At 37.6% G+C, this 63,051-nt stretch overlaps 3 protein-coding genes across 7 annotated transcripts; 1 reads left to right on the top strand and 2 right to left on the bottom strand.

Annotated features, from left to right (window-relative positions):
• Positions 1-11,849: 11,849 nt before the first annotated feature.
• On the bottom strand, positions 11,850-15,411 carry LOC143302757 (uncharacterized). The gene is made up of 2 exons (XM_076618987.1): positions 15,074-15,411; positions 11,850-14,335 (listed from the first exon to the last, which is right to left on the bottom strand). Exons 1-2 carry the CDS (start codon positions 15,109-15,111, stop codon positions 12,337-12,339), a joined length of 2,037 nt encoding a protein of 678 aa, XP_076475102.1. The 5' UTR covers positions 15,112-15,411; the 3' UTR covers positions 11,850-12,336.
• A 200-nt stretch (positions 15,412-15,611) lies between these two features.
• On the top strand, positions 15,612-52,820 carry LOC143302760 (uncharacterized). 5 transcript variants are annotated; one of them, XR_013058553.1, is made up of 6 exons: positions 15,612-15,670; positions 16,155-16,277; positions 37,248-37,370; positions 37,861-37,943; positions 45,416-45,466; positions 48,380-48,426. XR_013058553.1 is itself a non-coding variant. In XM_076618991.1 (5 exons), exons 1-5 carry the CDS (start codon positions 15,634-15,636, stop codon positions 48,508-48,510), a joined length of 465 nt encoding a protein of 154 aa, XP_076475106.1. In that variant the 5' UTR covers positions 15,612-15,633; the 3' UTR covers positions 48,511-49,010. The 5 variants fall into 5 exon arrangements, 4 of the variants coding, with proteins under 4 accessions (XP_076475106.1, XP_076475108.1, XP_076475109.1 ...); XM_076618991.1 differs by lacking the exon at positions 37,861-37,943 and having other exon boundaries at positions 48,380-49,010; XM_076618993.1 differs by lacking the exon at positions 45,416-45,466 and having other exon boundaries at positions 48,380-48,508.
• LOC143302758 (uncharacterized) lies at positions 32,943-36,600 on the bottom strand. The gene is made up of 2 exons (XM_076618988.1): positions 36,167-36,600; positions 32,943-35,428 (listed from the first exon to the last, which is right to left on the bottom strand). The coding sequence occupies exons 1-2, from the start codon at positions 36,202-36,204 to the stop codon at positions 33,430-33,432; spliced, it is 2,037 nt and encodes a 678-aa protein (XP_076475103.1). The 5' UTR covers positions 36,205-36,600; the 3' UTR covers positions 32,943-33,429.
• Positions 52,821-63,051: the final 10,231 nt, after the last annotated feature.

The following is a 63,051-nucleotide window of genomic DNA, read 5'->3' as shown; positions in this document are numbered from 1 at the left end:
GTGATCTTCCTTGCAATTTAATGATTTCGCTTTGAGTTCGATAAAGTTTCCTTCTGATGGTTTTATAGAAGTTTTTGAGTGAGATGCACTTCCCAGCGGGTCCAATATCTCTGTGATGTTAGGCAGTGGATAAGCGTTGCCTGTCGTCTCGTCGTTCAATTTCCTAGTTTCTGCTTCGTCTGAAAGTTCTTTGGCACTAATATTATTTATCTTGTTTGGTAACTCAGAAAATTTCTCACTCATGATCCTGTCTATGGCACCGTGCGTCCTCTTATTATTTAACGTGACATTATCCCTTATCACAGCAACGGAATGGTGTTTGCATTGAAAAGTTGATTGGTTGAAATGATCAACATCACTCTTTTGATTTAGATCTCTATCGAGGTATTTATTTATGCATTTTTCTTCCCAAGTTATTGTTCTTGTTTCTTTCCTGACATTTTCTTCTATTCCGGGGTTGTTTAGATGTTTCCGCGACGGTGGTACAAATCTACAGTCCTGGCGGTTGTTTCGGTTATAATTATTCGAAGGTGTCGGATGTAGGTATCGAATTCTATTGTTCACTTGTTTTAATTCTCGCGTTGCTTTCACGGCTTGGCGGTACGCATCGTCCAAGGATTGGTATCCTGCTATCTTTACTCGTAAATACACCTCGTTTGGGAGCCCCTTAACGAAAGCTTCCCTCGTGTCTCGATCTATCCTATCTTGAAATACGGTGCCGTACTCGTATCTTTCCCCGTTCATTATTGCCAGTCTGAGATCTCTGACGCGATCTATGTAGTCCAAAATATCTTCTCCCGGTCGTTGAAATATTGTAGCTAATTCCCCTTTATATTCGTTAACCGTTTTTCCCGGACCGAACATATCTTTTAATTTATTCCCGAAATCGTTTAAACTTATTACTTCTGTGTCTTCTACGGCGAGAAACGCGTGTCCGCGAAGCTTATTCGTTAATAATTTTACTAACTGAGATTCTCGATGCCTAGGAACCATGTTTCGTGCGCGCTCGCATGCTCTTAAAAATCGAAATATCGAGGGTCGATGTCCGTCGAACACTGGTACTGTCTCTATTGCATCTTTTAACTTAATTGATTGGGGATTAACTTCTATCGGTATTGTCGCTTGGGAAATTATCGGCGATGATACGGGTGTCTTGATTTCCTTTTTTATTTTCAGTGAACGCACATCGTCTTGTAATTTATTCATTTTTGTACTCATGTCGCGAAAATTCGCATCCCATGCTTTAAGTTTTTCCGATAACATCAAGATCATGTCTTTGTCCAACGATTTTAATTTAGTCGCCATTGTTTCTCAAATATATATTTTATTGACAAACGTGACAACCTTAGTCCTCTGTGGAGCGTATCGGACCGTTTAAACCAACTTTAATCCTCCGTGAAGCGGATGCCACCGCTGCCACCAAAATATTTACTACACTAATGTTACGTATTAGTTTATTGACATTGATCAAATTTTAAATTTAAATTTTACTGAAAAATTTTTTTTTGTTGAGTTTGAATTTAATCTGAAGGGAAATAAATTGAAATGATATTATTGTGTATGTAATACTGATTTAGATTTCTAATTAATACGGTAGTTGCTGCCACCAGAAATAGTCTAAGGACTATTTCAAAATATTTTATTTTTATTACTTTTTTTTTGTTTAATGGGTAGCGTTAACTGACGCTTAATGCAACTGGTAAACGAATTCCACTTTTCGGCTAACCTGCTATGTGCAGAGATACTGGCACGGGAGAGGATTAAAGCTGAGATTAATAATTATTTGTCCTCGTTGAACGGATTTTATTTGAATGTAGAATTGCTTAGATTATTACCTTTATATATATATTTATTAGCCGGATGTATATATTTTTAGCGTTGCTGGATTGGATAGGAATGTGAGATTTTCGTTGTTTTATATAAATTTATTTTTACGTTCGACTTCTTCTTCTCTTTTAATTTCATTGTAATAGTTTGCCGTTAGAACCGAAACTCAATTCATTTACTACGATGGATTCCGTTACCACGATTTTCTTGCCTTCTGAGTTTAATAATCGAGGATGATTCTAACGATCTTCTCTGTGTGGGACTCGTGCGATTTCGCAAGCCTTGCAAAAAGACGGGTAGTATTTTACCAACAGTGGGAGGAGGAATGCGAAGATCGACGGGTGTTTTTGATAATCGAAAACACCGTTTGCACAAGCCACCACAGCGAACGATCCTTTGGTTAAATTTCCGAAGGGAAATTGTTCTGCTATTTTTCTCTTACAATCGCATGCAACGATGGCAAGAATATCGGTTATTAGCAATGCCGGTATTGCTCTTAATTTTCGATTGACCCCGACGATGTATTTAATAGTCCTTTCTGTGCGGGATTTGTGTGATTTCGCAAGCCTTGCCCAAAGACGGGCAATATTTTGCCAACAATGGGAGGAGGAATGCGAAGATCAGTGGGTGGTTCAGTAGCTGAAAACACCGTTCGCACAAGCCGACACAGCGGACAACTCCTTTGTTTAAAGTTTAAACAATGATTCTATCTTCAAAACCGTTCACGAAAATAAAACGAGATCGATGATAGGAAGTTCTAATTCGATTCTCGAGGGCAACGAAATTATCAGAGAAGAAGGAAATTCTCAAAATTAATTTTCTTACCTTGAGGAGTAGGCGCTGTCTCGCGCCATTACCTCAGCTGCTCCGGTGGTCGTCGAAGTTTTTGCTGGGTTTATTACTTGAACTCGAATATAGTTTACTATCAACTTTTACTTTATTTATCTATTTCGATACAGACAGAACAATTTACTAACTGGATTAATACCGCAATTACAATGCGCGTTCAAAGATAAAATTTTCTTTTTACTTAGTCGCGGCTCTCTTTTCTTGACCGAAAAAACTAAAGACCCCGAAGCGCAAAATACTATACAAGATTTCTAAAGGTGAGTTCAATAACGAACGTAGTAACAATGAACACAAAGAGTGAACAAAATAATTATGAACCGTAATAACGAAGATCGCAATAATAATGAACAAAGAATAATGAACGGTAATAACAATGATCACTATAATAATGAGCGAAGAATAATGAACGTAATAAGAATGTTTACCAGAATAATAATGAGCACTGCTCTATGTTGCTTCGCTTATTTATAATGCCATCCCCCACGGGGTGGTGGTCCGCTGGGGGTACGCTTATGATTGTTTTTGCGATTTTGATGTTTTTCCCTTTTTTGTTGTTTCCCTAGGTTTCGGTGATCGACGTTCGAACAATGTTTGCGGAGGCATTTCCATCAGAGGTTCCTTATTATTATTATATTTTTCCTCTTAAATGTCTTTTGTTTTTATGTATGATATATATATATATTTTTTTTAAATGTGATATCTATTTTATGTTTGTTAAATATATGTATTTTAATTTTATATTTTATATATATATATGTCGGAGATGAAAGAACACCGGAGTCTGTAATTGAACAATTGTAGGTATTCAACCCGATTGTAATTGTTCGAGAGTCGTGATAATGAGCTTGGGCTCGAGGCGACAGTCAGTCGCCGAACGTAGCCGCGGTCACGGGATGAACGCTTTGTCTAACAAAGGTATGGAGTAATTCTATAGCTCTCCTTAAAAGAAATATTCGTGGTGACACGCGACAGTAAACATTCCACCGGTTTCTGTCCTGTGGCTCGCCACACGCAGACCCTATTCTTCGAGTAAGATGATTGCCAGATGTCGATGCGTCTCCGCAGTACATGTTCGGCTAGCTCGAGGGCCCGTTATAAATCTTAAGGTTTAGTTAACTAAAGTCCTTCAAACAGACAAACAGTCTTTGTCCCAACTACGGGAAGATAGGGGAGACATATTTTTCAACGAGCGGCGTCTCCCACTAGCAACTTTCCCTCGAGGGCGGCTAGCATCTTTTTCTAACCACCGATATGGAGATTGACCAATTAGCACCAACGCCAATTTCCCTTACTTTCTTAACGAAGGCTTTTCTCGACGAATCCGATGATCTCGTGTCCTTAGACACACCCCATTATAGTTTTCCTCTGTGGCATCATCGGGACGGGAAAGGCATTCTCGCTCGCGATCTCACTGATGAAAGGAGTTACCCTTTACGACCAGTGAATATTACGCGTCCGACTTAAATTTTGTGAGTACGTTCATCTATCATCCCGTCGACCGCGGATTCGTTATTGAACCTAGGATCATTGTCATTAGTTTCTCGAGCACCTAACTACCGCGGTTACTTGTCCGGTTCTATAATAATCGTATTTGCACTAGTCAATGTCTTCTCCATTGCATAACGACAACGTGTAACCCAAACGAAGATTCGTTTCACGCCCCTAATCCTAATTCTAATGTCCGCTCCGACATATATATATATATATTTATATTGTGTGTCATTTTAATATGGCTAATGTTTTGTAATTCTTCGATTGCGTTATTTATTGTTTTGAGTAGTTTATTTTATAGAGTATTCGATAATATAAAACATACGCGCACACATACATATATATATATATGTCGGAGATGAAAGGACACCGGAACCTTCGGATAGCCCCGCAACATTGCAATCTAAAGTCTACTATAACTGTAACTAAACTATTGTAGTTATTCAATCCGATTGTAATTGTTCGAGATTAGTGACGGTGAGCTTTGGCTCGAGGCGACAGTCTGTCGCCCAACGTAACCGCGGTCAAGGGATGAACGCTTTGCCCAACAAACATATGGAATAATTCTATAGCTCTCCTTAAAAGAAATATTCGTGGCGACACGTGACAGTAAACATTCCAACGGTTTCTGTCCCGTAGCTCGCCACACGCTGACCCTATTCTTCGAGTAAGATGATTACCAGATGTCGATGCGTCTCCGCAGTACATGTTCGGCTAGCCCGAGGGCCCGTAATAAATCTTACGGTTTAGTTAACTAAAGTCCTTCAAACAGACATACAGTCTTTGTCCCAACTACGGGAAGATAGGGGAGACATATTTTTCAACGAACGACGTCTCCCACTAGCAACTTTCCCTCGAGGGCGGCTAGCATCCTTTTCTAACCACCGATATGGAGATTGACCAATTAGCAGCAACGTCAATTTCCCTTACTTCCTAAACGAAGGCTTTCCTCGACGAATCCGATGATCTTGTGTCCTTAGACACACCCCAGTATAGTTTTCCTCTGTGGAATCATCGGGACGGGACGGGCATTCTTGGACGCGCTCCCGTCGACTAAAGAGTAACGTCTTTACGCTCAGCAATTATCGTTTACGAGTCAGACTTAGATTCAGCGAGAACGCCTATCTGTCATCCCGTTGACCGCGGATTCGTCATTGAACCTGAGATCACTGTCACTAGTGTCGCGGACATCTCACCGCCGTGATAGATTGTCAAACCTGTGTTATTCATACCTGTGTCAATAAATCGTATCTTCGCTACACCGCAACGATGGCTACCTTCAATGAAGACTCCTCAAACACCGACAACCCTATCCCCACTGCTTCTCCGACATATATATATATATGTCGGGTTATCATTAGGATTTAAGTCGCGTAATGTTTCTTCATTTGAATTAGCCATTGTTTTACAAAACAGAGAATATATTTGCACGAATAAACAAGATTTTACAAAATATTATGAATAATGAGTTTAATAAATGATATGATTAACAAATGATAAGTTTAATTAATAATTAGATTAAAGAATAATAAGTTTTATCGAACAATAAGAGGAACGAATAATATATCTTACGAATAATGAATTTAACGAATAATGAAATTAACGATTGATAGGTTTTACGAATAATGAATTTAATTTACGCTATTAACAATGTTCCGGGGTTCAAACGAATTCACGGTCAACGGGATAACTCTTTACTATGCGTAGAATAATTTTAAAACACAAAAATACGTTTGCTGAGACACTCGGTAAATTGCTCGATGTATCACTTTCCAAGGCGATCACACGAATGAATATCTGATTAAAATCTTTTTCGTTATACGACTGCATTTGTTTGTTATATTCTCGCTGGAGACATCGAGAAGGTTCCAATCGTTGTTGCTAGGCAATATCTGTCAAAAGTTTGTTGTATACTCTTTGGAAACATCGAGAAAGATCCAAACGCCGATACTAGGCAATTTCTATCTGGAGATTGATTCCAAATACAACGTGTCCCATTATATCAACATCTCTAAAGTACAATTCTATGTGATTTCTAGGGAGAACAATACAACCGATCCACACCTTCATCAAGCAAAACGTTTATCCCGTGACCGTGGCTACGTACGGCGACCAGTTGTCACCTCGAACCCACTTTCGCTTTTCACAAATGTCAAACAATTACAAATGACAATTGCTTAATTACAGTTATGATAAAATCTAGGCTAAAGCATTAGAAGGCTTCCTCAAAATTGCATAGGGAAGGCTGCGGTTTTCCTTTCATCTCCCACATATATATATGTATTCATATGCATATTTCTCTTGGCAGTGTAGTATTCATACGAAATGAAATGTCAATTATTTATTTATCCTTTACCGGAATGTAGGCTAGTTTTAAGTATGTATCTTAGATTATCGGTTTGATAGAATTCGCACACATATATATATATATTTCTAACAACGTAACCTTCATTTCTTTAATAATACAATATTGTATGTTTTATGTATTCGTTAAACTATTAGTTTTTGACTTCATATATACTTATATTTCATAAATTGATAATATTGTATTTGTTGCATAGTATTGGAAGCACTGTCTCTAATATTTACTAGGTTATTACATGTTCGGCATATATGTTTATACTTATATGTAACTCTCCAAATTGATTGATTGAAATATATTTATATATATATGTATTCCTGGCGTTTCAATTATTTTCCCCTTTTGTAGTTATTCTGATTTCCTGGTATATTTAGAATTGTGTGAATACTTATTTTGTTTATTGGTCGGATCCGTTAATCGCCCTCGTATTGTTAATCCTTCCTTTCGTTTCGTAGTGCCGTGTGTTCGTTTGTGCATTCAAATCCTTATTCGCGTGTTTTGTATACAATGGTTTTCTTGTTCTTGTTACGGCGCGTGCGGAGCGCGGGACGTGACAGTAGAATAGAGTTCAGCGAGCGCTTAAACGTCGAAATATCTCCAACGGGAAGGAAATGACAGTTAGTTTTCGTCAAAATCGACGAAATCATCGCGATTTGCGACCAGTTTCGCTTGTTTCGACGCCCAAGCGGTAGTGCATTACCTTTGCAGTGTAAAATGGAGTTCAACGAGCGCTTAAACGTCGAAATATCTCCAACGGGAAGGAAATGACAGTTAGTTTTCGTCAAAATCGATGAAATCTTCGCGATTTGCGAGCTATTTTGCTTGTTTCGACGCTTAAACGGTAGTGCATTGCATTTGCAATGTAAAATGGAGTTCAACGAGCGCTCAAACGTCGAAATATCTCCAACGGGAAGGAAATGTCAGTTAGTTTTCGTCAAAATCGACGAAATCTTCGCGATTTGCGAGCTATTTTGCTTTTTTCGACGCTTAAACGGTAGTGCATTACCTTTGCAGTGTAAAATGGAGTTCAACGAGCGCTTAAACGTCGAAATATCTCCAACGGGAAGGAAATGACAGTTAGTTTTCGTCAAAATCGATGAAATCTTCGCGATTTGCGAGCTATTTTGCTTGTTTCGACGCTTAAATGGTAGTGCATTGCATTTGCAATGTAAAGTGGAGTTCAACGAGCGCTCAAACGTCGAAATATCTCCAACGGGAAGGAAATGAAGGCTAGATTTCATCAAAATCGACGAAATCATTGCGATTTGCGAACTATTTTGCTTCTTTCGACGCTTAAACGGTAGTGCATTAAATTTGCAGTGTAAAATGGAGTTCAACGAGCGCCTAGACGTTGAAATATCTCCAACGGGAAGGAAATGACAGTTAGATTTCGTCAAAATCGACGAAATCCTCGCGATTTGCGAGCTATTTTGCTTGTTTCTACGCTTAAACGGTAGTGCATTGCATTTGCAGTGTAAAATGGAGTGAAATGAACGCTCAAACGTCGAAATATCTCCAACGGGAAGGAAATGACAGTTAGTTTTCGTCAAAATCGACGAAATCATCGCGATTTGCGACCAGTTTCGCTTGTTTCGACGCCCAAGCGGTAGTGCATTAGCTTTGCAGTGTAAAATGGAGTTCAACGAGCGCTTGAACGTCGAAATATCTCCAACGGGAAGGAAATGACAGTTAGTTTTCGTCAAAATCGACGAAATCTTCGCGATTTGCGAGCTATTTTGTGTTACGTATCAATTTGTTTGTTTGAATCGATCAAATTTTAAATTTAAATTTTACTGAAATTTTTTTTTTCGTTTGAGTTTGAATTTAATCGGAAGGGAAATAAATTGAAATGATATTATTGTGTATGTAATACTGATTAAATTTCTAATTAATACGGTAGTTGCTGCCACCAGAAATAGTCTAAGGACTATTTCAAAATATTTTATTTTTATTATTTTTTTTTTTTTTACGTTTAATGGGTAGCGTTAACTGACGCTTAATGCAACTGGTAAACGAATTCCACTTTTCGGCTAACCTGCTATGTGCAGGGATACTAGCACGGGAGAGGATTAAATCTGGGTACAATAAATATTTGTCCTCGTTGAACGGATTTTTATTTGAATGTAGAATTGTTTAGATTATTACCCCTATATATTTTATTAGCTGGATATATATATTTTAGCGTTGCTGGATTGGATAGGAATGTGAGATTTTTCGTTGTTTTATATAAATTTATTTTTACGTTTGACTTCTTCTTCTCCTTTAATTTCGCTGTAGTAGTTTGCCGTTAGAACCGAAACTCAATTCATTTACTACGATGGATTCTGTTACCACGATTTTCTTGCCTTTTGAGTTTAATAATCGAGGATGATTCTAACGATCTTCTCTGTGTGGGACTCGTGCGATTTCGCAAGCCTTGCAAAAAGACGGGTAGTATTTTACCAACAGTGGGAGGAGGAATGCGAAGATCGATGGGTGTCTTCGATAATCGAAAACACCGTTTGCACAAGCCAACACAGCGAACGATCCTTTGGTTAAATTTTCGAAGGGAAATTGTTCTGCTATTTCTCTCTTACAATCGCATGCAATGATGGCAAGAATATCGGTTAATAGCAATGCCGGTATTGCTCTTAATTTTCGATTGACCCCGACGATGTATTTAATGGTCCTCTCTGTGCGGGACTTGTGTGATTTCGCAAGTCTTGCCCAAAGACAGGCAATATTTTGCCAACAATGGGAGGAGGAATGCGAAGATCAGTGGGTGTTTCAGTAGCTGAAAACACCGTTCGCACAAGCCGACACAGCGGATAACTCCTTTGGTTAAAGTTTAAACAATGATTCTATCTTCAAAACCGTTCACGAAAATAAAACGAGATCGATGATAGGAAGTTCTAATTCGATTCTCGAGGGCAACGAAATTATCAGAGAAGAAGGAAATTCTCAAAATTAATTTTCTTACCTTGAGGAGTAGGCGCTGTCTCGCGCCATTACCTCAGCTGCTCCGGTGGTCGTCGAAGTTTTTGCTGGGTTTATTACTTGAACTCGAATATAGTTTACTATCAACTTTTACTTTATTTATCTATTTCGATACAGACAGAACAATTTACTAACTGGATTAATACCGCAATTACAATGCGCGTTTCTGTCTAAGCGATGAAATGAGGATTTCAAAGATAAAATCTTTCTTTTACTTAGTCGCGGTTCTCTTTTCTTGACCGAAAAACTAAAGCCCCGAAACGCAAAATACTATACAAAATTTCTAAACGCAATGATGAGCGCAATAACGAACGTAGTAACAATGAACACAAAATATAATGAGCCGTAATAACAAAATGATCACAGGAATTATGAACAAAGAATAGTGAACGTAATACGAATGATCCGTAATAACAATGAACACAAATTATAAGGAACACAAGAAGAATGAACCGTAAAGAATAATGAGCGCTGCGCTATGTTGCTACGCTTATTTATAATGCCATCCCCCACGGGGTGGTGGTCCGCTGGGGGTACGCTTCCGTGGGAATCGGGATGTTGCAGTTTGGGTTTCTTGGAATCGTACGTGACAAAACGTAAATTCCGTATTTCGACTTAGTTTTTATCGGTCCTGTGTTTCTGCTGAACTAGCGTCTAGGAGATTTGAAGCACTCCATGCTGATCTAATCCTTTCCGCGAGAGACTTCCACGTGCTGTACCGTGGCAATTACCGGTGTTTCTTCGGCGCGTGCAAAGGCTGGCGGCCGCAGCATCATTATCACTTCGATGCTCGCTCGGGCAACACGCGCAACTCCGCTGCTCTCCCACAACAAGGACCTCCTTCTTTGAGTTATTTTTCGTAAGTTTGGATATTCGCATATTATGGTTGTTTTTGCGATTTTAATGTTTTTTCCCTTTTTGTTGTTCCCCTAGGCTTCGGTGATCGACGTTCGGACAATGTTTGCGGAGGCATTTCCATCAGAGGTTCCTTATTATTATTATTTTTAGATGTATCTTGTTTTTATGTACGATGTATATATATATATATATATATTTTAAATGTGTTATCTATTTTATGTTTGTTAAATATATTTAATTTTATATTTCCCCCTTTTTTAATTAATTATATATATATATATATTTTTACATTTGTAGTTGCGCATAGAATTTATTAAAGAAAAGTATTAACAATGTGTTTTCATGATTTGTTTCTCGCGCCTGACTTCCATTAATCCCTAATATTCCTGTCGTCATGATGCGTGTAAATCTAACATGGCTGCTCATAAATGTCATCAGTAAAGTTATAGTGACGGGTCTTTAGTTTTGTTTGATATCGAAGTAATTTTTCGTCTGTCGCTCGTTTTTCCTTATTCTACCGCAATTAGAACATTTATTTATTAATATTGTTTTAAAGTGACAATAGCATAGCTCGTGTGAATATACGTATATATATATATGTTTATGTCGTGTGTCACTTCAGTATGGCTAATGTTTTGTAATTCTTCGATTGCGTTATTTATTGTTTTGAGTAGTTTATTTTATAGAGTATTCGATAATATAAAACATACGGACACACACACACACACACATATATATATATACGTATTTATATGCATATTCCTCCTGGCGGTGTAGTGTTCATACGAAATGAAATGTTAATTATTTTATATTAACTTCTTTTAATAAGATAGAACACGCACACGCACATGTATATATTTCTGGCAGTGTGATTTTCATTTAGATTCTTTAGCGATGTAATGTGTGTTTGAGGTTATGTGTCAATCATTTGATTTCATATATTCATGTATATCTTGTATTGTGACAACATAGTATGGGAGGTTTTGTTTCTAGATTATTGTGTGTTTAATGTGTTTTTACATATTTGTGTTTGATGATAGAATTTCTGTATGCAATTCCTCAAGTCGTTGCGGTGTTAATTATTTTGAGCGTTTGGCCTATCGACAGGTTGTCGCTTAGTCCCAAGTGTTGTGTTGTGTGTTCTATTTCTTTTGTAGATTATTAGTAGTAGTTTTAGTTTAGAAAATAGATTATTTATATGCTTATATAGAGACATGCATGTTTCGTAATGTAGTTCTTATTTTATAATTCTTTACCGGAATGTAGGCTAGTTTTAAGTATGTATCTTAGATTATCGATTTGAATCAATAATGTAGAATGCGCATACATTAATAGTGGTTTAGTTTAGAATATAATTTATATATTTATATATAGACATGCATGTTTCGTAATGTAGTTCTTATTTTATAATTCTTTACCGGAATGTAGGCTAGTTTTAAGTATGTATCTTAGATTATTTATTTGATAGAATGCGCACACATATATATATATTTCTGACAATGTAACCTTTATTTCTTTAATAATACAATATTGTGTGTTTTATGTATTCGTTAAACTATTAGTTTTTGACTTCATATATACTTATATTTCATAAATTGATAATATTGTATTTGTTGCATAGTATTGGAAGCACTGTCTCTAATATTTACTAGGTTATTACATGTTCGGCATATATGTTTATACTTATATGTAACTCTCCAAGTTGATTGATTAAAATATATTTATATATATATGTATTTCTGGCCTTTCAATTATTTCCCCTTTTGTAGTTATTCTTATTTCCCGGGTTATTTGTTTGGTTCGTAGCTCGTTCAATCCATTAGCTGGTTTTATTTATTTTAATTTATACTGGTTGGATTTATTAGTCGCCCTCGTTTTGTTACTCCTTCCTTTAGTTTCGTAGCGCCGTGTGTTCGTTTGTGCATTCAAATCCTTATTCGCGCGTTTTGTATAGAATGGTTTTCTTGTTCTTGTTACGGCGCGTGCGGAGCGCGGGACGTGACACCCTCGCCCTTGGAGTTCAAATTTCCAAAGGAAATTTGACTGATGGTGTCTCTGAGTTCGCTCAAGGCGGACGTAGATGTCGTTGGTTGTTGAGTGACTACCGGTGTTATCGATATCCCTTGAGGTTGTGCTGTTTGATCATCGATATTTCGTTTTCTTTTGAGGTATAGTAGCAGGTGGGTGACTGAGCCGCATATTGCTCCTAATAGGGCGATTTCACATCCGTAAGTTTCACGTAACTGGTATCCGTGTATGGCTATATCTATTATCGTCTTGATTAGTTTAAATATTACGAGTATTCCAAATATTGCTGCACTGACAGTTCCAAATTCCATAAACCCAGTCCATAAGCTTGATACGGTATTTTTCGCTATTGTCGTTAATGTGTTTTCGTCCATCATTCCCAGGATGTTTACTATTCCAGGGACGATTGTTTTTCCTGTTGCTCCTCTGGCCAATGTGTTCAAGACTGCAGATTTTTCTGCCGGGAACATGACGTGGTCCCGTAGTGCGTCCAGGTCTTTTTGGGTATATATTCCGCTCGTGGCCAACGACGATGGTGCTGAATATTGCCACGTTTGGCGCACGTCCGGGCGGAGTTCCTGTGGTGCAATTGTTTCCATGGGTTTTGGTACGAATTTGTGCCAGTGTCCGTCGATATTGTATAGCGTAGGTAGTACCGCGCTACATTCTCTGTGGTTTCCGTGTTGCGTTAGGATGTGTGTTTTTGGCGTTAAAAATGCGGTGCGATTCCCTTGCCAAACGGGTAGCTCCGAGTAGCATTCTGTTGTATGTCGTACCTTTACTTGTACCGGAATGCATTTGACTATATGGACTGCCTCTCCTGCGATCAGGGCCATGTGTCCTGGGGTTTTGGTTATGGTGTATGCAAATTCATCGGGCAGTAAGATTGCTAAGCTTAAAGCATTCTCTATTAGTTTCTTCTGTGTGGTACACCTTTGTGTCAGTATATCATGGTATAATGTTGTCATTTGTCGTTTAATATGTTTCTCTACGTAAATGAATTTTGAGTTGACGTATGCGAATATGTCCAAGTTTTCGACTGCTGTCTTGCTTTTGGAGATAAACGTATTTCCTCTTGTCGTTTCTAACAGGAACAATTTGGAGTGTTCAGTGGATAGTAGGGTATATCTACACAGTGGCTGTTCTCCAGTTTTAGTCAGTGCAAATGTTACTTCCTGCGTTGTTAGTGCGTAAACTGGTTGTGCTGATTCCCTGTTGGTTTTTATTTCCTGGATCTTTGTAGCAATTCCTTCATATAGCACATCGTACTGATCAAATTTGCATGGTGAGGGTGGTTGTGGTTGCCGATAAGTGTATCCGTCTTCAGCGTCTGGACAGTTTCCTTCGCTAAGGGTACATACCGTTCCTGATTTCAGTAGAATTTTGTTCGCCTTGATCCATACTGGCACAACTGCTGATTTTAAACTTATCCTTACTGTGGCTTGTACGACGACCTTTTCCCAGCTCCCGTATGGGTCTACATACTGTGTTCCCTGGCAGCTGCCGTCGTCTGTTAACTTGCCGGCTAGGACAAGCGACCTTGTTTCTGTTGCATTATCTTTTAGGCCTACTATAAGGTTTTGTGGTCCGAGTGAAAACGTGCCGTCTTGGTGCATCCTTGCACATTGTTGGGCGGTTGTTTCATGGAGGTATTCGGCGAATCCGTTATGCACTGCCGACGTGTGGTAGTGCATGCCACAGTAATATATAATTCGAGTTATTTGCACCTTGCATTGCCTTACACTGGTAAATTCGAATTCTGAGAGTTGCAGTAGTTGAATATAAATATCTTGGGTTTCAGTCATCGCAGGCTGTATGCTGCAGTCCCCAATGGAGTTTAGAGAGATAGTGGTAACGTTGAGGTGGTTGCCATTGCAGTCATATCCTACCAGGCCATATGCTATTTTGATGAGGGTAAGTACGATAACCAGGCGATTCATCTTCCTATTAACAATTTATTAAATCGTTTCTTACTCTCGAGTTTATTAGTAATAAGAATAACCTTTTATTATTATTAATATATGTATATAGAAAAAGAAAAGTTTTATATTTATATGTATTTTTTCTCTCTTTTTCCTCTTTCTTTTTTTATTGTTAAAATCCTTTGTTTTATTTTAGGTTTTACGTACATGTTATCGGTGAAAATAAATTTCATGAATGCTACCTGGGTTATAATTATATACATATATGCATACATATTGGTAAGTAGTATAGATGAGATTTGTTTTATTGTTATAAATATATAAGTATATATCATTAATAGGAATAGATATTACAAATATAGCTTGTCTTTGAATATATATATATATATATATATATATATATATATATATATATGTGCGTGTGATGGTAAATATGACGACTTATTTTACGAGTCACTTGCATTATCAATGGAAGTGAGTGTTATAGATATAGCCTACTTTACAACATGGGTGTATACATATATTGGTAAACATAAGTGAAAATTATATGTATAGTTATAAATGTTGTTTGTTTACAGGTGGATAGCATCAGTATTTGGTTTTGTGCGTAGCATACAAGTACTTTATAGTTCCACGGCGCGGATTGCTATTCCTTGAACTAAAAAGTTTCTTTCAAGGTGAGTTAGATTAGTGTAAACGGTCATGCATTGGAGGCATGATATAGCGGGTTGTAGGTCCGCTAGGTTTATATCACACATACGACAATATGATATTCGTGTTCTTGCAGATACTCCGCATATGAAATGAGTGGGTGGGTCGTCACATTGGTCCTGGTCGTCTGGATCTAAGTTATCGAAACAGTCTTGACAAAGATGACCGTTATCTAAATGGTAGATGGAACGTATCAACCGAACACAAAGGCAAGACTGAACATCCTCCGTCGCTTCCAGATCGAATGCGGGTACGGGCCCGTCTGGGTCCTCTATGTTAGGGTTGATGAACTCGCCACCTGTTCTGTACATACATACGAAAACAGTTAATATATATATATTTTATAATTTTATAAGTTTCGTTCGGACCTGTCCCTTTGTACAAATACTGTATCCCTGTATGTAGTATAATATATATATAATAAGTTATGATTATGTTAGTTGTTATTTATTATATATATTTTCCTTATCTCTCTCTCTTTTTTCTTTTTTTTTTATTATATTTTTTTTTCAGTACCTAACATTGCTATTATTATGCTGTATTACATTGTATTGGCTATTATTTGTGTGAGGTGCGTATGTGTGGGGTGCGCGCGACGAATTTTTCAACATGGTTGCTTGCGTGTATCGTTGGTTTAATGTCAACAGTTGCGTGTTGTTGAAATAGCTAATTAATTGTTAATCACTATAATTTTATTTAGTAGTGTTTCTGTAATATTGTTTTGTGTTTCATGATATTGTGTGTGTCAATACCGTGTGCTACTTTAATGTGATAGCATCGATTGTGTTGTCACCGAATTTCAATAGTCATTGTTTTGATTATACGTGACTTGCATTTATATAAGTCTTGTTTAATTTAGTTAATGTTTTTTGTGTATTGTGTTACCAGATATTTTGTGTAGCGTAACTTTATTCTTTTGCACCGAATTCAGTCATGTTGTTAATATTTAGTTAGTCTATCTTGATTAATTTCTAACCTATTCCTGTGTTTATTGACCTTTTTTATTTTCCCTATTAATTTATTATTGCTTGTACTTGCTATTTGCTATTATTTTGTGTATGATATGAATTAGTTTCTTTATTAGTGATTAAAATCTACTTGTTAGATTAACATTGTCTGTAACTCTTCAGATTCTACTCTTTCGATGCTGCATCACTTACCTAGATCATTCCCACAACATCATCCGATTCTTCGATATGCCTTGGATACTTACTACGGTTGCCTTCAATCGTCTTATATCTGTGGCTATAAAGGTACTGTTTAGTTTATTTAGTTTAATATGTGTATAATGCATTGTGTGTGCGGCCGCTATTGTGCATTACAAAATCTACTTCTACATGTTAGATATAATAATATGACAATACTACGTAGATTAATACATAATAAAATATCCTTTTACTCTCAATTTATCTATCTTAATTATTTTCTAACCACTTTCTATACTTATCAGCTATTTTATTTCTTCTTGTTAATCTGCGAAATTCATGCATGTACACTTCCTTGTATGGTGATTAATTGTTCACGAGGTAAGTTGCACTTTTACTGTTTTAGTTATTCATTGAACTAACACATTTTACATTCAAACAGTAATTGGAGCACTCGTAATAAACTTTTTCTTTTCAAGTTTCCGCTATCTGTGTTATTCGACAAACAGTGCTACGCTTCCACAGTATTGTTATAACATTTGGTAATGTTGTATTTTGCATTAAGGCTATTGAAGTTAATTCGTTCATTTATTTTTAGCTGGTACATGGTGTTCCGCAGACAGGGAGCCATAACCTATTTTGCACGTAAACCTTCTTGTACGTTGATCACTTGTTCACAAGGTAACTTTCACTTTCACTAGTTAATTATTCATTGAGTTAACACGTTTTATATTTAAACAATAATTGAAGCACATATAATAATTTTTCCTTTTTCCTTTTATGTTTTCGCTATCTGTGTCATTTGACGAACAGCACTACAACATTCACTACTGCACTACGTTGCCCACTGAAATCACTTTATTCATTGTTTATTTCGATTATGCGCTAGTTTTAACTTGTTTAAGTGCACTGTTCGCGGAATCCCTTTTACTTCAATCTTGACGTTTTGTTCTGCAAGATTTCTAGCACTTTGTGTCGTCCAGTATATTGATCGGAGAATTTTCCTTTACTGGGTTCTTTTAGTAAATATATCGAATCTCCTATTTTAAAGTCCTGGGGGTTGATTCGTCGGTCGTAATATTCTTTTGATCTTAGTTTGGATTTTATCAAATTTTCTCTCGCCATTCGTTGTACAGTGTTAATTTTATCGAACAGATCTTCGAGATATTCTGCGTATGTTGGTTCCATGTTCTCTTCTATTATTACTTCACCAGTAGGTTCTCTGGCTAGATGTCCAAAAACTAATTCGTGCGGGGAGAATTTCGTTCCTTCGTGTACAGAGGTATTATAGGAAAACATAGCTAATTCTACCCATTCGTCCCAATTTCTGGAATTTTCAATGTATAATTTGAGATATTCAATCAGTACGTGGTGAGATCTTTCGATTGAACCGTTACTTTGTGGATGATATGCCGTCGTGGTATATTGTTTGATGCGGAATCTCTTTGCTACTTTCTTCATTAGTGAGGATGTAAAGTTCGTTCCTTGATCAGTGAGAATAGCTCTCGGTGATCCGAAACGACAAATAAATCGCTTTACAAAAACGTCCGCTATCTCGGCTGAAGAGATTCCTCCTAGTGGAATCCCGATTGAGTATTTTGTTAGTAAATCTTGGATGGTTAATATATATTCATTTCCCTTTTGAGTTTTTGGTAATGGACCTACAATATCCATACTAATCTTATCGAATGCTTTACCTGGTGTGTCTGTAAGTACCATTGGTTGTTTTGCTTTTATTCTTGTGAGTTTCTTCAATTGACATTCCTTACATGTTCTTACGTAATCTTGAATTTTCTTTTTCATATTTTCCCAATAGTAGTGTTGTCGTATTCTTTGATAAGTTTTTGTAATTCCTTTGTGTCCTGCTACGCTTGATTCATGTTTTTCCCGTATTATGTTGTTCCGCGCTTCCACAGGTGGAGTAATTACTTCCCCAGTGCAAATGGTGATGGTTAAGGTTTTTTCCATAAATATTTCCTTTAATTTTCTGATTGTATATCGCCAGGGTATTTCCTCCAAGTTTCCTTTGCTAATGCTAAACGAAGTTAACTGTTTTTCATTTACTACGTCTAATAGAGATCTTAGCGAGTTTAATAAATTTTCTGGTGTTATTGGAATATTTCTATTTTCCTTTATCGGTAGGGATACAATGTATTTTCCAGAATCGTAATTCAATCTTGCGTTTTCTAACATTAAATCTTCATAACGAGGCAATTTTCCCGTTTCCTTCGTTTCTAAGGCTTCTTTATCTATCTGTTTGCCATGTATATCTATAAATACTACTTTATGGTCATTTACTCTCGCAATTGAGTCTCGGGTTTCTGAAATTTTTAGTTCCGCGATTATCGTAGGTCTCGTGTCCTTTTCTTGTTGTTGAATTAGTTCTGGAATTACAGTGGAGGTCTCTTTTTCGCTTGTTGTATCCGTGTCTTCTTTTTCTCGATTGGTTATTTCCCTATCTGTACTTACATCGATTTCTGCTAATGCTTGGTCTAAATATTTTATAGGGGTTTCTTCTATTGTAAAATGTTTTCGGGTAAAAACCTTTCCTTGATTTTTAGGATCACTGGATTGAGGCAAGACGTGTGGTTTAGCTTCGAATATGGAAAAATCTTCGGTTGACGTATCCTGTTTAAATCTTTTTGAGACATGCATATCCTTTTCTCGTTGTGGAGTTAGTTCTGGAATTACGGCGGAGGGTTCTTCTTCGTTTGTTGTGTCCATGCGCCTTTTTCCTTGATCAGTTATTTCTCTATTTGTGTTTACATCGAGCTCGGTTAGTGCTTCGTCAAAATATTTTACGGGTGTTTCTTCCAGTGTAAAATGCTTTCGAGTAGAAATTTTTCCTTGTTTTGTAAGATCAGTGGATTGAGGCAAGACGCGTGGTTTGGCTTCGAATATGGGAGAGTCTTCCGTTGACGTATCTATTTCGAATCTTTTTGAGACAGGATAGCGAATCGGTGCGACCTCCTCTCTCTTTCTGATTGGTAAACAAACTTCCGGAGGGTTCCTAGATAATGCGTCTGCGTTTGCGTTCGCCCTGCCTTCTTTGTATACAATATCAAATTCAAAGTCCGATAATTTTAATTTCCATTTCCAAATTCTCGAAGTAGGATCTTTGATAGAATGCATCCACACTAAAGGTTTATGATCGGTTACGATAGTAAACTTTCTTCCGTAAAGATACGGTCGGAAGTGCATTGCGCTGTAAACAATTGCCAGACACTCTTTTTCTATGGTAGAGTAATTTTGTTCGGCGGAATTTAATAGTCTTGAGGCATACGCAATCGGTAAATCCTTTCCAATTGGCCCTTGACTCAGTACACCGCTTATTGCATATCCTGATGCGTCTGTAGTAAGGTTAAAGGGTTTAGAAAAGTCTGGGTATTGTAGAATGGGTTTTGTCATTAGCGCTGTTTTTAAATTATTGAATGCGTTTTCTTGATTTTCTGTCCATTTAAAGGGAGTATCTTTCTTTAGTAGTTGTGTCAATGGTTTCGCGACCTTGGAGAAATCGGGTATAAATCTTCTGTAATATCCTGCTAGTCCCAGAAATTGTTTGATATTTTTCACCCTCTTTGGTCGTGGAAATTTTGATACGGCTTCGACCTTCTTTGGGTCGGGTTTCACGCCATCCTCACTAATTATATGTCCTAAATAATTCACCTCGTGTCGTAAAAATTCGCACTTATCAGGTTGTAATCGTAATTTAGCTTTCCTCAGTCTTTCCATTAACTTATTAAATTTAATTTCGTGTTCTTGGAGAGACCTGGAATAAATCACTATGTCATCCAGATAGACGAATAGTTCTATTCCTTGCAGACCAGATAATACTGAGTTCATCAAACGTTGAAATGTTGCTGGGGCATTTTTTAATCCAAAGGGCATTCTTTTGAATTGAAAATGTCCATATGGTGTCGAAAATGCAGTTTTGTGGGCATCTTCCTGTGACATACGGATCTGGTGAAAGCCTGATGCCAAGTCAAACGTGGAAAAGTATTTTGCACTTCCTAATTGATCCAATATTTCTGTAATGTTGGGTAGTGGGAAGGCATCGCCAATCGTTTTATCGTTCAATTTTCTATAATCGATAACTAATCTCCAGCGTTTATTTCCTTGCGAATCGGGTTTTTTTGGGCACAATCCATAATGGGGAGTTATATGGAGATATTGATGGTTCCACTACGTCTGTATCCAGTAATTCTTGAATCTGTCGATTTATCTCTTCTCGATGTATTGGTTGATATCGATACTGTTTAGTATTAATTGGTATATTATCCGTTGTAATTATTCTATGTTCCAGAACTTCAGTTGCTTCCAATGTATCTCCTGGAATATGAAACCTATCTTGATTATTACGAATCAACTTTTTAACATTTTCCTTTTCTTCTTCGTTCAAGTGTTCGAGTCGTAGTAACTCATTTATTTTATCGCTTCGGTATAATTATTTTTTCTTTAGTATCGAAGGGAATATAAATATTTCCCCACTTGATATGTTTTTCCTCATAATCTAAACGAGCTTTACAACCTGCAAAAAATTCGGATCCTAGGATTCCGTCTTGATCGATTAGCAATGAATCATCAACTACATGAAAAATAACCGGATGGCCCGCAACCTGTATTACCGTCTGCCCTAGGGAGACCAGGCTCGTTGCCGTAATTCCTCGCACTTCGATTGATTCTTTCTCGTCGATGATGGCTGAATCGGGTAAAGCAGGTTTCTTGATAATATTGATTTCCGATCCAGAGTCTAATAATAAACTCGTCTTAGTTTTTAGATCTGGGGAAACTATTCGTGCAGTTGGGGTCGTTGGGGAATCGTTAAATTTTACTGAAATAATTCGGAGAGGTCGCCTTCCGAATCTGAATTCAACTCCTGATGATTTTCCTTCGCCGGTTGCTTGTGCTTCACTCTTTCCCTTTTGTCTTGAGATTCTGGATTCTCTGTCTGTGACCTTGTTTGGTTGTGGGATGACTCCCCCACAGTATTTAGTGGTTGTTCGTTCGATCTTATAGTCGGCATTGCGTTCGCTCTGTCTCTCGTTATGGGTGGTGGAGTCGATCTCGCGGGGGTGGCTGCCCTTGTTCTGTTTGTTACCGGCGGCGCCGGTCGCCTGGTTGCCGCCTGTACTCTTGGGCGATTCGGCGTATCGTTCCTTCGTGGCTCGCCCCATTCTCCCGAAGGACGTGTTTGGTTTCCCGATGGTCTCGAAGCATAGGGTACGATTAATCCGGCATCTACTCGGGCTTTAAATTTGTAACAGTCTTTCACTAGATGCCCGGGTTTTTTGCAATAGTTACACGTGATATTTTGTCTTGTAGACTTCAAAAAATTCTGCGATGGAGGTAGCGATCTTCGATCTTGGCGGTTGTTCCTGATATTGTTGTTAGTGTTCGAAGGATGTGCGTTGCCGCGTCTGTAATAGTTCGAGGGTGTCGGTCGTTGGGGTCGCGTTCTATCGGTTATTTGTTTCAATTCGTGTGTTGCTTTGACGGCTTGACGATACGCATCTTCTAAAGTATGGTACCCTGCTATTTTTACTCGCACATATACCTCGTTCGGAAGTCCTTTAACGAAAGCTTCTTTCGTTTCCCAATCTATAGTATCTTGGATATCGGGGGATATGATGCCGTAGTCGCCTCTTTCTCCGTCCATTATTGCCAATCTAAGATTTCTAACGCGATCCATATAATCTAATATATCTTCCCCGGGTCGTTGAAATATCGTTCCTAATTCCCCTTTATATTCGTTAAGAGATTTCTTTGGGCCGAATAGATCCTTTAATTTGTTTCCGAAATCGTTTAAACTCATTAATTCCGTGTCTTCGATGGCGAGGAACGCGTGTCCACGAAGCTTATTTACTAACAATTTTACTAATTGAGGTTCTTGATATCTGGGAATCATATTTCGCGCGCACTCACAAGCTCTTAAAAAGTGGAATACCGATGGTCGATATCCGTCAAACACTGGCACCGATTCGATCGCGTCTTTTAGCTTAATTGGCTGGGTATGTCCACTCGACTGGACCGTCTCTTGTTGCATTGTCGGCGGCGATACGGGTGTTTTAGGTTCCTGTTTTGTTTTAAGCTCGAATAAGCCGCTTTGTAGATCGGCGAGTTTTGCACTCATATCGCGAAAGTTCGCATCCCATGCTTTGAGCTTTTCCGACAATGTCAAAACCATTTCTTCGTCCAACGATTCCACTACAGTCGCCATTGTTTCTTAAATATATATTTTATTGACAAGCGTGACAACTTTAATCTTCTATGAAGCGTATCGAACCGTTTAAACCAACTTTAATTCTCCGTGAAGCGGATGCCACCGCTGCCACCAAAATATTTACTACACTAATGTTACGTATTAGTTTATTGACATTGATCAAATTTTAAATTTAAATTTTACTGAAAAATTTTTTTTTGTTGAGTTTGAATTTAATCTGAAGGGAAATAAATTGAAATGATATTATTGTGTATGTAATACTGATTTAGATTTCTAATTAATACGGTAGTTGCTGCCACCAGAAATAGTCTAAGGACTATTTCAAAATATTTTATTTTTATTACTTTTTTTTTTTGTTTAATGGGTAGCGTTAACTGACGCTTAATGCAACTGGTAAACGAATTCCACTTTTCGGCTAACCTGCTATGTGCAGAGATACTGGCACGGGAGAGGATTAAAGCTGAGATTAATAATTATTTGTCCTCGTTGAACGGATTTTATTTGAATGTAGAATTGCTTAGATTATTACCTTTATATATATATTTATTAGCCGGATGTATATATTTTTAGCGTTGCTGGATTGGATAGGAATGTGAGATTTTCGTTGTTTTATATAAATTTATTTTTACGTTCGACTTCTTCTTCTCTTTTAATTTCATTGTAATAGTTTGCCGTTAGAACCGAAACTCAATTCATTTACTACGATGGATTCCGTTACCACGATTTTCTTGCCTTCTGAGTTTAATAATCGAGGATGATTCTAACGATCTTCTCTGTGTGGGACTCGTGCGATTTCGCAAGCCTTGCAAAAAGACGGGTAGTATTTTACCAACAGTGGGAGGAGGAATGCGAAGATCGACGGGTGTTTTTGATAATCGAAAACACCGTTTGCACAAGCCACCACAGCGAACGATCCTTTGGTTAAATTTCCGAAGGGAAATTGTTCTGCTATTTTTCTCTTACAATCGCATGCAACGATGGCAAGAATATCGGTTATTAGCAATGCCGGTATTGCTCTTAATTTTCGATTGACCCCGACGATGTATTTAATAGTCCTTTCTGTGCGGGATTTGTGTGATTTCGCAAGCCTTGCCCAAAGACGGGCAATATTTTGCCAACAATGGGAGGAGGAATGCGAAGATCAGTGGGTGGTTCAGTAGCTGAAAACACCGTTCGCACAAGCCGACACAGCGGACAACTCCTTTGTTTAAAGTTTAAACAATGATTCTATCTTCAAAACCGTTCACGAAAATAAAACGAGATCGATGATAGGAAGTTCTAATTCGATTCTCGAGGGCAACGAAATTATCAGAGAAGAAGGAAATTCTCAAAATTAATTTTCTTACCTTGAGGAGTAGGCGCTGTCTCGCGCCATTACCTCAGCTGCTCCGGTGGTCGTCGAAGTTTTTGCTGGGTTTATTACTTGAACTCGAATATAGTTTACTATCAACTTTTACTTTATTTATCTATTTCGATACAGACAGAACAATTTACTAACTGGATTAATACCGCAATTACAATGCGCGTTCAAAGATAAAATTTTCTTTTTACTTAGTCGCGGCTCTCTTTTCTTGACCGAAAAAACTAAAGACCCCGAAGCGCAAAATACTATACAAGATTTCTAAAGGTGAGTTCAATAACGAACGTAGTAACAATGAACACAAAGAGTGAACAAAATAATTATGAACCGTAATAACGAAGATCGCAATAATAATGAACAAAGAATAATGAACGGTAATAACAATGATCACTATAATAATGAGCGAAGAATAATGAACGTAATAAGAATGTTTACCAGAATAATAATGAGCACTGCTCTATGTTGCTTCGCTTATTTATAATGCCATCCCCCACGGGGTGGTGGTCCGCTGGGGGTACGCTTATGATTGTTTTTGCGATTTTGATGTTTTTCCCTTTTTTGTTGTTTCCCTAGGTTTCGGTGATCGACGTTCGAACAATGTTTGCGGAGGCATTTCCATCAGAGGTTCCTTATTATTATTATATTTTTCCTCTTAAATGTCTTTTGTTTTTATGTATGATATATATATATATTTTTTTTAAATGTGATATCTATTTTATGTTTGTTAAATATATGTATTTTAATTTTATATTTTATATATATATATGTCGGAGATGAAAGAACACCGGAGTCTGTAATTGAACAATTGTAGGTATTCAACCCGATTGTAATTGTTCGAGAGTCGTGATAATGAGCTTGGGCTCGAGGCGACAGTCAGTCGCCGAACGTAGCCGCGGTCACGGGATGAACGCTTTGTCTAACAAAGGTATGGAGTAATTCTATAGCTCTCCTTAAAAGAAATATTCGTGGTGACACGCGACAGTAAACATTCCACCGGTTTCTGTCCTGTGGCTCGCCACACGCAGACCCTATTCTTCGAGTAAGATGATTGCCAGATGTCGATGCGTCTCCGCAGTACATGTTCGGCTAGCTCGAGGGCCCGTTATAAATCTTAAGGTTTAGTTAACTAAAGTCCTTCAAACAGACAAACAGTCTTTGTCCCAACTACGGGAAGATAGGGGAGACATATTTTTCAACGAGCGGCGTCTCCCACTAGCAACTTTCCCTCGAGGGCGGCTAGCATCTTTTTCTAACCACCGATATGGAGATTGACCAATTAGCACCAACGCCAATTTCCCTTACTTTCTTAACGAAGGCTTTTCTCGACGAATCCGATGATCTCGTGTCCTTAGACACACCCCATTATAGTTTTCCTCTGTGGCATCATCGGGACGGGAAAGGCATTCTCGCTCGCGATCTCACTGATGAAAGGAGTTACCCTTTACGACCAGTGAATATTACGCGTCCGACTTAAATTTTGTGAGTACGTTCATCTATCATCCCGTCGACCGCGGATTCGTTATTGAACCTAGGATCATTGTCATTAGTTTCTCGAGCACCTAACTACCGCGGTTACTTGTCCGGTTCTATAATAATCGTATTTGCACTAGTCAATGTCTTCTCCATTGCATAACGACAACGTGTAACCCAAACGAAGATTCGTTTCACGCCCCTAATCCTAATTCTAATGTCCGCTCCGACATATATATATATATATTTATATTGTGTGTCATTTTAATATGGCTAATGTTTTGTAATTCTTCGATTGCGTTATTTATTGTTTTGAGTAGTTTATTTTATAGAGTATTCGATAATATAAAACATACGCGCACACATACATATATATATATATGTCGGAGATGAAAGGACACCGGAACCTTCGGATAGCCCCGCAACATTGCAATCTAAAGTCTACTATAACTGTAACTAAACTATTGTAGTTATTCAATCCGATTGTAATTGTTCGAGATTAGTGACGGTGAGCTTTGGCTCGAGGCGACAGTCTGTCGCCCAACGTAACCGCGGTCAAGGGATGAACGCTTTGCCCAACAAACATATGGAATAATTCTATAGCTCTCCTTAAAAGAAATATTCGTGACGACACGTGACAGTAAACATTCCAACGGTTTCTGTCCCGTAGCTCGCCACACGCTGACCCTATTCTTCGAGTAAGATGATTACCAGATGTCGATGCGTCTCCGCAGTACATGTTCGGCTAGCCCGAGGGCCCGTAATAAATCTTACGGTTTAGTTAACTAAAGTCCTTCAAACAGACATACAGTCTTTGTCCCAACTACGGGAAGATAGGGGAGACATATTTTTCAACGAACGACGTCTCCCACTAGCAACTTTCCCTCGAGGGCGGCTAGCATCCTTTTCTAACCACCGATATGGAGATTGACCAATTAGCAGCAACGTCAATTTCCCTTACTTCCTAAACGAAGGCTTTCCTCGACGAATCCGATGATCTTGTGTCCTTAGACACACCCCAGTATAGTTTTCCTCTGTGGAATCATCGGGACGGGACGGGCATTCTTGGACGCGCTCCCGTCGACTAAAGAGTAACGTCTTTACGCTCAGCAATTATCGTTTACGAGTCAGACTTAGATTCAGCGAGAACGCCTATCTGTCATCCCGTTGACCGCGGATTCGTCATTGAACCTGAGATCACTGTCACTAGTGTCGCGGACATCTCACCGCCGTGATAGATTGTCAAACCTGTGTTATTCATACCTGTGTCAATAAATCGTATCTTCGCTACACCGCAACGATGGCTACCTTCAATGAAGACTCCTCAAACACCGACAACCCTATCCCCACTGCTTCTCCGACATATATATATATATGTCGGGTTATCATTAGGATTTAAGTCGCGTAATGTTTCTTCATTTGAATTAGCCATTGTTTTACAAAACAGAGAATATATTTGCACGAATAAACAAGATTTTACAAAATATTATGAATAATGAGTTTAATAAATGATATGATTAACAAATGATAAGTTTAATTAATAATTAGATTAAAGAATAATAAGTTTTATCGAACAATAAGAGGAACGAATAATATATCTTACGAATAATGAATTTAACGAATAATGAAATTAACGATTGATAGGTTTTACGAATAATGAATTTAATTTACGCTATTAACAATGTTCCGGGGTTCAAACGAATTCACGGTCAACGGGATAACTCTTTACTATGCGTAGAATAATTTTAAAACACAAAAATACGTTTGCTGAGACACTCGGTAAATTGCTCGATGTATCACTTTCCAAGGCGATCACACGAATGAATATCTGATTAAAATCTTTTTCGTTATACGACTGCATTTGTTTGTTATATTCTCGCTGGAGACATCGAGAAGGTTCCAATCGTTGTTGCTAGGCAATATCTGTCAAAAGTTTGTTGTATACTCTTTGGAAACATCGAGAAAGATCCAAACGCCGATACTAGGCAATTTCTATCTGGAGATTGATTCCAAATACAACGTGTCCCATTATATCAACATCTCTAAAGTACAATTCTATGTGATTTCTAGGGAGAACAATACAACCGATCCACACCTTCATCAAGCAAAACGTTTATCCCGTGACCGTGGCTACGTACGGCGACCAGTTGTCACCTCGAACCCACTTTCGCTTTTCACAAATGTCAAACAATTACAAATGACAATTGCTTAATTACAGTTATGATAAAATCTAGGCTAAAGCATTAGAAGGCTTCCTCAAAATTGCATAGGGAAGGCTGCGGTTTTCCTTTCATCTCCCACATATATATATGTATTCATATGCATATTTCTCTTGGCAGTGTAGTATTCATACGAAATGAAATGTCAATTATTTATTTATCCTTTACCGGAATGTAGGCTAGTTTTAAGTATGTATCTTAGATTATCGGTTTGATAGAATTCGCACACATATATATATATATTTCTAACAACGTAACCTTCATTTCTTTAATAATACAATATTGTATGTTTTATGTATTCGTTAAACTATTAGTTTTTGACTTCATATATACTTATATTTCATAAATTGATAATATTGTATTTGTTGCATAGTATTGGAAGCACTGTCTCTAATATTTACTAGGTTATTACATGTTCGGCATATATGTTTATACTTATATGTAACTCTCCAAATTGATTGATTGAAATATATTTATATATATATGTATTCCTGGCGTTTCAATTATTTTCCCCTTTTGTAGTTATTCTGATTTCCTGGTATATTTAGAATTGTGTGAATACTTATTTTGTTTATTGGTCGGATCCGTTAATCGCCCTCGTATTGTTAATCCTTCCTTTCGTTTCGTAGTGCCGTGTGTTCGTTTGTGCATTCAAATCCTTATTCGCGTGTTTTGTATACAATGGTTTTCTTGTTCTTGTTACGGCGCGTGCGGAGCGCGGGACGTGACAGTAGAATAGAGTTCAGCGAGCGCTTAAACGTCGAAATATCTCCAACGGGAAGGAAATGACAGTTAGTTTTCGTCAAAATCGACGAAATCATCGCGATTTGCGACCAGTTTCGCTTGTTTCGACGCCCAAGCGGTAGTGCATTACCTTTGCAGTGTAAAATGGAGTTCAACGAGCGCTTAAACGTCGAAATATCTCCAACGGGAAGGAAATGACAATTAGTTTTCGTCAAAATCGATGAAATCTTCGCGATTTGCGAGCTATTTTGCTTGTTTCGACGCTTAAACGGTAGTGCATTGCATTTGCAATGTAAAATGGAGTTCAACGAGCGCTCAAACGTCGAAATATCTCCAACGGGAAGGAAATGTCAGTTAGTTTTCGTCAAAATCGACGAAATCTTCGCGATTTGCGAGCTATTTTGCTTTTTTCGACGCTTAAACGGTAGTGCATTAAATTTGCAGTGTAAAATGGAGTTCAACGAGCGCTTAGACGTCGAAATATCTCCAACGGGAAGGAAATGAAGGCTAGATTTCGTCAAAATCGACGAAATCTTCGCGATTTGCGAGCTATTTTGCTTGTTTCGACGCTTAAATGGTAGTGCATTGCATTTGCAATGTAAAGTGGAGTTCAACGAGCGCTCAAACGTCGAAATATCTCCAACGGGAAGGAAATGAAGGCTAGATTTCATCAAAATCGACGAAATCATTGCGATTTGCGAACTATTTTGCTTCTTTCGACGCTTAAACGGTAGTGCATTAAATTTGCAGTGTAAAATGGAGTTCAACGAGCGCCTAGACGTTGAAATATCTCCAACGGGAAGGAAATGAAGGCTAGATTTCGTCAAAATCGACGAAATCTTCGCGATTTGCGAGCTATTTTGCTTGTTTCTACGCTTAAACGGTAGTGCATTGCATTTGCAGTGTAAAATGGAGTGAAATGAACGCTCAAACGTCGAAATATCTCCAACGGGAAGGAAATGACAGTTAGTTTTCGTCAAAATCGACGAAATCATCGCGATTTGCGACCAGTTTCGCTTGTTTCGACGCCCAAGCGGTAGTGCATTAGCTTTGCAGTGTAAAATGGAGTTCAACGAGCGCTTGAACGTCGAAATATCTCCAACGGGAAGGAAATGACAGTTAGTTTTCGTCAAAATCGACGAAATCTTCGCGATTTGCGAGCTATTTTGTGTTACGTATCAATTTGTTTGTTTGAATCGATCAAATTTTAAATTTAAATTTTACTGAAATTTTTTTTTTCGTTTGAGTTTGAATTTAATCGGAAGGGAAATAAATTGAAATGATATTATTGTGTATGTAATACTGATTAAATTTCTAATTAATACGGTAGTTGCTGCCACCAGAAATAGTCTAAGGACTATTTCAAAATATTTTATTTTTATTATTTTTTTTTTTTTTTACGTTTAATGGGTAGCGTTAACTGACGCTTAATGCAACTGGTAAACGAATTCCACTTTTCGGCTAACCTGCTATGTGCAGGGATACTAGCACGGGAGAGGATTAAATCTGGGTACAATAAATATTTGTCCTCGTTGAACGGATTTTTATTTGAATGTAGAATTGTTTAGATTATTACCCCTATATATTTTATTAGCTGGATATATATATTTTAGCGTTGCTGGATTGGATAGGAATGTGAGATTTTTCGTTGTTTTATATAAATTTATTTTTACGTTTGACTTCTTCTTCTCCTTTAATTTCGCTGTAGTAGTTTGCCGTTAGAACCGAAACTCAATTCATTTACTACGATGGATTCTGTTACCACGATTTTCTTGCCTTTTGAGTTTAATAATCGAGGATGATTCTAACGATCTTCTCTGTGTGGGACTCGTGCGATTTCGCAAGCCTTGCAAAAAGACGGGTAGTATTTTACCAACAGTGGGAGGAGGAATGCGAAGATCGATGGGTGTCTTCGATAATCGAAAACACCGTTTGCACAAGCCAACACAGCGAACGATCCTTTGGTTAAATTTTCGAAGGGAAATTGTTCTGCTATTTCTCTCTTACAATCGCATGCAATGATGGCAAGAATATCGGTTAATAGCAATGCCGGTATTGCTCTTAATTTTCGATTGACCCCGACGATGTATTTAATGGTCCTCTCTGTGCGGGACTTGTGTGATTTCGCAAGTCTTGCCCAAAGACAGGCAATATTTTGCCAACAATGGGAGGAGGAATGCGAAGATCAGTGGGTGTTTCAGTAGCTGAAAACACCGTTCGCACAAGCCGACACAGCGGATAACTCCTTTGGTTAAAGTTTAAACAATGATTCTATCTTCAAAACCGTTCACGAAAATAAAACGAGATCGATGATAGGAAGTTCTAATTTGATTCTCGACGGCAACGAGATTATCAGAGAAGAAGGAAATTTTCAAAATTAAGTTTCTTACCTTGAGGAGTAGGTGCTGTCTAGTGCCATTACCTCAGCTGCTCCGGTGGTCGTCGAAGGTTTTGTTGGGTTTATTACTTGAACTCGAATATAGTTTACTATCAACTTTTACTTTATTTATCTATTTCGATACAGACTGAACAATTTACTAACCGGATTAATACCGCAATTACAATGCGCGTTTCTGTCTAAGCGATGAAATGAGGATTTCAAAGATAAAATCTTTCTTTTACTTAGTCGCGGTTCTCTTTTCTTGACCGAAAAACTAAAGCCCCGAAACGCAAAATACTATACAAAATTTCTAAACGCAATGATGAGCGCAATAACGAACGTAGTAACAATGAACACAAAATATAATGAGCCGTAATAACAAAATGATCACAGGAATTATGAACAAAGAATAGTGAACGTAATACGAATGATCCGTAATAACAATGAACACAAATTATAAGGAACACAAGAAGAATGAACCGTAAAGAATAATGAGCGCTGCGCTATGTTGCTACGCTTATTTATAATGCCATCCCCCACGGGGTGGTGGTCCGCTGGGGGTACGCTTCCGTGGGAATCGGGATGTTGCAGTTTGGGTTTCTTGGAATCGTACGTGACAAAACGTAAATTCCGTATTTCGACTTAGTTTTTATCGGTCCTGTGTTTCTGCTGAACTAGCGTCTAGGAGATTTGAAGCACTCCATGCTGATCTAATCCTTTCCGCGAGAGACTTCCACGTGCTGTACCGTGGCAATTACCGGTGTTTCTTCGGCGCGTGCAAAGGCTGGCGGCCGCAGCATCATTATCACTTCGATGCTCGCTCGGGCAACACGCGCAACTCCGCTGCTCTCCCACAACAAGGACCTCCTTCTTTGAGTTATTTTTCGTAAGTTTGGATATTCGCATATTATGGTTGTTTTTGCGATTTTAATGTTTTTTCCCTTTTTGTTGTTCCCCTAGGCTTCGGTGATCGACGTTCGGACAATGTTTGCGGAGGCATTTCCATCAGAGGTTCCTTATTATTATTATTTTTAGATGTATCTTGTTTTTATGTACGATGTATATATATATATATATATTTTAAATGTGTTATCTATTTTATGTTTGTTAAATATATTTAATTTTATATTTCCCCCTTTTTTAATTAATTATATATATATATATATTTTTACATTTGTAGTTGCGCATAGAATTTATTAAAGAAAAGTATTAACAATGTGTTTTCATGATTTGTTTCTCGCGCCTGACTTCCATTAATCCCTAATATTCCTGTCGTCATGATGCGTGTAAATCTAACATGGCTGCTCATAAATGTCATCAGTAAAGTTATAGTGACGGGTCTTTAGTTTTGTTTGATATCGAAGTAATTTTTCGTCTGTCGCTCGTTTTTCCTTATTCTACCGCAATTAGAACATTTATTTATTAATATTGTTTAAAGTGACAACAGTATTGTTCGTGTGAATATACATATATATATATATATATATATATATATATATGTTGTGTGTCATTTTAATATGACTAATGTTTTGTAATTCTTCGATAGCGTTATTTATTGTTTTGAATAGTTTATTTTATAGAGTATTCGATAATATAAAACATACGGACACACACACACACACACATATATATATATACGTATTTATATGCATATTCCTCCTGGCGGTGTAGTGTTCATACGAAATGAAATGTTAATTATTTTATATTAACTTCTTTTAATAAGATAGAACACGCACACGCACATGTATATATTTCTGGCAGTGTGATTTTCATTTAGATTCTTTAGCGATGTAATGTGTGTTTGAGGTTATGTGTCAATCATTTGATTTCATATATTCATGTATATCTTGTATTGTGACAACATAGTATGGGAGGTTTTGTTTCTAGATTATTGTGTGTTTAATGTGTTTTTACATATTTGTGTTTGATGATAGAATTTCTGTATGCAATTCCTCAAGTCGTTGCGGTGTTAATTATTTTGAGCGTTTGGCCTATCGACAGGTTGTCGCTTAGTCCCAAGTGTTGTGTTGTGTGTTCTATTTCTTTTGTAGATTATTAGTAGTAGTTTTAGTTTAGAAAATAGATTATTTATATGCTTATATAGAGACATGCATGTTTCGTAATGTAGTTCTTATTTTATAATTCTTTACCGGAATGTAGGCTAGTTTTAAGTATGTATCTTAGATTATCGATTTGAATCAATAATGTAGAATGCGCATACATTAATAGTGGTTTAGTTTAGAATATAATTTATATATTTATATATAGACATGCATGTTTCGTAATGTAGTTCTTATTTTATAATTCTTTACCGGAATGTAGGCTAGTTTTAAGTATGTATCTTAGATTATTTATTTGATAGAATGCGCACACATATATATATATTTCTGACAATGTAACCTTTATTTCTTTAATAATACAATATTGTGTGTTTTATGTATTCGTTAAACTATTAGTTTTTGACTTCATATATACTTATATTTCATAAATTGATAATATTGTATTTGTTGCATAGTATTGGAAGCACTGTCTCTAATATTTACTAGGTTATTACATGTTCGGCATATATGTTTATACTTATATGTAACTCTCCAAGTTGATTGATTAAAATATATTTATATATATATGTATTTCTGGCCTTTCAATTATTTCCCCTTTTGTAGTTATTCTTATTTCCCGGGTTATTTGTTTGGTTCGTAGCTCGTTCAATCCATTAGCTGGTTTTATTTATTTTAATTTATACTGGTTGGATTTATTAGTCGCCCTCGTTTTGTTACTCCTTCCTTTAGTTTCGTAGCGCCGTGTGTTCGTTTGTGCATTCAAATCCTTATTCGCGCGTTTTGTATAGAATGGTTTTCTTGTTCTTGTTACGGCGCGTGCGGAGCGCGGGACGTGACACCCTCGCCCTTGGAGTTCAAATTTCCAAAGGAAATTTGACTGATGGTGTCTCTGAGTTCGCTCAAGGCGGACGTAGATGTCGTTGGTTGTTGAGTGACTACCGGTGTTATCGATATCCCTTGAGGTTGTGCTGTTTGATCATCGATATTTCGTTTTCTTTTGAGGTATAGTAGCAGGTGGGTGACTGAGCCGCATATTGCTCCTAATAGGGCGATTTCACATCCGTAAGTTTCACGTAACTGGTATCCGTGTATGGCTATATCTATTATCGTCTTGATTAGTTTAAATATTACGAGTATTCCAAATATTGCTGCACTGACAGTTCCAAATTCCATAAACCCAGTCCATAAGCTTGATACGGTATTTTTCGCTATTGTCGTTAATGTGTTTTCGTCCATCATTCCCAGGATGTTTACTATTCCAGGGACGATTGTTTTTCCTGTTGCTCCTCTGGCCAATGTGTTCAAGACTGCAGATTTTTCTGCCGGGAACATGACGTGGTCCCGTAGTGCGTCCAGGTCTTTTTGGGTATATATTCCGCTCGTGGCCAACGACGATGGTGCTGAATATTGCCACGTTTGGCGCACGTCCGGGCGGAGTTCCTGTGGTGCAATTGTTTCCATGGGTTTTGGTACGAATTTGTGCCAGTGTCCGTCGATATTGTATAGCGTAGGTAGTACCGCGCTACATTCTCTGTGGTTTCCGTGTTGCGTTAGGATGTGTGTTTTTGGCGTTAAAAATGCGGTGCGATTCCCTTGCCAAACGGGTAGCTCCGAGTAGCATTCTGTTGTATGTCGTACCTTTACTTGTACCGGAATGCATTTGACTATATGGACTGCCTCTCCTGCGATCAGGGCCATGTGTCCTGGGGTTTTGGTTATGGTGTATGCAAATTCATCGGGCAGTAAGATTGCTAAGCTTAAAGCATTCTCTATTAGTTTCTTCTGTGTGGTACACCTTTGTGTCAGTATATCATGGTATAATGTTGTCATTTGTCGTTTAATATGTTTCTCTACGTAAATGAATTTTGAGTTGACGTATGCGAATATGTCCAAGTTTTCGACTGCTGTCTTGCTTTTGGAGATAAACGTATTTCCTCTTGTCGTTTCTAACAGGAACAATTTGGAGTGTTCAGTGGATAGTAGGGTATATCTACACAGTGGCTGTTCTCCAGTTTTAGTCAGTGCAAATGTTACTTCCTGCGTTGTTAGTGCGTAAACTGGTTGTGCTGATTCCCTGTTGGTTTTTATTTCCTGGATCTTTGTAGCAATTCCTTCATATAGCACATCGTACTGATCAAATTTGCATGGTGAGGGTGGTTGTGGTTGCCGATAAGTGTATCCGTCTTCAGCGTCTGGACAGTTTCCTTCGCTAAGGGTACATACCGTTCCTGATTTCAGTAGAATTTTGTTCGCCTTGATCCATACTGGCACAACTGCTGATTTTAAACTTATCCTTACTGTGGCTTGTACGACGACCTTTTCCCAGCTCCCGTATGGGTCTACATACTGTGTTCCCTGGCAGCTGCCGTCGTCTGTTAACTTGCCGGCTAGGACAAGCGACCTTGTTTCTGTTGCATTATCTTTTAGGCCTACTATAAGGTTTTGTGGTCCGAGTGAAAACGTGCCGTCTTGGTGCATCCTTGCACATTGTTGGGCGGTTGTTTCATGGAGGTATTCGGCGAATCCGTTATGCACTGCCGACGTGTGGTAGTGCATGCCACAGTAATATATAATTCGAGTTATTTGCACCTTGCATTGCCTTACACTGGTAAATTCGAATTCTGAGAGTTGCAGTAGTTGAATATAAATATCTTGGGTTTCAGTCATCGCAGGCTGTATGCTGCAGTCCCCAATGGAGTTTAGAGAGATAGTGGTAACGTTGAGGTGGTTGCCATTGCAGTCATATCCTACCAGGCCATATGCTATTTTGATGAGGGTAAGTACGATAACCAGGCGATTCATCTTCCTATTAACAATTTATTAAATCGTTTCTTACTCTCGAGTTTATTAGTAATAAGAATAACCTTTTATTATTATTAATATATGTATATAGAAAAAGAAAAGTTTTATATTTATATGTATTTTTTCTCTCTTTTTCCTCTTTCTTTTTTTATTGTTAAAATCCTTTGTTTTATTTTAGGTTTTACGTACATGTTATCGGTGAAAATAAATTTCATGAATGCTACCTGGGTTATAATTATATACATATATGCATACATATTGGTAAGTAGTATAGATGAGATTTGTTTTATTGTTATAAATATATAAGTATATATCATTAATAGGAATAGATATTACAAATATAGCTTGTCTTTGAATATATATATATATATATATATATATATATATATATATATATGTGCGTGTGATGGTAAATATGACGACTTATTTTACGAGTCACTTGCATTATCAATGGAAGTGAGTGTTATAGATATAGCCTACTTTACAACATGGGTGTATACATATATTGGTAAACATAAGTGAAAATTATATGTATAGTTATAAATGTTGTTTGTTTACAGGTGGATAGCATCAGTATTTGGTTTTGTGCGTAGCATACAAGTACTTTATAGTTCCACGGCGCGGATTGCTATTCCTTGAACTAAAAAGTTTCTTTCAAGGTGAGTTAGATTAGTGTAAACGGTCATGCATTGGAGGCATGATATAGCGGGTTGTAGGTCCGCTAGGTTTATATCACACATACGACAATATGATATTCGTGTTCTTGCAGATACTCCGCATATGAAATGAGTGGGTGGGTCGTCACATTGGTCCTGGTCGTCTGGATCTAAGTTATCGAAACAGTCTTGACAAAGATGACCGTTATCTAAATGGTAGATGGAACGTATCAACCGAACACAAAGGCAAGACTGAACATCCTCCGTCGCTTCCAGATCGAATGCGGGTACGGGCCCGTCTGGGTCCTCTATGTTAGGGTTGATGAACTCGCCACCTGTTCTGTACATACATACGAAAACAGTTAATATATATATATTTTATAATTTTATAAGTTTCGTTCGGACCTGTCCCTTTGTACAAATACTGTATCCCTGTATGTAGTATAATATATATATAATAAGTTATGATTATGTTAGTTGTTATTTATTATATATATTTTCCTTATCTCTCTCTCTTTTTTCTTTTTTTTTTATTATATTTTTTTTTCAGTACCTAACATTGCTATTATTATGCTGTATTACATTGTATTGGCTATTATTTGTGTGAGGTGCGTATGTGTGGGGTGCGCGCGACGAATTTTTCAACATGGTTGCTTGCGTGTATCGTTGGTTTAATGTCAACAGTTGCGTGTTGTTGAAATAGCTAATTAATTGTTAATCACTATAATTTTATTTAGTAGTGTTTCTGTAATATTGTTTTGTGTTTCATGATATTGTGTGTGTCAATACCGTGTGCTACTTTAATGTGATAGCATCGATTGTGTTGTCACCGAATTTCAATAGTCATTGTTTTGATTATACGTGACTTGCATTTATATAAGTCTTGTTTAATTTAGTTAATGTTTTTTGTGTATTGTGTTACCAGATATTTTGTGTAGCGTAACTTTATTCTTTTGCACCGAATTCAGTCATGTTGTTAATATTTAGTTAGTCTATCTTGATTAATTTCTAACCTATTCCTGTGTTTATTGACCTTTTTTATTTTCCCTATTAATTTATTATTGCTTGTACTTGCTATTTGCTATTATTTTGTGTATGATATGAATTAGTTTCTTTATTAGTGATTAAAATCTACTTGTTAGATTAACATTGTCTGTAACTCTTCAGATTCTACTCTTTCGATGCTGCATCACTTACCTAGATCATTCCCACAACATCATCCGATTCTTCGATATGCCTTGGATACTTACTACGGTTGCCTTCAATCGTCTTATATCTGTGGCTATAAAGGTACTGTTTAGTTTATTTAGTTTAATATGTGTATAATGCATTGTGTGTGCGGCCGCTATTGTGCATTACAAAATCTACTTCTACATGTTAGATATAATAATATGACAATACTACGTAGATTAATACATAATAAAATATCCTTTTACTCTCAATTTATCTATCTTAATTATTTTCTAACCACTTTCTATACTTATCAGCTATTTTATTTCTTCTTGTTAATCTGCGAAATTCATGCATGTACACTTCCTTGTATGGTGATTAATTGTTCACGAGGTAAGTTGCACTTTTACTGTTTTAGTTATTCATTGAACTAACACATTTTACATTCAAACAGTAATTGGAGCACTCGTAATAAACTTTTTCTTTTCAAGTTTCCGCTATCTGTGTTATTCGACAAACAGTGCTACGCTTCCACAGTATTGTTATAACATTTGGTAATGTTGTATTTTGCATTAAGGCTATTGAAGTTAATTCGTTCATTTATTTTTAGCTGGTACATGGTGTTCCGCAGACAGGGAGCCATAACCTATTTTGCACGTAAACCTTCTTGTACGTTGATCACTTGTTCACAAGGTAACTTTCACTTTCACTAGTTAATTATTCATTGAGTTAACACGTTTTATATTTAAACAATAATTGAAGCACATATAATAATTTTTCCTTTTTCCTTTTATGTTTTCGCTATCTGTGTCATTTGACGAACAGCACTACAACATTCACTACTGCACTACGTTGCCCACTGAAATCACTTTATTCATTGTTTATTTCGATTATGCGCTAGTTTTAACTTGTTTAAGTGCACTGTTCGCGGAATCCCTTTTACTTCAATCTTGACGTTTTGTTCTGCAAGATTTCTAGCACTTTGTGTCGTCCAGTATATTGATCGGAGAATTTTCCTTTACTGGGTTCTTTTAGTAAATATATCGAATCTCCTATTTTAAAGTCCTGGGGGTTGATTCGTCGGTCGTAATATTCTTTTGATCTTAGTTTGGATTTTATCAAATTTTCTCTCGCCATTCGTTGTACAGTGTTAATTTTATCGAACAGATCTTCGAGATATTCTGCGTATGTTGGTTCCATGTTCTCTTCTATTATTACTTCACCAGTAGGTTCTCTGGCTAGATGTCCAAAAACTAATTCGTGCGGGGAGAATTTCGTTCCTTCGTGTACAGAGGTATTATAGGAAAACATAGCTAATTCTACCCATTCGTCCCAATTTCTGGAATTTTCAATGTATAATTTGAGATATTCAATCAGTACGTGGTGAGATCTTTCGATTGAACCGTTACTTTGTGGATGATATGCCGTCGTGGTATATTGTTTGATGCGGAATCTCTTTGCTACTTTCTTCATTAGTGAGGATGTAAAGTTCGTTCCTTGATCAGTGAGAATAGCTCTCGGTGATCCGAAACGACAAATAAATCGCTTTACAAAAACGTCCGCTATCTCGGCTGAAGAGATTCCTCCTAGTGGAATCCCGATTGAGTATTTTGTTAGTAAATCTTGGATGGTTAATATATATTCATTTCCCTTTTGAGTTTTTGGTAATGGACCTACAATATCCATACTAATCTTATCGAATGCTTTACCTGGTGTGTCTGTAAGTACCATTGGTTGTTTTGCTTTTATTCTTGTGAGTTTCTTCAATTGACATTCCTTACATGTTCTTACGTAATCTTGAATTTTCTTTTTCATATTTTCCCAATAGTAGTGTTGTCGTATTCTTTGATAAGTTTTTGTAATTCCTTTGTGTCCTGCTACGCTTGATTCATGTTTTTCCCGTATTATGTTGTTCCGCGCTTCCACAGGTGGAGTAATTACTTCCCCAGTGCAAATGGTGATGGTTAAGGTTTTTTCCATAAATATTTCCTTTAATTTTCTGATTGTATATCGCCAGGGTATTTCCTCCAAGTTTCCTTTGCTAATGCTAAACGAAGTTAACTGTTTTTCATTTACTACGTCTAATAGAGATCTTAGCGAGTTTAATAAATTTTCTGGTGTTATTGGAATATTTCTATTTTCCTTTATCGGTAGGGATACAATGTATTTTCCAGAATCGTAATTCAATCTTGCGTTTTCTAACATTAAATCTTCATAACGAGGCAATTTTCCCGTTTCCTTCGTTTCTAAGGCTTCTTTATCTATCTGTTTGCCATGTATATCTATAAATACTACTTTATGGTCATTTACTCTCGCAATTGAGTCTCGGGTTTCTGAAATTTTTAGTTCCGCGATTATCGTAGGTCTCGTGTCCTTTTCTTGTTGTTGAATTAGTTCTGGAATTACAGTGGAGGTCTCTTTTTCGCTTGTTGTATCCGTGTCTTCTTTTTCTCGATTGGTTATTTCCCTATCTGTACTTACATCGATTTCTGCTAATGCTTGGTCTAAATATTTTATAGGGGTTTCTTCTATTGTAAAATGTTTTCGGGTAAAAACCTTTCCTTGATTTTTAGGATCACTGGATTGAGGCAAGACGTGTGGTTTAGCTTCGAATATGGAAAAATCTTCGGTTGACGTATCCTGTTTAAATCTTTTTGAGACATGCGTATCCTTTTCTCGTTGTGGAGTTAGTTCTGGAATTACGGCGGAGGGTTCTTCTTCGTTTGTTGTGTCCATGCGCCTTTTTCCTTGATCAGTTATTTCTCTATTTGTGTTTACATCGAGCTCGGTTAGTGCTTCGTCAAAATATTTTACGGGTGTTTCTTCCAGTGTAAAATGCTTTCGAGTAGAAATTTTTCCTTGTTTTGTAAGATCAGTGGATTGAGGCAAGACGCGTGGTTTGGCTTCGAATATGGGAGAGTCTTCCGTTGACGTATCTATTTCGAATCTTTTTGAGACAGGATAGCGAATCGGTGCGACCTCCTCTCTCTTTCTGATTGGTAAACAAACTTCCGGAGGGTTCCTAGATAATGCGTCTGCGTTTGCGTTCGCCCTGCCTTCTTTGTATACAATATCAAATTCAAAGTCCGATAATTTTAATTTCCATTTCCAAATTCTCGAAGTAGGATCTTTGATAGAATGCATCCACACTAAAGGTTTATGATCGGTTACGATAGTAAACTTTCTTCCGTAAAGATACGGTCGGAAGTGCATTGCGCTGTAAACAATTGCCAGACACTCTTTTTCTATGGTAGAGTAATTTTGTTCGGCGGAATTTAATAGTCTTGAGGCATACGCAATTGGTAAATCCTTTCCAATTGGCCCTTGACTCAGTACACCGCTTATTGCATATCCTGATGCGTCTGTAGTAAGGTTAAAGGGTTTAGAAAAGTCTGGGTATTGTAGAATGGGTTTTGTCATTAGCGCTGTTTTTAAATTATTGAATGCGTTTTCTTGATTTTCTGTCCATTTAAAGGGAGTATCTTTCTTTAGTAGTTGTGTCAATGGTTTCGCGACCTTGGAGAAATCGGGTATAAATCTTCTGTAATATCCTGCTAGTCCCAGAAATTGTTTGATATTTTTCACCCTCTTTGGTCGTGGAAATTTTGATACGGCTTCGACCTTCTTTGGGTCGGGTTTCACGCCATCCTCACTAATTATATGTCCTAAATAATTCACCTCGTGTCGTAAAAATTCGCACTTATCAGGTTGTAATCGTAATTTAGCTTTCCTCAGTCTTTCCATTAACTTATTAAATTTAATTTCGTGTTCTTGGAGAGACCTGGAATAAATCACTATGTCATCCAGATAGACGAATAGTTCTATTCCTTGCAGACCAGATAATACTGAGTTCATCAAACGTTGAAATGTTGCTGGGGCATTTTTTAATCCAAAGGGCATTCTTTTGAATTGAAAATGTCCATATGGTGTCGAAAATGCAGTTTTGTGGGCATCTTCCTGTGACATACGGATCTGGTGAAAGCCTGATGCCAAGTCAAACGTGGAAAAGTATTTTGCACTTCCTAATTGATCCAATATTTCTGTAATGTTGGGTAGTGGGAAGGCATCGCCAATCGTTTTATCGTTCAATTTTCTATAATCGATAACTAATCTCCAGCGTTTATTTCCTTGCGAATCGGGTTTTTTTGGGCACAATCCATAATGGGGAGTTATATGGAGATATTGATGGTTCCACTACGTCTGTATCCAGTAATTCTTGAATCTGTCGATTTATCTCTTCTCGATGTATTGGTTGATATCGATACTGTTTAGTATTAATTGGTATATTATCCGTTGTAATTATTCTATGTTCCAGAACTTCAGTTGCTTCCAATGTATCTCCTGGAATATGAAACCTATCTTGATTATTACGAATCAACTTTTTAACATTTTCCTTTTCTTCTTCGTTCAAGTGTTCGAGTCGTAGTAACTCATTTATTTTATCGCTTCGGTATAATTATTTTTTCTTTAGTATCGAAGGGAATATAAATATTTCCCCACTTGATATGTTTTTCCTCATAATCTAAACGAGCTTTACAACCTGCAAAAAATTCGGATCCTAGGATTCCGTCTTGATCGATTAGCAATGAATCATCAACTACATGAAAAATAACCGGATGGCCCGCAACCTGTATTACCGTCTGCCCTAGGGAGACCAGGCTCGTTGCCGTAATTCCTCGCACTTCGATTGATTCTTTCTCGTCGATGATGGCTGAATCGGGTAAAGCAGGTTTCTTGATAATATTGATTTCCGATCCAGAGTCTAATAATAAACTCGTCTTAGTTTTTAGATCTGGGGAAACTATTCGTGCAGTTGGGGTCGTTGGGGAATCGTTAAATTTTACTGAAATAATTCGGAGAGGTCGCCTTCCGAATCTGAATTCAACTCCTGATGATTTTCCTTCGCCGGTTGCTTGTGCTTCACTCTTTCCCTTTTGTCTTGAGATTCTGGATTCTCTGTCTGTGACCTTGTTTGGTTGTGGGATGACTCCCCCACAGTATTTAGTGGTTGTTCGTTCGATCTTATAGTCGGCATTGCGTTCGCTCTGTCTCTCGTTATGGGTGGTGGAGTCGATCTCGCGGGGGTGGCTGCCCTTGTTCTGTTTGTTGCCGGCGGCGCCGGTCGCCTGGTTGCCGCCTGTACTCTTGGGCGATTCGGCGTATCGTTCCTTCGTGGCTCGCCCCATTCTCCCGAAGGACGTGTTTGGTTTCCCGATGGTCTCGAAGCATAGGGTACGATTAATCCGGCATCTACTCGGGCTTTAAATTTGTAACAGTCTTTCACTAGATGCCCGGGTTTTTTGCAATAGTTACACGTGATATTTTGTCTTGTAGACTTCAAAAAATTCTGCGATGGAGGTAGCGATCTTCGATCTTGGCGGTTGTTCCTGATATTGTTGTTAGTGTTCGAAGGATGTGCGTTGCCGCGTCTGTAATAGTTCGAGGGTGTCGGTCGTTGGGGTCGCGTTCTATCGGTTATTTGTTTCAATTCGTGTGTTGCTTTGACGGCTTGACGATACGCATCTTCTAAAGTATGGTACCCTGCTATTTTTACTCGCACATATACCTCGTTCGGAAGTCCTTTAACGAAAGCTTCTTTCGTTTCCCAATCTATAGTATCTTGGATATCGGGGGATATGATGCCGTAGTCGCCTCTTTCTCCGTCCATTATTGCCAATCTAAGATTTCTAACGCGATCCATATAATCTAATATATCTTCCCCGGGTCGTTGAAATATCGTTCCTAATTCCCCTTTATATTCGTTAAGAGATTTCTTTGGGCCGAATAGATCCTTTAATTTGTTTCCGAAATCGTTTAAACTCATTAATTCCGTGTCTTCGATGGCGAGGAACGCGTGTCCACGAAGCTTATTTACTAACAATTTTACTAATTGAGGTTCTTGATATCTGGGAATCATATTTCGCGCGCACTCACAAGCTCTTAAAAAGTGGAATACCGATGGTCGATATCCGTCAAACACTGGCACCGATTCGATCGCGTCTTTTAGCTTAATTGGCTGGGTATGTCCACTCGACTGGACCGTCTCTTGTTGCATTGTCGGCGGCGATACGGGTGTTTTAGGTTCCTGTTTTGTTTTAAGCTCGAATAAGCCGCTTTGTAGATCGGCGAGTTTTGCACTCATATCGCGAAAGTTCGCATCCCATGCTTTGAGCTTTTCCGACAATGTCAAAACCATTTCTTCGTCCAACGATTCCACTACAGTCGCCATTGTTTCTTAAATATATATTTTATTGACAAGCGTGACAACTTTAATCTTCTATGAAGCGTATCGAACCGTTTAAACCAACTTTAATTCTCCGTGAAGCGGATGCCACCGCTGCCACCAAAATATTTACTACACTAATGTTACGTATTAGTTTATTGACATTGATCAAATTTTAAATTTAAATTTTACTGAAAAATTTTTTTTTGTTGAGTTTGAATTTAATCTGAAGGGAAATAAATTGAAATGATATTATTGTGTATGTAATACTGATTTAGATTTCTAATTAATACGGTAGTTGCTGCCACCAGAAATAGTCTAAGGACTATTTCAAAATATTTTATTTTTATTACTTTTTTTTTTTGTTTAATGGGTAGCGTTAACTGACGCTTAATGCAACTGGTAAACGAATTCCACTTTTCGGCTAACCTGCTATGTGCAGAGATACTGGCACGGGAGAGGATTAAAGCTGAGATTAATAATTATTTGTCCTCGTTGAACGGATTTTATTTGAATGTAGAATTGCTTAGATTATTACCTTTATATATATATTTATTAGCCGGATGTATATATTTTTAGCGTTGCTGGATTGGATAGGAATGTGAGATTTTCGTTGTTTTATATAAATTTATTTTTACGTTCGACTTCTTCTTCTCTTTTAATTTCATTGTAATAGTTTGCCGTTAGAACCGAAACTCAATTCATTTACTACGATGGATTCCGTTACCACGATTTTCTTGCCTTCTGAGTTTAATAATCGAGGATGATTCTAACGATCTTCTCTGTGTGGGACTCGTGCGATTTCGCAAGCCTTGCAAAAAGACGGGTAGTATTTTACCAACAGTGGGAGGAGGAATGCGAAGATCGACGGGTGTTTTTGATAATCGAAAACACCGTTTGCACAAGCCACCACAGCGAACGATCCTTTGGTTAAATTTCCGAAGGGAAATTGTTCTGCTATTTTTCTCTTACAATCGCATGCAACGATGGCAAGAATATCGGTTATTAGCAATGCCGGTATTGCTCTTAATTTTCGATTGACCCCGACGATGTATTTAATAGTCCTTTCTGTGCGGGATTTGTGTGATTTCGCAAGCCTTGCCCAAAGACGGGCAATATTTTGCCAACAATGGGAGGAGGAATGCGAAGATCAGTGGGTGGTTCAGTAGCTGAAAACACCGTTCGCACAAGCCGACACAGCGGACAACTCCTTTGTTTAAAGTTTAAACAATGATTCTATCTTCAAAACCGTTCACGAAAATAAAACGAGATCGATGATAGGAAGTTCTAATTCGATTCTCGAGGGCAACGAAATTATCAGAGAAGAAGGAAATTCTCAAAATTAATTTTCTTACCTTGAGGAGTAGGCGCTGTCTCGCGCCATTACCTCAGCTGCTCCGGTGGTCGTCGAAGTTTTTGCTGGGTTTATTACTTGAACTCGAATATAGTTTACTATCAACTTTTACTTTATTTATCTATTTCGATACAGACAGAACAATTTACTAACTGGATTAATACCGCAATTACAATGCGCGTTCAAAGATAAAATTTTCTTTTTACTTAGTCGCGGCTCTCTTTTCTTGACCGAAAAAACTAAAGACCCCGAAGCGCAAAATACTATACAAGATTTCTAAAGGTGAGTTCAATAACGAACGTAGTAACAATGAACACAAAGAGTGAACAAAATAATTATGAACCGTAATAACGAAGATCGCAATAATAATGAACAAAGAATAATGAACGGTAATAACAATGATCACTATAATAATGAGCGAAGAATAATGAACGTAATAAGAATGTTTACCAGAATAATAATGAGCACTGCTCTATGTTGCTTCGCTTATTTATAATGCCATCCCCCACGGGGTGGTGGTCCGCTGGGGGTACGCTTATGATTGTTTTTGCGATTTTGATGTTTTTCCCTTTTTTGTTGTTTCCCTAGGTTTCGGTGATCGACGTTCGAACAATGTTTGCGGAGGCATTTCCATCAGAGGTTCCTTATTATTATTATATTTTTCCTCTTAAATGTCTTTTGTTTTTATGTATGATATATATATATATTTTTTTTAAATGTGATATCTATTTTATGTTTGTTAAATATATGTATTTTAATTTTATATTTTATATATATATATGTCGGAGATGAAAGAACACCGGAGTCTGTAATTGAACAATTGTAGGTATTCAACCCGATTGTAATTGTTCGAGAGTCGTGATAATGAGCTTGGGCTCGAGGCGACAGTCAGTCGCCGAACGTAGCCGCGGTCACGGGATGAACGCTTTGTCTAACAAAGGTATGGAGTAATTCTATAGCTCTCCTTAAAAGAAATATTGGTGGTGACACGCGACAGTAAACATTCCACCGGTTTCTGTCCTGTGGCTCGCCACACGCAGACCCTATTCTTCGAGTAAGATGATTGCCAGATGTCGATGCGTCTCCGCAGTACATGTTCGGCTAGCTCGAGGGCCCGTTATAAATCTTAAGGTTTAGTTAACTAAAGTCCTTCAAACAGACAAACAGTCTTTGTCCCAACTACGGGAAGATAGGGGAGACATATTTTTCAACGAGCGGCGTCTCCCACTAGCAACTTTCCCTCGAGGGCGGCTAGCATCTTTTTCTAACCACCGATATGGAGATTGACCAATTAGCACCAACGCCAATTTCCCTTACTTTCTTAACGAAGGCTTTTCTCGACGAATCCGATGATCTCGTGTCCTTAGACACACCCCATTATAGTTTTCCTCTGTGGCATCATCGGGACGGGAAAGGCATTCTCGCTCGCGATCTCACTGATGAAAGGAGTTACCCTTTACGACCAGTGAATATTACGCGTCCGACTTAAATTTTGTGAGTACGTTCATCTATCATCCCGTCGACCGCGGATTCGTTATTGAACCTAGGATCATTGTCATTAGTTTCTCGAGCACCTAACTACCGCGGTTACTTGTCCGGTTCTATAATAATCGTATTTGCACTAGTCAATGTCTTCTCCATTGCATAACGACAACGTGTAACCCAAACGAAGATTCGTTTCACGCCCCTAACCCTAATTCTAATGTCCGCTCCGACATATATATATATATATTTATATTGTGTGTCATTTTAATATGGCTAATGTTTTGTAATTCTTCGATTGCGTTATTTATTGTTTTGAGTAGTTTATTTTATAGAGTATTCGATAATATAAAACATACGCGCACACATACATATATATATATATGTCGGAGATGAAAGGACACCGGAACCTTCGGATAGCCCCGCAACATTGCAATCTAAAGTCTACTATAACTGTAACTAAACTATTGTAGTTATTCAATCCGATTGTAATTGTTCGAGATTAGTGACGGTGAGCTTTGGCTCGAGGCGACAGTCTGTCGCCCAACGTAACCGCGGTCAAGGGATGAACGCTTTGCCCAACAAACATATGGAATAATTCTATAGCTCTCCTTAAAAGAAATATTCGTGGCGACACGTGACAGTAAACATTCCAACGGTTTCTGTCCCGTAGCTCGCCACACGCTGACCCTATTCTTCGAGTAAGATGATTACCAGATGTCGATGCGTCTCCGCAGTACATGTTCGGCTAGCCCGAGGGCCCGTAATAAATCTTACGGTTTAGTTAACTAAAGTCCTTCAAAAAGACATACAGTCTTTGTCCCAACTACGGGAAGATAGGGGAGACATATTTTTCAACGAACGACGTCTCCCACTAGCAACTTTCCCTCGAGGGCGGCTAGCATCCTTTTCTAACCACCGATATGGAGATTGACCAATTAGCAGCAACGTCAATTTCCCTTACTTCCTAAACGAAGGCTTTCCTCGACGAATCCGATGATCTTGTGTCCTTAGACACACCCCAGTATAGTTTTCCTCTGTGGAATCATCGGGACGGGACGGGCATTCTTGGACGCGCTCCCGTCGACTAAAGAGTAACGTCTTTACGCTCAGCAATTATCGTTTACGAGTCAGACTTAGATTCAGCGAGAACGCCTATCTGTCATCCCGTTGACCGCGGATTCGTCATTGAACCTGAGATCACTGTCACTAGTGTCGCGGACATCTCACCGCCGTGATAGATTGTCAAACCTGTGTTATTCATACCTGTGTCAATAAATCGTATCTTCGCTACACCGCAACGATGGCTACCTTCAATGAAGACTCCTCAAACACCGACAACCCTATCCCCACTGCTTCTCCGACATATATATATATATGTCGGGTTATCATTAGGATTTAAGTCGCGTAATGTTTCTTCATTTGAATTAGCCATTGTTTTACAAAACAGAGAATATATTTGCAATAAACAAGATTTTACAAAATATTATGAATAATGAGTTTAATAAATGATATGATTAACAAATGATAAGTTTAATTAATAATTAGATTAAAGAATAATAAGTTTTATCGAACAATAAGAGGAACGAATAATATATCTTACGAATAATGAATTTAACGAATAATGAAATTAACGATTGATAGGTTTTACGAATAATGAATTTAATTTACGCTATTAACAATGTTCCGGGGTTCAAACGAATTCACGGTCAACGGGATAACTCTTTACTATGCGTAGAATAATTTTAAAACACAAAAATACGTTTGCTGAGACACTCGGTAAATTGCTCGATGTATCACTTTCCAAGGCGATCACACGAATGAATATCTGATTAAAATCTTTTTCGTTATACGACTGCATTTGTTTGTTATATTCTCGCTGGAGACATCGAGAAGGTTCCAATCGTTGTTGCTAGGCAATATCTGTCAAAAGTTTGTTGTATACTCTTTGGAAACATCGAGAAAGATCCAAACGCCGATACTAGGCAATTTCTATCTGGAGATTGATTCCAAATACAACGTGTCCCATTATATCAACATCTCTAAAGTACAATTCTATGTGATTTCTAGGGAGAACAATACAACCGATCCACACCTTCATCAAGCAAAACGTTTATCCCGTGACCGTGGCTACGTACGGCGACCAGTTGTCACCTCGAACCCACTTTCGCTTTTCACAAATGTCAAACAATTACAAATGACAATTGCTTAATTACAGTTATGATAAAATCTAGGCTAAAGCATTAGAAGGCTTCCTCAAAATTGCATAGGGAAGGCTGCGGTTTTCCTTTCATCTCCCACATATATATATGTATTCATATGCATATTTCTCTTGGCAGTGTAGTATTCATACGAAATGAAATGTCAATTATTTATTTATCCTTTACCGGAATGTAGGCTAGTTTTAAGTATGTATCTTAGATTATCGGTTTGATAGAATTCGCACACATATATATATATATTTCTAACAACGTAACCTTCATTTCTTTAATAATACAATATTGTATGTTTTATGTATTCGTTAAACTATTAGTTTTTGACTTCATATATACTTATATTTCATAAATTGATAATATTGTATTTGTTGCATAGTATTGGAAGCACTGTCTCTAATATTTACTAGGTTATTACATGTTCGGCATATATGTTTATACTTATATGTAACTCTCCAAATTGATTGATTGAAATATATTTATATATATATGTATTCCTGGCGTTTCAATTATTTTCCCCTTTTGTAGTTATTCTGATTTCCTGGTATATTTAGAATTGTGTGAATACTTATTTTGTTTATTGGTCGGATCCGTTAATCGCCCTCGTATTGTTAATCCTTCCTTTCGTTTCGTAGTGCCGTGTGTTCGTTTGTGCATTCAAATCCTTATTCGCGTGTTTTGTATACAATGGTTTTCTTGTTCTTGTTACGGCGCGTGCGGAGCGCGGGACGTGACAGTAGAATAGAGTTCAGCGAGCGCTTAAACGTCGAAATATCTCCAACGGGAAGGAAATGACAGTTAGTTTTCGTCAAAATCGACGAAATCATCGCGATTTGCGACCAGTTTCGCTTGTTTCGACGCCCAAGCGGTAGTGCATTACCTTTGCAGTGTAAAATGGAGTTCAACGAGCGCTTAAACGTCGAAATATCTCCAACGGGAAGGAAATGACAGTTAGTTTTCGTCAAAATCGATGAAATCTTCGCGATTTGCGAGCTATTTTGCTTGTTTCGACGCTTAAACGGTAGTGCATTGCATTTGCAATGTAAAATGGAGTTCAACGAGCGCTCAAACGTCGAAATATCTCCAACGGGAAGGAAATGTCAGTTAGTTTTCGTCAAAATCGACGAAATCTTCGCGATTTGCGAGCTATTTTGCTTTTTTCGACGCTTAAACGGTAGTGCATTAAATTTGCAGTGTAAAATGGAGTTCAACGAGCGCTTAGACGTCGAAATATCTCCAACGGGAAGGAAATGAAGGCTAGATTTCGTCAAAATCGACGAAATCTTCGCGATTTGCGAGCTATTTTGCTTGTTTCGACGCTTAAATGGTAGTGCATTGCATTTGCAATGTAAAGTGGAGTTCAACGAGCGCTCAAACGTCGAAATATCTCCAACGGGAAGGAAATGAAGGCTAGATTTCATCAAAATCGACGAAATCATTGCGATTTGCGAACTATTTTGCTTCTTTCGACGCTTAAACGGTAGTGCATTAAATTTGCAGTGTAAAATGGAGTTCAACGAGCGCCTAGACGTTGAAATATCTCCAACGGGAAGGAAATGACAGTTAGATTTCGTCAAAATCGACGAAATCCTCGCGATTTGCGAGCTATTTTGCTTGTTTCTACGCTTAAACGGTAGTGCATTGCATTTGCAGTGTAAAATGGAGTGAAATGAACGCTCAAACGTCGAAATATCTCCAACGGGAAGGAAATGACAGTTAGTTTTCGTCAAAATCGACGAAATCATCGCGATTTGCGACCAGTTTCGCTTGTTTCGACGCCCAAGCGGTAGTGCATTAGCTTTGCAGTGTAAAATGGAGTTCAACGAGCGCTTGAACGTCGAAATATCTCCAACGGGAAGGAAATGACAGTTAGTTTTCGTCAAAATCGACGAAATCTTCGCGATTTGCGAGCTATTTTGTGTTACGTATCAATTTGTTTGTTTGAATCGATCAAATTTTAAATTTAAATTTTACTGAAATTTTTTTTTTCGTTTGAGTTTGAATTTAATCGGAAGGGAAATAAATTGAAATGATATTATTGTGTATGTAATACTGATTAAATTTCTAATTAATACGGTAGTTGCTGCCACCAGAAATAGTCTAAGGACTATTTCAAAATATTTTATTTTTATTATTTTTTTTTTTTTTACGTTTAATGGGTAGCGTTAACTGACGCTTAATGCAACTGGTAAACGAATTCCACTTTTCGGCTAACCTGCTATGTGCAGGGATACTAGCACGGGAGAGGATTAAATCTGGGTACAATAAATATTTGTCCTCGTTGAACGGATTTTTATTTGAATGTAGAATTGTTTAGATTATTACCCCTATATATTTTATTAGCTGGATATATATATTTTAGCGTTGCTGGATTGGATAGGAATGTGAGATTTTTCGTTGTTTTATATAAATTTATTTTTACGTTTGACTTCTTCTTCTCCTTTAATTTCGCTGTAGTAGTTTGCCGTTAGAACCGAAACTCAATTCATTTACTACGATGGATTCTGTTACCACGATTTTCTTGCCTTTTGAGTTTAATAATCGAGGATGATTCTAACGATCTTCTCTGTGTGGGACTCGTGCGATTTCGCAAGCCTTGCAAAAAGACGGGTAGTATTTTACCAACAGTGGGAGGAGGAATGCGAAGATCGATGGGTGTCTTCGATAATCGAAAACACCGTTTGCACAAGCCAACACAGCGAACGATCCTTTGGTTAAATTTTCGAAGGGAAATTGTTCTGCTATTTCTCTCTTACAATCGCATGCAATGATGGCAAGAATATCGGTTAATAGCAATGCCGGTATTGCTCTTAATTTTCGATTGACCCCGACGATGTATTTAATGGTCCTCTCTGTGCGGGACTTGTGTGATTTCGCAAGTCTTGCCCAAAGACAGGCAATATTTTGCCAACAATGGGAGGAGGAATGCGAAGATCAGTGGGTGTTTCAGTAGCTGAAAACACCGTTCGCACAAGCCGACACAGCGGATAACTCCTTTGGTTAAAGTTTAAACAATGATTCTATCTTCAAAACCGTTCACGAAAATAAAACGAGATCGATGATAGGAAGTTCTAATTCGATTCTCGAGGGCAACGAAATTATCAGAGAAGAAGGAAATTCTCAAAATTAATTTTCTTACCTTGAGGAGTAGGCGCTGTCTCGCGCCATTACCTCAGCTGCTCCGGTGGTCGTCGAAGTTTTTGCTGGGTTTATTACTTGAACTCGAATATAGTTTACTATCAACTTTTACTTTATTTATCTATTTCGATACAGACAGAACAATTTACTAACTGGATTAATACCGCAATTACAATGCGCGTTTCTGTCTAAGCGATGAAATGAGGATTTCAAAGATAAAATCTTTCTTTTACTTAGTCGCGGTTCTCTTTTCTTGACCGAAAAACTAAAGCCCCGAAACGCAAAATACTATACAAAATTTCTAAACGCAATGATGAGCGCAATAACGAACGTAGTAACAATGAACACAAAATATAATGAGCCGTAATAACAAAATGATCACAGGAATTATGAACAAAGAATAGTGAACGTAATACGAATGATCCGTAATAACAATGAACACAAATTATAAGGAACACAAGAAGAATGAACCGTAAAGAATAATGAGCGCTGCGCTATGTTGCTACGCTTATTTATAATGCCATCCCCCACGGGGTGGTGGTCCGCTGGGGGTACGCTTCCGTGGGAATCGGGATGTTGCAGTTTGGGTTTCTTGGAATCGTACGTGACAAAACGTAAATTCCGTATTTCGACTTAGTTTTTATCGGTCCTGTGTTTCTGCTGAACTAGCGTCTAGGAGATTTGAAGCACTCCATGCTGATCTAATCCTTTCCGCGAGAGACTTCCACGTGCTGTACCGTGGCAATTACCGGTGTTTCTTCGGCGCGTGCAAAGGCTGGCGGCCGCAGCATCATTATCACTTCGATGCTCGCTCGGGCAACACGCGCAACTCCGCTGCTCTCCCACAACAAGGACCTCCTTCTTTGAGTTATTTTTCGTAAGTTTGGATATTCGCATATTATGGTTGTTTTTGCGATTTTAATGTTTTTTCCCTTTTTGTTGTTCCCCTAGGCTTCGGTGATCGACGTTCGGACAATGTTTGCGGAGGCATTTCCATCAGAGGTTCCTTATTATTATTATTTTTAGATGTATCTTGTTTTTATGTACGATGTATATATATATATATATATATTTTAAATGTGTTATCTATTTTATGTTTGTTAAATATATTTAATTTTATATTTCCCCCTTTTTTAATTAATTATATATATATATATATTTTTACATTTGTAGTTGCGCATAGAATTTATTAAAGAAAAGTATTAACAATGTGTTTTCATGATTTGTTTCTCGCGCCTGACTTCCATTAATCCCTAATATTCCTGTCGTCATGATGCGTGTAAATCTAACATGGCTGCTCATAAATGTCATCAGTAAAGTTATAGTGACGGGTCTTTAGTTTTGTTTGATATCGAAGTAATTTTTCGTCTGTCGCTCGTTTTTCCTTATTCTACCGCAATTAGAACATTTATTTATTAATATTGTTTTAAAGTGACAATAGCATAGCTCGTGTGAATATACGTATATATATATATGTTTATGTCGTGTGTCACTTCAGTATGGCTAATGTTTTGTAATTCTTCGATTGCGTTATTTATTGTTTTGAGTAGTTTATTTTATAGAGTATTCGATAATATAAAACATACGGACACACACACACACACACATATATATATATACGTATTTATATGCATATTCCTCCTGGCGGTGTAGTGTTCATACGAAATGAAATGTTAATTATTTTATATTAACTTCTTTTAATAAGATAGAACACGCACACGCACATGTATATATTTCTGGCAGTGTGATTTTCATTTAGATTCTTTAGCGATGTAATGTGTGTTTGAGGTTATGTGTCAATCATTTGATTTCATATATTCATGTATATCTTGTATTGTGACAACATAGTATGGGAGGTTTTGTTTCTAGATTATTGTGTGTTTAATGTGTTTTTACATATTTGTGTTTGATGATAGAATTTCTGTATGCAATTCCTCAAGTCGTTGCGGTGTTAATTATTTTGAGCGTTTGGCCTATCGACAGGTTGTCGCTTAGTCCCAAGTGTTGTGTTGTGTGTTCTATTTCTTTTGTAGATTATTAGTAGTAGTTTTAGTTTAGAAAATAGATTATTTATATGTTTATATAGAGACATGCATGTTTCGTAATGAAGTTCTAATTTTATAAATCTTTACCGGAATGTAGGCTAGTTTTAAGTATGTATCTTAGATTACTAATTTGATTTAATAATGTAGAATGCGCACACACATATATATATATATATATTTCTGACAATGTAACCTTTATTTCTTTAATAATACAATATTGTATGTTTTATGTATTCGTTAGACTATTAGTTTTTGACTTCATATATACTTATATTTCATAAATTGATAATATTGTATTTGTTGCATAGTATTGGAAGTACTGTCTCTAATATTTACTAGGTTATTACATGTTTGGCATATATGTTTATACTTATATGTAACTTTCCAAGTTGATTGATTAAAATATATTTATATATATATATATGTATTTCTGGCGTTTCAATTATTTCCCCTTTTGTAGTTATTCTTATTTCCCGGTTTATTTGTTTGGTTCGTAACTCGTTGAATCCATTAGCTGGTTTTATTAATTTTAATTTATACTGGTTGGATTTATTATTCGCCCTCGTTTTGTTAATCCTTCCTTTAGTTTCGTAGCGCCGTGTGTTCGTTTGTGCATTCAAATACTTATTCGCGCGTTTTGTATAGAATGGTTTTCTTGTTCTTGTTACGGCGCGTGCGGAGCGCGGGACGTGACATTTGCTTGTTTCGACGCTTAAAAGATAGTGCATTGCATTTGCAGTATAAAGTGGAGTTCAACGAGCGCTTAAACGTCGAAATATCTCCAACGGGAAGGAAATGACAGTTAGTTTTCATCAAAATCGACGAAATCTTCGCGATTAGCGAGCTATTTTGCTTGTTTCGACGCTTAAACGGTAGTGCATTACATTTGCAGTGTAAAATGGAGTGAAATGAGCGCTTAAACGTCGAAATATCTCGAACGGGAAGGAAATGACAGTTAGTTTTCGTTAAAATCGACGAAATTTTCGCGACTTACGAGCTATTTTGCTTGTTTCGACGCTTAAACGGTAGTGCATTACACTTGGCGTGTAAAATGGAGTTCAACGAGCGCTTAAACGTCGAAATATCTCCAACGGGAAGGAAATGACGGCTAGATTTCGTCAAAATCGGCGAAATTTTCGCGATTTGAGAGCTATATTGCTTGTTTCGACTCTTAAACGTTAGTGCATTGCACTTACAGTGTAAAGTGGAGTACAACGAGCGCTTAAGCGTCGAAATATCTCCAACGGGAAGGAAATAACGGCTAGATTTCATCAAAATCGACGAAATCTTCGCGATTTGCGAGCTATTTTGCTTGTTCCGACGCTTAAACGGTAGTGCATCGCATTTGCAGTGTAAAATGGTGTTCAGCGAGCGCTTAAACTTCGAAATGTCTCCAACGGGAAGGAAATGACAGTTAGTTTTCGTCAAAATCGACGAAATCTTCGCGGTTTGCGAGCTATTTTGCTTGTTTCGACGCTTAAACGGTAGTGCATTGCATTTGCAGTGTAAAATGGAGTTCAACGAGCGCTTAAACGTCGAAATATCTCCAACGGGAAGGAAATGACGGCTAGATTTCGTCAAAATCGGCGAAATTTTCGCGATTTCCGAGCTATATTACTTGTTTCGACACTTAAACTGTAGCGCATTACATTTGCAGTGTAAAGTGGAGTTCAACGAGCGCTTAAACGTCGAAATATCTCAAACGGGAAGGAAATGACAGTTAGTTTTCGTCAAAATCGACGAAATCTTCGCGATTAGCGAGCTATTTTGCTTGTTTCGACGCTTAAACGGTAGTGCATTACATTTGCAGTGTAAAATGGAGTTCAACGAGCGCTTAAACGTCGAAATATCTCAAACGGGAAAGAAATGACAGTTAGTTTTCGTCAAAATCGACGAAATCTTCGCGATTAGCGAGCTATTTTGCTTGTTTCGACGCTTAAACGGTAGTGCATTACATTTGCAGTGTAAAATGGAGTGAAATGAGCGCTTAAACGTCGAAATATCTCGAACGGGAAGGAACTGACAGTTAGTTTTCGTTAAAATCGACGAAATCTTCGCGGTTTGCGAGCTATTTTGCTTGTTTCGACGCTTAAACGATAGTGCATTGCATTTGCAGTGTAAAATGGAGTTCAACGAGCGCTTAAACGTCGAAATATCTCCAACGGGAAGGAAATGACAGTTAGTTTTCGACAAAATGGACGAAATCATCGCGACTTGCGAGCTATTTTGCTTGTATCTACTCCTTTACGGTAGTGCATTACATTTGCAGTGTAAAGTGGAGTTCAACGAGCGCTTAAACGTCGAAATATCTACAACGGGAAGGAAATGACAGTTAGTTTTCGTCAAAATCGACGAAATCATCGCGATTTGCGAGCTATTTTGCTTGTCACGACGCTTAAACGGTAGTGCATTGCATTTGCAGTGTAAAGTGGAGTACAACGAGCGCTTAAGCGTCGAAATATCTCCAACGGGAAGGAAATGACGGCTAGATTTCTTCAAGATCGACGAAATCATCGCGATTTGCGAGCTATTTTGCTTGTCACGACGCTTAAACGGTAGTGCATTGCATTTGCAGTGTAAAATGGAGTTCAACGGGCGCTTAAACGTCGAAGTATCTCAAACGGGAAGGAAATGACGGCTAGATTTCGTCAAAATCGGCGAAATTTTCGCGATTTGCGAGCTATATTACTTGTTTCGACACTTAAACGGTAGCGCATTACATTTGCAGTGTAAAATGGAGTTCAACGGGCGCTTAAACGTCGAAATATCTCAAACGGGAAGGAAATGACAGTTACTTTAATGCAAAATCGACGAAATCTTCGCGACTTGCGAGCTATTTTGCATGTTTCGACGTTTAAACGTCAGTGCGTTGCATTTGCAGTGTAAAATGGAGTTCAACGAGCGCTTAAACGTCGAAATATCTCAAACGGGATGGAAATGACAGTTACTTTTCGTCGAAATCGACGAAGTCGTCGCGATTTGCGAGCTATTTTGCTTGTATCTACTCTTATACGGTAGTGCATTACATTTGCAGTGTAAAATGGAGTTCAACGAGCGCTTAAACGTCGAAATATCTCGAACGGGGAGGAACTGACAGTTAGTTTTCGTTAAAATCGACGAAATTTTCGCGACTCACGAGCTATTTTGCTTGTTTCGACGCTTAAACGGTAGTGCATTACACTTGGCGTGTAAAATGGAGTTCAACGAGCGCTTAAACGTCGAAATATCTCCAACGGGAAGGAAATGACGGCTAGATTTCGTGAAAATCGGCGAAATTTTCGCAATTTGCGAGCTATATTACTTGTTTCGACACTTAAACGGTAGCGCACTACATTTGCAGTGTAAAATGGAGTTCAACGGGCGCTTAAACGTCGAAATATCTCAAACGGGAAGGAAATGACAGTTAGTTTTCGTCAAAATCGACGAAATCTTCGCGGTTTGCGAGCTATTTTGCTTGTTTCGACGCTTAAACGATAGTGCATTGCATTTGCAGTGTAAAATGGAGTTCAACGAGCGCTTAAACGTCGAAATATCTCCAACGGGAAGGAAATGACAGTTAGTTTTCGACAAAATCGACGAAATCATCGCGACTTGCGAGATATTTTGCTTGTATCTACTCCTTTACGGTAGTGCATTACATTTGCAGTGTAAAATGGAGTTCAACGAGCGCTTAAACGTCGAAATATCTACAACGGGAAGGAAATGACAGTTAGTTTTCGTCAAAATCGACGAAATCATCGCGATTTGCGAGCTATTTTGCTTGTCACGACGCTTAAACGGTAGTGCATTGCATTTGCAGTGTAAAGTGGAGTACAACGAGCGCTTAAGCGTCGAAATATCTCCAACGGGAAGGAAATGACGGCTAGATTTCTTCATGATCGACGAAATCATCGCGATTTGCGAGCTATTTTGCTTGTCACGACGCTTAAACGGTAGTGCATTGCATTTGCAGTGTAAAATGGAGTTCAACGGGCGCTTAAACGTCGAAATATCTCAAACGGGAAGGAAATGACAGTTACTTTAATGCAAAATCGACGAAATCTTCGCGATTTGCGAGCTATTTTGCATGTTTCGACGTTTAAACGTCAGTGCGTTGCATTTGCAGTGTAAAATGGAGTTCAACGAGCGCTTAAACGTCGAAATATCTCTAACGGGAAGGAAATGACAGTTAGTTTAATGCAAAATCGACGAAATCTTCGCGATTTGCGAGCTATTTTGCTGGTTTCGACGCTTAAACGGTAGTGCATTGCATTTGCAGTGTAAAATGGAGTTCAGCGAGCGCTTAAACGTCGAAATATCTCAAACGGGATGGAAATGACAGTTACTTTTCGTCGAAATCGACGAAGTCGTCGCGATTTGCGAGCTATTTTGCTTGTATCTACTCTTATACGGTAGTGCATTACATTTGCAGTGTAAAATGGAGTTCAACGAGCGCTTAAACGTCGAAATATCTCAAACGGGAAGGAAATGATAGTTAGTTTTCGTGAAAATCGACGAAATCTTCGCGATTTGCGAGCTATTTTGCTTGTATCTACTCTTTTACGGTAGTGCATTGCATTTGCAGTGGAAAATGGAGTTCAACGGGCGCTTAAACGTCGAAATATCTCAAACGGGAAGGAAATGACAGTTAGTTTTCGTCAAAATCGACGAAATCTGCGCGATTTGCGAGCTATTTTGCTTGTTTCGACGCTTTAACGGTAGTGCATTGCATTTGCAGTGTAAAATGGAGTTCAGCGAGCGCTTAAACGTCGAAATATCTCCAACGGGAAGGAAATGACAGTTAGTTTTCGTCAAAATCGATGAAATCTTCGCGATTTGCGAGCTATTTTGCTTGTTTCGACGCTTAAACGGTAGTGCATTGCATTTGCAATGTAAAATGGAGTTCAACGAGCGCTCAAACGTCGAAATATCTCCAACGGGAAGGAAATGTCAGTTAGTTTTCGTCAAAATCGACGAAATCTTCGCGATTTGCGAGCTATTTTGCTTTTTTCGACGCTTAAACGGTAGTGCATTAAATTTGCAGTGTAAAATGGAGTTCAACGAGCGCTTAGACGTCGAAATATCTCCAACGGGAAGGAAATGAAGGCTAGATTTCGTCAAAATCGACGAAATCTTCGCGATTTGCGAGCTATTTTGCTTGTTTCGACGCTTAAATGGTAGTGCATTGCATTTGCAATGTAAAGTGGAGTTCAACGAGCGCTCAAACGTCGAAATATCTCCAACGGGAAGGAAATGAAGGCTAGATTTCATCAAAATCGACGAAATCATTGCGATTTGCGAACTATTTTGCTTCTTTCGACGCTTAAACGGTAGTGCATTAAATTTGCAGTGTAAAATGGAGTTCAACGAGCGCCTAGACGTTGAAATATCTCCAACGGGAAGGAAATGACAGTTAGATTTCGTCAAAATCGACGAAATCCTCGCGATTTGCGAGCTATTTTGCTTGTTTCTACGCTTAAACGGTAGTGCATTGCATTTGCAGTGTAAAATGGAGTGAAATGAACGCTCAAACGTCGAAATATCTCCAACGGGAAGGAAATGACAGTTAGTTTTCGTCAAAATCGACGAAATCATCGCGATTTGCGACCAGTTTCGCTTGTTTCGACGCCCAAGCGGTAGTGCATTAGCTTTGCAGTGTAAAATGGAGTTCAACGAGCGCTTGAACGTCGAAATATCTCCAACGGGAAGGAAATGACAGTTAGTTTTCGTCAAAATCGACGAAATCTTCGCGATTTGCGAGCTATTTTGTGTTACGTATCAATTTGTTTGTTTGAATCGATCAAATTTTAAATTTAAATTTTACTGAAATTTTTTTTTTCGTTTGAGTTTGAATTTAATCGGAAGGGAAATAAATTGAAATGATATTATTGTGTATGTAATACTGATTAAATTTCTAATTAATACGGTAGTTGCTGCCACCAGAAATAGTCTAAGGACTATTTCAAAATATTTTATTTTTATTATTTTTTTTTTTTTTACGTTTAATGGGTAGCGTTAACTGACGCTTAATGCAACTGGTAAACGAATTCCACTTTTCGGCTAACCTGCTATGTGCAGGGATACTAGCACGGGAGAGGATTAAATCTGGGTACAATAAATATTTGTCCTCGTTGAACGGATTTTTATTTGAATGTAGAATTGTTTAGATTATTACCCCTATATATTTTATTAGCTGGATATATATATTTTAGCGTTGCTGGATTGGATAGGAATGTGAGATTTTTCGTTGTTTTATATAAATTTATTTTTACGTTTGACTTCTTCTTCTCCTTTAATTTCGCTGTAGTAGTTTGCCGTTAGAACCGAAACTCAATTCATTTACTACGATGGATTCTGTTACCACGATTTTCTTGCCTTTTGAGTTTAATAATCGAGGATGATTCTAACGATCTTCTCTGTGTGGGACTCGTGCGATTTCGCAAGCCTTGCAAAAAGACGGGTAGTATTTTACCAACAGTGGGAGGAGGAATGCGAAGATCGATGGGTGTCTTCGATAATCGAAAACACCGTTTGCACAAGCCAACACAGCGAACGATCCTTTGGTTAAATTTTCGAAGGGAAATTGTTCTGCTATTTCTCTCTTACAATCGCATGCAATGATGGCAAGAATATCGGTTAATAGCAATGCCGGTATTGCTCTTAATTTTCGATTGACCCCGACGATGTATTTAATGGTCCTCTCTGTGCGGGACTTGTGTGATTTCGCAAGTCTTGCCCAAAGACAGGCAATATTTTGCCAACAATGGGAGGAGGAATGCGAAGATCAGTGGGTGTTTCAGTAGCTGAAAACACCGTTCGCACAAGCCGACACAGCGGATAACTCCTTTGGTTAAAGTTTAAACAATGATTCTATCTTCAAAACCGTTCACGAAAATAAAACGAGATCGATGATAGGAAGTTCTAATTCGATTCTCGAGGGCAACGAAATTATCAGAGAAGAAGGAAATTCTCAAAATTAATTTTCTTACCTTGAGGAGTAGGCGCTGTCTCGCGCCATTACCTCAGCTGCTCCGGTGGTCGTCGAAGTTTTTGCTGGGTTTATTACTTGAACTCGAATATAGTTTACTATCAACTTTTACTTTATTTATCTATTTCGATACAGACAGAACAATTTACTAACTGGATTAATACCGCAATTACAATGCGCGTTTCTGTCTAAGCGATGAAATGAGGATTTCAAAGATAAAATCTTTCTTTTACTTAGTCGCGGTTCTCTTTTCTTGACCGAAAAACTAAAGCCCCGAAACGCAAAATACTATACAAAATTTCTAAACGCAATGATGAGCGCAATAACGAACGTAGTAACAATGAACACAAAATATAATGAGCCGTAATAACAAAATGATCACAGGAATTATGAACAAAGAATAGTGAACGTAATACGAATGATCCGTAATAACAATGAACACAAATTATAAGGAACACAAGAAGAATGAACCGTAAAGAATAATGAGCGCTGCGCTATGTTGCTACGCTTATTTATAATGCCATCCCCCACGGGGTGGTGGTCCGCTGGGGGTACGCTTCCGTGGGAATCGGGATGTTGCAGTTTGGGTTTCTTGGAATCGTACGTGACAAAACGTAAATTCCGTATTTCGACTTAGTTTTTATCGGTCCTGTGTTTCTGCTGAACTAGCGTCTAGGAGATTTGAAGCACTCCATGCTGATCTAATCCTTTCCGCGAGAGACTTCCACGTGCTGTACCGTGGCAATTACCGGTGTTTCTTCGGCGCGTGCAAAGGCTGGCGGCCGCAGCATCATTATCACTTCGATGCTCGCTCGGGCAACACGCGCAACTCCGCTGCTCTCCCACAACAAGGACCTCCTTCTTTGAGTTATTTTTCGTAAGTTTGGATATTCGCATATTATGGTTGTTTTTGCGATTTTAATGTTTTTTCCCTTTTTGTTGTTCCCCTAGGCTTCGGTGATCGACGTTCGGACAATGTTTGCGGAGGCATTTCCATCAGAGGTTCCTTATTATTATTATTTTTAGATGTATCTTGTTTTTATGTACGATGTATATATATATATATATATTTTAAATGTGTTATCTATTTTATGTTTGTTAAATATATTTAATTTTATATTTCCCCCTTTTTTAATTAATTATATATATATATATATTTTTACATTTGTAGTTGCGCATAGAATTTATTAAAGAAAAGTATTAACAATGTGTTTTCATGATTTGTTTCTCGCGCCTGACTTCCATTAATCCCTAATATTCCTGTCGTCATGATGCGTGTAAATCTAACATGGCTGCTCATAAATGTCATCAGTAAAGTTATAGTGACGGGTCTTTAGTTTTGTTTGATATCGAAGTAATTTTTCGTCTGTCGCTCGTTTTTCCTTATTCTACCGCAATTAGAACATTTATTTATTAATATTGTTTTAAAGTGACAATAGCATAGCTCGTGTGAATATACGTATATATATATATGTTTATGTCGTGTGTCACTTCAGTATGGCTAATGTTTTGTAATTCTTCGATTGCGTTATTTATTGTTTTGAGTAGTTTATTTTATAGAGTATTCGATAATATAAAACATACGGACACACACACACACACACACATATATATATATACGTATTTATATGCATATTCCTCCTGGCGGTGTAGTGTTCATACGAAATGAAATGTTAATTATTTTATATTAACTTCTTTTAATAAAATAGAACACGCACACGCACATGTATATATTTCTGGCAGTGTGATTTTCATTTAGATTCTTTAGCGATGTAATGTGTGTTTGAGGTTATGTGTCAATCATTTGATTTCATATATTCATGTATATCTTGTATTGTGACAACATAGTATGGGAGGTTTTGTTTCTAGATTATTGTGTGTTTAATGTGTTTTTACATATTTGTGTTTGATGATAGAATTTCTGTATGCAATTCCTCAAGTCGTTGCGGTGTTAATTATTTTGAGCGTTTGGCCTATCGACAGGTTGTCGCTTAGTCCCAAGTGTTGTGTTGTGTGTTCTATTTCTTTTGTAGATTATTAGTAGTAGTTTTAGTTTAGAAAATAGATTATTTATATGTTTATATAGAGACATGCATGTTTCGTAATGAAGTTCTAATTTTATAAATCTTTACCGGAATGTAGGCTAGTTTTAAGTATGTATCTTAGATTACTAATTTGATTTAATAATGTAGAATGCGCACACACATATATATATATATATTTCTGACAATGTAACCTTTATTTCTTTAATAATACAATATTGTATGTTTTATGTATTCGTTAGACTATTAGTTTTTGACTTCATATATACTTATATTTCATAAATTGATAATATTGTATTTGTTGCATAGTATTGGAAGTACTGTCTCTAATATTTAC

This window comes from Bombus vancouverensis, chromosome 5 (genome assembly GCF_051014615.1).
Source record: "Bombus vancouverensis nearcticus chromosome 5, iyBomVanc1_principal, whole genome shotgun sequence".
Lineage (NCBI taxonomy): Eukaryota > Metazoa > Arthropoda > Insecta > Hymenoptera > Apidae > Bombus > Bombus vancouverensis.
The sequence above is the reverse complement of the archived record's forward strand: the minus strand, read 5'-3'. Positions and strand labels throughout refer to the sequence as shown.

Excerpts from the sequence above, each read along its gene's own strand:
- LOC143302758 (XM_076618988.1), bottom strand. The coding sequence starts at position 36,204 with ATGCGGAGTATCTGCAAGAACACGAATATCATATTGTC. Across the intron at positions 35,429-36,166 it reads AACACGAATATCATATTGTC|GAAGATGAATCGCCTGGTTA; the intron begins GTATGTGTGATA and ends AATTGTTAATAG.
- LOC143302757 (XM_076618987.1), bottom strand. The coding sequence starts at position 15,111 with ATGCGGAGTATCTGCAAGAACACGAATATCATATTGTC. Across the intron at positions 14,336-15,073 it reads AACACGAATATCATATTGTC|GAAGATGAATCGCCTGGTTA; the intron begins GTATGTGTGATA and ends AATTGTTAATAG.
- LOC143302760 (XM_076618991.1), top strand. The coding sequence starts at position 15,634 with ATGGTTGCTTGCGTGTATCGTTGGTTTAATGTCAACA. Across the intron at positions 37,371-45,415 it reads TTATATCTGTGGCTATAAAG|GTTTCGGTGATCGACGTTCG; the intron begins GTACTGTTTAGT and ends TTGTTTCCCTAG. Across the intron at positions 45,467-48,379 it reads CGGAGGCATTTCCATCAGAG|GGAGAACAATACAACCGATC; the intron begins GTTCCTTATTAT and ends TGTGATTTCTAG.